Here is a 51,689-nt window from a genome sequence, read left to right as displayed (position 1 = left end):
ACAGGAGTTTCCGCACCGGAAGTAGCATATGCTAACGTGCACATAGTCTATTAACCCACTAAATGTTGTAGTTGGATTGCCAGTGAGCATAATATATGTCAAAATAAAGTAATAAAAATGTAAATCAACACAGTAACATCAATAAGGAACAAAATTAAATAAAATTATGTTTTGAAATCCACTCCTGTGGATTCAAAAAGGTGAAAGGGGAACACCATCTCAGAATCGAAGAGGGGGCCTGAGAGTACATCTTTTCATCTTGTAATGCTGTGACCAGCCATGGTACTCATGGCTATTTGTCACTGGTCATGACGATTTTCATATTAATGATAATATGAACGAAATTGACCTCATCGTCCAAAGTCATGCTTCCCCCAGGCAGTATCACTTAGAAGGCATAGCATGTATTTTTTGACTGCTATGCAGATGATACCCAGCTTTCTCTATCCATGAGGCCAGATAACAAACACACTTAAACTACAGAAATGCCTTCAAGATACAAAGACCTGGATAACCTCTAATTTCCTGCTTCTTAATTCATATAAAACTGAGGTTATTGTACTTGGCCCTAATAATCTTAGAAATATAGTTTCTAACCACATGCTTACTCTTACTGGTATTGCATTTAAAATCATTCTTATCACATACAAGATCTTGAATAATCAGTCCCCATCTTATCTCAAAGACCACGTACCTTACCATTACAATAAGCACATCGCTTTCAGATCGCTGGTTTACTTGTGGTTCCTTGGGTATTTAGAAGTAGAATGGGAGGCAGAGCCTTCAGCTTTCAGGCCCCTTTTCTGTGGAGCCAGCTCCCAGTTTGGATTCAGGAGCAGACACTATCTCTGTTATTAAGATTAGGCTTAAAACTTCCCTTTTTGATAAAGCTTATAGTTAGGGCTGAATCACTTGATAGTGAATCCTCCATAAGCTATGGTGCAATAGGCCCATAATTAATGGGCCTAATGCAATACCTTCCCACTGTTGCCAAAGCACTTTCTCACAGGGGTTCATCTGATTGTTGGGATTTTGTTTGTATTATTGTAGGGTTTTTACCTTAGAATATAAAGCCTTTACAACAACAGTTGCCTTGAGTCAACGTTATTGTTATTTGTTGCTATATAAATAAAATTTAATTGAGTTGGTGCCATTGTTAGTCTCTTCAAAGTCATCAAATGATAAGTACTAAGGTCACACCATATAATGCCAGCAGAGGGTGCTGCAGGTTCATGAGGCCTTGAACCTGCAGCGCTGACAGTGAAGTGCGAAGAGATGGCAACTCAGTGTCCAAGTCACAGGGAAGGATATTTATAATTTGCAAACAGCCAGTGGTGGACTAGCTGCATATATGCTTTGGTTCACAGGAGGATGGCACAAAGAGCACCTGAATCTGAACAGAGCTGTAGAAAATGATATACAGTTATTTAAGATAAGTCATGCTTGTTTAATGAGGTGAGATGCAAATCTACAAAAACCCATTTTTTCCTTCATATCATTTGTGTGTGATATTGCTATGCCTATGCCCGAACCAGCACAGATTCTCCTTCCTGGACAAAACTGCCATTTTATCCTCAGATGGTTCATGTGTGAATGTTGAAAAAAAAAAGGTAAAACCTAGAGAAGTAGAGGTGAAATCAAATCCCTTTAGCAAACAGTAAAAAGGTCAGTGCTGACGCAGACCTGGGAGCAGGCTGTCCTCCCTCAAGACTATATTCTTAAGTGGCTATAGATTCTATTTGTAGCATTTTACCTGTTTACTGACTCCCCCACTCCAAAACCAGGTAGCTGCACAAACATACTGCAGGGTTTGGATGACCTCTTGTGACATCACACAAGGTATAAATTTCAATTGCCTGCACTGTGCTGTCAGACCACAAAATGCAACATCAAGAGCAACAGAACTCGTGTTTGTCAAAGTTTTCATTTAGTCAGAGTATTTGACGAAATCCAGAGATATTGAATATATGAACAACGCTTCTAATTATATACACAGACACCCAATGAAAAGTAATTCCTTCTATATTAAACAAAAGTGTTGCTGAGATTGTGTTAAATGCTAAATACACTCACCAGTTATTTTATTAGGTACATCTTGTAAGTACCAGAACTGTCTTAATTCTTTGCAGCATAGATTCAATAAGACATTGGAAACATTAATCAGAGATTCAGGTCTATATTGACATGACAGCATCACTCAGTTGCTGCAGAGTTGTTGGTTGCAAATCCGTGATGTAAATCTCCTATTGCACCACATCCCAAAGGTGCTCTATTAGATTGAGATCCGCCTGTGGAGGCAGAGTACAGTGAACTCATTGTCATGTTCAAGTGGGCACTCTATCATGCAAATGTCAGAGCAGAAACTGAGACTCATCAGACCAGTCAACACTCTTCCAATCTTTTATTGTCTAGTTTGAGCCTGTGCTAATTGTTGCCTCATTTACTTGTTTTTACCAGGTTTAAGCACCCGATGTGGTCGTCTGCTGTTTCTTCTGTGATCTCTGGCATGAATAGAGCATTTTCAACAAGGGAACTGCCAATGGTGCATACAGATTTTCTATTGTTTGGACCATTCTCCATAAACCCTTCTCTAATGTCTTCATATTTCAGGAACAAAGAAAATAATAATTCCAACGGACAAACATAAAAAACCATTGACATTTTTTCCAAAAAAGTTTATCTTCCTCTGACATGTAAGGTTAGGATAGGGTTACCACCAACAGTGGCTTAGACTGTAAACTGTTAAAGAAACAACCACACATCATGGTGATGCCTAACTTTGAATTATACTATTAAATAAGCTCAACTAAAGTTTCTGAACCAAAAATCATTTTGGAACTGCTATACTGTATAGTAGCATTGAAGATCATATAATGCCTCCCTTGTCCGCATCACTCTTCTCCTTTTAGAGACATGACCACTTGCTCAACATGCAGCAATCTCCAGAACACCCAAGAATAACCCACTCGGCCCTTCTTCACACTTTAACTTAAACACCCAGTTCGCCTTCGTTATGGAAAAAACCAAAAATGAATATCTTAACTATTAGGATTCACTGTGTGTACTCAGCCTACCGTAACCAACAGGGGGGCTCCAGGCAAGCATGGGCAGCAGTCAGACAACTATTTTTGGTATAAGTGGAAAATTTTGTTTTTGAATGGGGACCAACAGCAAAGGATCAGGAGAAAGTCTGTGACTCCTGGGGGACTGTGGGAAACAGTGACCCTCTGCAACACTCTGCTGGCGCTGAAATTCTGCATGTGGGTTACCAACAAAACAGCAGGCGAGGGAGGGTTGCCAAGCCCATAATTTGACTTTGGGATCAGTATGTGTGTGCGAGTGTGTTTGGCTGGTGGGAGGTGCGGAGCCAGAATTCATCATCCTTAAAATGCTTTCCACCTGCAGATGAAAAAAAAAGTAGTAAAACTTCCAAGGACCGAAATCAAGTCAGTTTTCTTCTTTGTGTCAGCATTTTACACGAAAACAGATGAGGTGAACCACTCCTTAAGCTAGAAACACTGCAGAGGAAACCGGTGAGAGGAAAATGTAAAATGTGGAGAAACGAAAAAAAGGCGAATGATTAAATGAGTGGGTGATAACTAAAACTGACAGACTAGCAACAAAATGTGGGTCTGGAATCTGCTCAAAAATTCGCTGAATTTTTGGAGGGACTTTAGCACAGGAGGCCAAGAGCAGTTGTAGTTTCAATCAGTAAAAGCAGGACAAGGAGACTCTTGCCAAACATGAGGCAAGATTTCAGACCAATTAATTTCTTTGAAGTGTGACTCCTTACTGTACATAGTCCAGTAGACATGTTTGCTTAAGGGAGTTTAGAAACAGTCTGACTGAGTGATATATCGCTCTCGCCCATATTTCTGCCACTTGTCATCGCCCACTCCCTTTCCTCCAGAGTGGGCAGAGCATTGGCACCAACCCTCTTTTCAGCTGGTGCAACCTGTAGGCTGTGCATTCGAAACCACTCATGGTGTTTTTGGCCACTGATTTAGCTAAAATAAATAGATATGTCAGCAACTCAAATAGAAAATATAGAACATAAAAACAAACAAAAAGAAAATTCATATAATCTGTAAATCAGGATTTAAAATATAATTTGGTACCCCAAGAGTGCCTCTTTGATGTACGCAAGATGTATCCCAAATAAACCGAAAATGCTAAAGGCTTTGTGGGGAAGGCTTTGCCGCATTGTAGCTGAGGAGGTAGAACAGGTCATTAACAAACTGGAAGGTTGGTGGTTCGATCCTTGGCTGCTCCAGTCCACATGCCAAAGTATCTTTGGGTAAGAGACTAACCCCAAGCTGCTGTGCAGTGTGCTTATTAGATACAGTGTGAATGTTGAACAGAAAAGCACTTAGGTAGAAGAAGCATAGAAAAAAGTGTTTGTGTGAGTGAGAACCAGTCCATTTACTAATCACTTACTTGTTTCTAGCAAAATACATTCAGCATCCAACATCCTCAGAATGTGTTCTCTTACACAAGGACACAAGAGGCTTTCTTATAGGTATGGTTCTGGGGAAAATTCATTTTCTAATTCTGTAAAGTAGATGACCTGAGAGGAGGATGCTACCAAAGTCAGGAACCAACAGTGTTGGTCAAGTTACTTGAAAAAAGTAATCCTGTTACTTTACTGATTACTTATTTTCAAAAGTAATTAGTTACTTAGTTACTTTTTAAAACATGATTTATCCCCTAAATAGGTAATAAAGCAATAGATCTTTCAGCCCAATTCTACTTTTCCTGCATAATCCATCATATAAAATGCAATCAAATGAAAAAGTCAGTTTTTAAAACTTGTTTTATTAGTTTTAATCTTTTAACTTCATGCATCAGGCAAACATTAAATTATCTGCAACATTCTCTGACTGGGAGAAATTTGTTTAACATTTAAACCTATTTTCTGCATATTCCAGCATATAAAATAAAATCGGTCCTGTTGCTCTATTTTCATCTGTATAGCAGGAGTGGGGCAGGCGGAGGTTTGCCCTGGTGCAGGTGTGCCGCAGCGGTCAGTGAAAGGATACGGCAGTTTCTCTGTGAATTTCACATATCAGCGGCAGCGTATTTGGTGCTTGCTCAGAGGTTTAGGGGGTTTTTTTGCTGTAAAAAGAAGTTTTCTTCCCACGCAGTGAGCAGCGGACGCTAATGTTTTTGTCACTTTTTATGGAATCAAACTCAAAGTAAGATCAGTACTTCCACGCTTTAAACGCTGCACGCTCATACTCTCTCCCGCACTCCATTGTTGATCTGCACACAGCTGTTGCCACGAACGTCGCACTCGCTTACGTCATTGTCATGAGAAAAAAAATCATGGTTTTAGTAACGCAGTAACGCAGTGTGCTTACGGGAAAGTAAAGGTAATCTAATTACCTTTTTTGCAATAGTAATTCTTTACTGTACTCGTTATTCGGAAAAAGTAATCTGATTACAGTAACCCATCTCTGGGAACCAACAGCATAAACAATGAACCTAGCCATCTTGATGTCACCCACTGGTTTCAAGAGCCTGCATTTTGAGGCTTCGGTGTTAGTGTTCTTCCTGCAGCCATGTTTGTTTATGGAACCAGAAGGTACCTTGTTTGGATGAAAGCATGGAGTGCAAAGTCATCAGCTATGCTAGCAAGCTTGACTAGCAACCTGCATCCATAAACTTTGATGCATAGCTAATTAGCAGTATATTGGGCTAGTTGGTAGGCTATCACAACTTAAGTTTAATATCTGGGTTGATTTGTACCATGCAACAAACCACAATATTAGCCAGACACGCAGTTAAAATGATGAAAATGACAATGACACCAGTCAGCTCCAGCTGCCTGTATCAGGATACTTGGCAGTCCACAAGGTGGATGGATGGGTACAGGTGGATGAGTTATGACTTGTTACCAGGGAGGATACTATCTATAGAGACCAAAACTGATGGAGATTTTAACATGGGAGTCTAAGGGGATTTACTGACTTCTGAAGCTTACCTTGAGTGGTCACTTCACTCTTGAGGTTGTCCTTTGGAGTTAACCAGTAAAAAGAAAAGTCACCAAAACATTACAGAAATACAATTTATTTTATGATGATGGCAAAATTTAAAAAAAAGAACCCAAGTGAGAATAACTATTAAAAGAACGCTGAGTTCAGTGTGTCACAGTTCACTGAGGACTCACATGCAGGACTCTTTGGTTTGAGGAGACCAGTGGGGTTTATTTCACATTCACCAGGTGTACAGACAGTGAAGGGAATTGTGCTATATACAAATGTGACAGGGGTCCGGGCTCCAGGGAATCCAAGGTGGGGAGGACAGGGGAAAACACTCGCTCGAGCTGAGATACGCTGATGCGAGTCATGCAATGATCCAGTGATGAATGGCTGCCATCCCTCTGCTTAAATGCTGGCTGCGTCAGTGAGACTCAGGTGTTTCCATTTCACGGGTGCCGAGGGCCGGGGGCATGAAACTGCAACGAGTTCCACCCCGGCACAAGAGAGAGAACAATAATGCAGATCAGCTACCTGCTGATCCACCGGGCCGCGACACAATTATTTTTGGCTTAAGAAACATACACATCTCTGTGACGAACATTAAAAGTTCTTTTTTCCAGGACCAACTCTTCCTGTACATTTACGCTGAAATTGAAGCATAACCGACATATTAATGTAGTTTAATGATTTGCCCCTAATGATTCTTTCAGGCTAAATAGATTGACACAAAGGCTAACCGAGTATGACTTTGAGAAGCTTCCAGATCTGTGTTGTGTCATGAGAAAGAAGACTGAAACTCCCCACCGTTATAAATACACCTCAGCCATCAGAAAGCCCTGCGGCCGTGAGATGATTACCATGTTTCGCCACCAAAACACAGCTGCTAACTATGTTAAAATAATAACAACGTCTAAATCTATGAGTGGTGGAGGGCTGAGAGGAGGAAGTCCAACCGCACACTCACACAGCAGCGTACACACACACACACACACACACACACACACACACACACACAAGTGCCTCTCATCCTGTCACGCAGTGATCGTTAGCCCACATGCTTGGTGTGTGTCCACCCAGGAGTCAACCGCCAGCAGCGACGGGCTATAAAGCATGCGAGTGATTGCACGAGTCATATTTAGAAAGTGCCTCACTTTTACACACGCACAGTTACACATTTGTACGTAGAGGTGGACACACACAAACACACACACACATTTTACCCATGCACTTCAGTGTTTTTCAGGCATGACCAGATGTGTCCAAATTTCAAACATATCTCACAAAGCCTCATAATTGCTATGTCTATTTGATGTTTCTGTATTTTTTTGACCAACACACACAATCAAAAAGGTTTTATTGCTAAAACGGGCAACACAGGAATATGTTGTTAGACTTACACAAATACAAGCTGGGACTATTTATTCATTTGCCATGAAAAGACTCATACTTTTCTTTACAGTTCAGTTTTGTGGATTAAATGTTCCAGGCCTCTGTCTATCATTATTTAAAAATTCATGAGATGGCAGTTATGATTACAAGGGGTAACTAAGTTTAGCACGAGGGGAGAATGAACACTGTGAATGCTTTGAGTCTGATGCAGATTGACTGAAGCATTTGACGTATGCAGTTCCTAGCTGAGAAGTGTGGCACACAGAGTGGAAAATATGTCCTCCATGTCTGTGGGGTCCTTCTCAATGGGGGCCAGGTTAGATTGTGCTAAGCTCAGCATATCCTAGTCAAGAACCTAGATTTCTTACCAGTGCACCTGGGTCCATTTAAATGTTGCAAAGTCGCCATGTTTTATGGAGATATGCTGGAGGCACGGTAAATGGTAAATGGACTGGTTCTTATATAAAAGCCCTCTTCTACTCTAACTGAGGACTCGAAGTGCTTTATGCATTTACAAAAGCACGTTTTTCTCTTTCTGTGTAAGTGCTTTCTATCTAACATTCACATTCGGGTGGATGTACTGGAGTGCGTTTGGGGTTCTTGGGTATGTTGCCCAAAGATATTTGGCATGCAGACTGGAGCAGACGGGGATCGAACCAACCTACCGATTAGTAGGTGAGCTGCTCTAGCTGTGGAGCTACAGCCACCCCACATACAGGTTAATAAGCATATGTGTGTGTTTTATAAATACATGTCACTGTCAGTCGCTGCACACAATAAATAATAAAAAAACTAAAAAAAAAAAACCCCACAAATTATTCATATGAAATAAACCTGTGCATTTTTTGTTGATGAAACGTGATTGAAACATGTTTAGATGAAGTAAGTTGAGCTCTTGGAATATTTTAATCCTTCACAATTTTGTAATTTTATTCCAACACTATTCAATAACTTTTACCCCAATACTACTTGGTCACTTTAATACTACATGTTGTCTTCATGTTACATAATGTTCAACAAAGTGTAGAGTGTGGTTAACATAAAAAGTAAATGGATTTACAACAACTACCATCCTGTCTTTATCCGGGTTGCAGAGGGGCTGGGGCATATCCCCAAAGTGATAGGTTAAGAGGCAGGGTACACCCCGGACAGTTTACCAGTCTATCACATAGAGACAAACAACCATTTGCACTCACATTCACGGGTAATTTAGAATCACCAATTAACCTAACTCTAATTGCATGAGTTCTTACTGTAGGAGGAAACCAGAATACCCAGAGAGAAACCACTGCAAATGTCAATAGAAAATTGTGCTTAGTCTGCATATGATAGAATACTGCATGATGACCTTTTGATGACTGTTGTTCACTACAAGACTTGTTCTGTTCCCTCTTATCATACAAAGAAGGAGCAGTTTCTTCTTCTAGCGATAATAAGAGCTGAACAAGCACACTGTTCCAAAAAATAGTAATGTCGAAGTATCTTACTGTATATTTTACAGTTTTGTACTGTCTTTCTAGAATATCATGAAATTTACATAAGTAGACTGTGATTTTACATGTCAAAGGTAAAATAACATAACATCACTGTAAATATAGTAAAACACAATTTACTTATTTTTTAAGTATATATTTTTTTGTACATATGCATATTTAGATTGTAAAAATACATTCAGAAATGTATCATAATTTCACAAATATTTGTCTGTTAAGTGAGAGAATGATCTGTTAAATTCAAATGTAATACTATGGAAAAATATATAAAATGATCGAAAATTAATGAGAGTAATCAATAATTAAAGGAGTATTTGAATTATAATTTTGCTGAAAATTTCATGTCATCTAGGTCTGATTCAATAATTCAGAGGTAACAAGTGAAAATATAATTAATAGGAATAAAAACTAAAAAAAATATATAAAACATTGCACGGCCACGCTGTGCTAATTATATATTTTAAAAAATAAATGTAGAGGTAGGAATTGCAATTAATATAAATCTCAAAGTATTCCCAACATTCCTGAACAGAAATAGGCCTCTGCACCTGGGGTGAGGGTGTGGCCATGAAAACAATGTGACATGCCATTGGATGTTGGGACACATAATAACATGACGCTAAGCATCGGCCAATGAATGTGAACTAACAACCACAAGGTCGCGGGTATGGCTGCACTGTAGGAAAAAATCCTAATATAAAAGTATTATCCTGCATTTTACAGTTTTGTTCTGTTCTCCTAGAATATCATTAAAGTTACGTAAATAGACTGATTTCACATTTCAAATGTAAATTAACGTTAAATCACTGTAATGCAATAAAACATAATTTTCATGATTATTAAATGTATCTGTCTGTACTTATGCATATTTAGATTGTTAAAATACATTCACAAATGTATCATGATTTCACAAATATCTGTCCGTTATTTGAAAGATCGAACTGTTGAATTCAAATGTAATGCTATGGAAAAGTATATAACATGATTCCTATAAGCTTGTGTTACATCACATACGTATTATTATCACTGCTCTTTAGGGCGATTGTGGCTCAAGAGCTGGCAGTTCGCCTTGTGATCCGAAGGTTGCCGGTTCGAGCCCCGGCTTGGACACTCTCGGTATTGTGTCTGTGATCAAGACTCTTCACCTACTGGTGATGGCCAGAGGGGCCGATGGTGCAATATGGCAGCCTCGCCTCTGTCAGTCTGTCCCAGGGCATGCAATCCATTGTTATTTAAACCAACTGTTAACTGTATATTTCTGTACATTTACGTATTATGATTCATATTGCCACATTCATTGACCTTGTTTATAGGTAATTTCATTGTTTGATCACGTTAAAATGTTCCTAATTTGATGTCTAAAAGCACTTGGAAAAGGCAGAATCCCATGTAAAATTAGTGCAACAAACTCTATTTTCATTACTGAAAATGACTGTATTTTCATGAGGAAGTTATTTTCTGTTATTTTACGGTAGTATTTTGGCGCCCCAGCTGCCGGAATATTACTGTGTCTTTAAGATTTGTTTTTTTTCCCTATTTATAGATAATTTCATTGTTTAATCACATTAACATGTTCCTAATTTAATGTTTAAAATCACTTTAAAAGGTAAGATCCCGTTTAAAATTAGCGCAACAAACTGTATTGTCATTACTGGAAATAACCGTATTTTTATGAGGAAGTTATTTTCTGTTATTTTACTGTAGTATTTTGGCGCCCAGCTGCCGGAATATTACTGTTTTTTTAAGATGTTTTTTTAACAGTGCAGTTTCACTCCCTACCAGGAAGAGGAGCCGCTTCTTACAGAAACACACACATACGCACATACTTACGCACCAACATTCCTCTGTCATGAACAAATGTACTTACTGTTGTATTACCCTTGTATATAAATAAAGACCAGAGCAGAAACAGAGCGCAAGTCCCTGAGCCCCCGCTCTCGTGCGGGCGCTCTGTGACTGCCCTTGCTGCAAGTAAAACTGTGTGTTTCTACTCTCTGATTCTCAGCTGAAGAAGCTGTATACCGAAAAAAGTTGAGGCGGCTGCTTGACTTGACTGAGATGGATGCCTTCCGACTTCCGGTCTGGCGGGTCGTGTGATGGCTGTGTAGGGTAATTGCTCCTGACCTTTTTACTTTTTTCCCCCAATTTATCTTTTTTTTTTTTTTTTTTTGTGTCCCGTTTGGATCTTTAGCCATCAGAATTGTTGTCTTAAGGCCAAGAAAGATGCCAAGCGGATTTATTTTACCAAGTGGATCATCATGGCCTTGCCATATTGGTCCATTTGATTGACCTTTATTATAATTATGTATTTATTTTATTTTCGGTTGCTACAAACGGGACAGACGTGACTGGGGGATAGGACAGGGAGAAAGAATGAAAGAAAGAGAGGGAGAGAAAGAAAACCAAAGGGGAGAAGAGACGGTGAGAAGGGGGGGAAGAAAGGAAAAAACAAACAAACAAACAAACAAACAAAACGCCTGGATCACCTGTATGGAGAAAAAAAACAGAAGAGAAAGCAAACAACAAAGAGCAACATAATAAAAACAGCACCATCACAATAAACTATCTAGCAGTAGATAACAGTAGATACTAAATAATAAACGATATTGTGCAGCACGCAAGATAGACAGCGCACAATGTGCTTTGAGGCAGCAGCCAAGAAAGGTGTAGTCCGCGTCTGTGAACACCCGTGTGTACACCTGTGTGCATACCTGTGTGGATCAGCATGCTTGTATTCCAAAGGTTTCTCCATGTAATGATCTGCTAGGGAGTGTGGGGAGCCATAGCCCCGTCCACCAGGGTATGAAGCAGGTATGGAGGAGATCCAGGCCCCAGATATCCAGAGGCCCCAGAGTACAAGGACCCGAGGAGGACCACCAAAGGGGGGGGGAACCGTGCCACCCTCCTGGGAAGAGCTGAGTAGAGCCCCAAACGAGAGGTCACCCCGCAGCTACGGAGCAGAGGCCAGAGGGGGTTGCAGTGGCGTGCCCGCGGGCTCCGCCGGCAGCCAGCTGTGCCAGAGAGGACCGAGCTTCAGGCCCAGAGGCCAGAGGCCTGAGGGCATCCCACCCCCCGGAAGGAGCCCAGCCGGGCCACAGGCGCCCGGCCCCGCCAGTCGGCCACCAGGAGTGAGCCGGTACATGCATGAACGCCCAGCCCCAGATGACAAGGACCACCAACACACCAACGTCTAAGGGCATCAGCCACCGGCAGGGAGTGTGGTGAGGGGAGATAGGCCTCCGTACTTTAGAGGGCCTGAGATGTACCCAGAGAGGTTGAGTCTAAGACCCAACCTGACATATAGACACAGACAAACAGGCACACGCGGACACAGACGTGCATTCCCACCCCCATATGCACAACCAAATACTCGGCACTCACCCAACGTGTAGACAGACACAAATAGACACTGCACAGACAGTCACACTCCCCAAACATACTCTATATCCCAGGTCCAGGTACCCCCGCCCCCAGAGGGGCAAGCCGCACCTAGACCCAGGAGATGTAACCCTTCTCTCTGGGGTGGAGGCAAGCGGACCACCTCCTTATCTGCAGTAGCAGGGAGGCCCCGCATCCCAGACCCCAGTCTGACGGCCAGCACCTCCTCCCAGCCCCCCAGCCCTGACGGCTAACAGAACCGGGGTGAGTGAAGACCTCAAACCTCCCTACGCCCGCTCATATGTAATGTTGTTGTGTGCTGTTCTAAAGTGCATTTAAAACTCAGGAGAGCATGGTACTAGCTTCCTCTCAGAGAGCAGCACGGCTCCTCCCGAAAACCCTCAGTGTCTAAATGCATTTAAAATTGAGGGTAGGGCACCAGCGCCAGAGGTGGGTTGGAGTACAACGACCATCCTCTGGATGCTGTAAAACGTGCCCACCCCCAAGGCCCTATATGTATGTGTTATGTGAGAGTGTGAGTAATGTGGATGTCTAGGTTGCAGAATAAAATTGAGGCACAGGCGGCCAGAAGGGGACAGAGGGGGAGTGCCTCCCCTGCACCCTGGTGACATACCTGCACCCCAAGCCCTGCGTGTGTGGGTGGGTGTGGTAGAGCGGGAATAGGGAGGCAGCTGAGGATGGGGAGGGAAGAAAGGGAGGGGCAAGCGGCCCCTCCCTGGGGCCAGCTCCCCCGCTGACCCCAGTAGGCACCCCCACGCTCTGGAACCCACCAGGGCAAGGAGGCCCAGGCCCATCCGGACCGGGGCCCGCAGCAGCAGCACTGCCCAGCCCCACAGAGTCCGGGGCAGCCCACCCGACTCCACCCCAGAGAAAACTGCACCCACCCCATCATCCAATCATCTCCCAAACTACACAAGACAATAGACACCCAGGTTGAGTTCATTCTCCCCCTCTCCTATATCTCTCCCCCCACCTGCAGAGTGAGCTCCTGTAGTGAGGAGACCACCTGCAAAGATGTAACAACCTCCCCACCAGTTAGAGAGCCCCCTAGTTGGGCCGATGCACCAGAGGTCCCCTGCACTGGGGCTGAGCCCCCCTGCACCCACCCGCCCACTGCTCCGGCGACACAACAGCCAGGACCCAAGCCCCCAAGGCCCGGCCAGCACCCCAGACCGGGGGTCGGAGCACCCCCAGACCCCCAAGCCTCCACGCCCGTCCTGGACCCTCCCAGGGGCAGCCAGGCTACCAGGCCAGTAACCAACGTCCGCCAGCACAGACCCTCCCCCATCTCCGCTGTACGCAGCCACAAGGAAAACACCATCCAAGAGCCCCAGAGCTTCTAACCAGGTCATGGCCACAGCCCCCAGGTTAGGCCCTCCAGGGAAACGTCCCTAGGGACTCCCCAGACGCCCTAAGGCCGTCCCTACCCCCACATCAACCACAATAGCGAAGGCAGGACCAAACCATGACCCCCCACCCCCACTAGGTGATGAAGCCGATCAAAGGAGCCCAAAGGGATTGATCAAATGTGATGGCAGAGGTTGTATCAAGACTAATGTGATCTATTAGATGGTTTTTATATTGGTTAGAATTAAGATTATTTTTATTTTTCCAGTTAATGAGGACCATTTTCTTGGCAATGCATAGGGCCGTAAAAACAATGTGGGCTGTGTTTATTTCTGCGGTGACCTCATCCAAGTTGCCCAGCAAGCATACTAAAGGGGAGGCTGGAATGTTACATTTCAGACACTTTGATAAGTCTTCACATATCTCACGCCAAAATTTCTGAACTGGTGGACAGAACCAAAGAGCGTGGATGTAATTGTCCGGTGTATTTGCTGTGCAGTGTGAGCAGTTGTTGGAAGGCGTATAGCCCATCTTGAACATCCTATGACCAGTATAGTGCACTCTGTGTAATATTTTGTATTGTATTAATTGCAAACTGGGATTTCTGATCCATTGAAAGGTTTTTAAGCATATCTGAGACCAAAGGTTTGGGTCTAAGTTGATTGATAAATCTGCTTCCCATTTTGCAATAGGAAGGGATATTGATTCATCTATTTTAGAAAGTGTTCTGTATATTTTAGACAATAATTTGGGGGGTTTTAGACTAAGAAATTGTACCACACTTGGTGGTGTTTGTAATTCAGCTTCACTGGGATTAAATTTCTTTTTTACTATGGATTTAATTTGTTGATATTCCAAAAATCGTTTCTTGTTGATCCCATATTGTATAACTAGTCTGTCAAACGAAATAAAGTCTGTTCCTTCCAATATATGTTCCAAGTATTTAATTCCTTTGCAACTCCAATCTCAAAAATTTATCATATTATTGTTTTGTAATATGTCCGGGTTGTTCCAGATAGGTGTACGTTTGCATGGGATTAATGAAGACTGTCATTTTTAGAAACTCCCACCATGCTGTCAGAGAAGAGCTAATATTGATGCTTTTAAAGTATTCATGTCGTTTGATGTTTGAGCTGATAAATGGTAGGTCTGAAATTTCTAGGTTATTACATAGTGCCTGTTCTACATCTATCCAAGGTTCATCTAAGAAGGTGTGTTTAAACCATCAAGAGATGAGCCTGTTGGCTAAAAAATAGTGATTAAAGTTAGGCAGATCTAATCCTCCTTTATCCTTGGTCCTTTGTAGTGTTTTTAAGCTGATACGTGGGGGTTTATCTTTCCAAAGGAATTTAGAAATGTACGAGTCTAGAGATCTGAACCAGTCTTGTGATGGCTTATTTGGGATCATTGAAAATAAATAGTTTATTTTTGGCAAGATCATCATTTTTATAGCGGTGACCCTTCCCATGAGTGATATGGGTAAAGATTTCCATCTAGCCAGGTCGCCTTCTACTGTCTTTAAAAGTGGGATGTGGTTTAATTTAGTTAATTCTGAAAGTTTAGGAGAGACATTGATACCTAAATATTTTATATTTCCACATTGCAGTGGGGAAGGAGAAGAATTATGGAAGGAGCAATTAATCGGAAGAACTGTTGATTTCGACCAGTTAATTGAATAATCTGAGACACTTGAGAAGGAATTTATCAATGCAATTACCCCAGAGATATTGGTTTGTGAGTTTTGGAGAAAAAGTAACACATCATCTGCCGCCAATTAATCTAACTCGAAACTTAAAAAGCTTGGATGGATAGTGTGGAGTTTTTGTGTTTGGAATAAAAATGCCCAGAAAATTTAAGAAAAAGGACGTAAGGTAACGTAGTGAAGTGGAAGAAGATGCTTTGTCGCAAGCTAGTAGTAATATGGAAGAAGATCAGCAATCCGATGCTAATGCTAGTGCAAAAGACTACCCAGCTACGATGGATATGATATTAAAAGAATTCTGTGCTTTCAGAAAAGACACAAATGAGCAGTTTAATGCCATAAGGGAGAATGTGGACGGCATTGGTAAAAGACTCGATGAAGCAGAGGGACGCATAGACGTTGTGGAGACTCGAATTCAGGTTTCGGAGGAGCTGCTAATGGAATTAGCAAATCTTCAGTTGCGATGTGAAACTAAGCTACTGGATTTAGAGGGACGGTCACGTTGCAAGAATCTCAGAATATATGGCGTGAAGGAAGGAGAAGAGGACAAATTCCCATCTGTTGTAAACTTTGTAGAGGTTTTATTTGAAAAGACAATGTGCCTCTCTCCTCCCACCGTGTTGGGAATCGAAAGAGCACACCGAGCCGGTGCTAAGAAACCCCTGGAAGGAGCCCCTCCACGCTCAATTGTGGTCAAACCCGCAAGCTACCGTATCAAAGAAGACATTATCAAGAGGCCTGGCAGGCTAGGGGGTTTGACTTTCAGGATACTAGGATATATGTGGACAATGATTATGCCCCGGAGATACAACGAAGAAGAAAAGAATATGCGGCAGCGAAGAAGGTGCTTAAGGAGAATAACATTCGCTTCCAGACACCTTTCCCGGCCAAGCTGAGAGTGTACTACAGAGATGGAACCGCGACGTACAACACGGCGCATGAAGCGACTATCGACATGGTGAAGAGAGGATTATCGGTAGACGTTGTGAAAGACAGGGATACACTCATGGACCAAATGAAACAGAAGACTTGGCAAACAAGTACGAAGAAGAAATGTGGAAACACGATCCAAAAGCAGGGTTTCAAGGAGCGTCTCCAGGTATTTAGGAACCAAGATGACCGTGGATAACCAGGCTGTTTGTGACAGAGCATCATATTAGAGGTAAACTCAAGAGTATAGAGACTTAAGATGAACTGAGACTACGAACTTTATTTTGATAAAGATGTTTTTGTTATATAATTAAGTAATTCCATAAAGAGGGCATATAAAAATACCCTAAAGTCGGGTCATTTATATGCATAGTAAGCTGGACCCTACAGACCACTGGGCTTCCGGCCTGCGTGCCGAAGAGGGCACTCTTCCACAAGTGGACAGAAGAGTTTTTCCCTCACCAATTACAGCTAATAGAGCGTTTATGTTTCTGGAAGTCAATATGATTGTATGTTTTTGTTGTATAATGTTTTTTTCTATAATGTTTTTTTTTTCTCTTTTTTTTCTCATCGGGGTGTACTTTTCGATTTCTGGTCATGTGCAGAGATTAAAATCATATAAGGCCGTACAATAATGCCTCGCAAGGTAACTAAAGTAGTGTCATTTAATGTAAATGGTTTGGGGAATCATATTAAAAGAAGCAAAATTATGTCAAAAATAAAAAGAGAAGGAATAGAAGTTGCCTTTCTACAGGAATCTCACTTACCACAGTTTGAGCATGAAAAACTCAAGAAATGGAAATTCAACCAGTATTCTTCTTCTTGTCCTCAGAGTTCAAAAAGGGGTGTGGTAATTTTAATTTTGAGTAGGTTAAATTTTGAATGCATTCAAGAAATAGGCAATAAGGAGGGGAGGTTTGTGTTAGTAAAGGGGTATCTGGAGGGTATACTGACTACTCTTATAAATGTATATGCTCCCCCAGGATCAGAGTTAAATTTTTGAATGCTCGACTCAATCCGTCTTTGGACTCATCAAACCCACACGCCCCGGGATTAAATAAAATAACCAAAAATATTAAATTAATGTTAAAGGATTTAGGGCTTATAGATGTTTGGAGAGAGTTAAACCCCCAAAAAAGGACTATACCTTTTTCTCTCACCCACATTCATTTTATTCTAGATTGGACTATTTCTTTATGTTTCAAAAAGACTTTAACAGTGTGGTCAATTGCAGGATAGGAGTGATGGATTTATTGGATCATGCCCCACTGTATCTGGAAGTAGTGCTAGGATACGAAAGAAGAGATACATCTTGGAGATTATTCTATGTCCGTTGAAAGAGCAAATTAGCCAAGATATAATAGATTATGTAGCTGAAAATGACAATGAAGAAGTCTCTCCGAGTATTTTATGGGATGCCCTAAAAGCGGTTATACGAGGAAAACTTATAGGCTACAGCACCAACTTAAAAAAAGAAGAGAAATGAGCACTTAAGAAAACTCCAGGCGCAATTACAATATCTTGAAGATGTCCATAAAATAAGCGCAGATATAAATTTGAAATTAGAAATACAAAAGAAGAAAAATGAAATTGATGAAAGTTTTTCATGTGAAATACAAAAAAATATGGCTTTTTTTACAACAAAGATTGAGGTAAGAGAGGTAGGAGGTAAATCTGCAAAATTACTGGCCTATAAATTAAAAAAAACAACAATTAGAAAATATAATTCACAAAATAAAGGATCGTCAAACAAATAACATCGTGTACAAATTGGAAGACATTCAGCTAGCTTTTCTAAAATTGTACAAAGAGCTATACACACAACCTAGAGTGGATGATAAAGGTATGATATCCTTCCTGGACTCACTTTGCTTACCAAAGCTGACTGAAAACCAAAATATAACCTTAATCAAGGACATATCCGAAATTGAAATTAAAAAAGCTATTTCAAAATTAAAACCCAATAAATCTCCAGGCCCAGATGGATTTCCATCAGATTGGTATAAGGAAATGAAAGAGTTATTGATCCCCTTGATGAAAGCAACATTCAATTATATCTTAAAGACGGGAGTAATTCCCCCATCTTGGAATGAGGCTTCTATTTCCTTAATAGCTAAAGAAGGAAAGGACAGGCTTGACTGTGGAAATTACCATCCTATTAGTGTTCTTAACCAGGACTATAAGATATTTACATACATCCTTGCCAAAAGAATTGAAAATATTCTTGTTCAGATAATTAGCTTGGATCAAACAGGTTTTATTAAGCAGAGACAAACGCAAGATAATGTTCGCCGAACATTACATGTTATTGATTATGTTGGTAAAAATAAAACTCAGATGGTCCTTATGAGCTTAGATGCTGAAAAGGCTTTCGATCGGGTTAATTGGGAATTTCTATACAAAGTTATGGGTAAGTTTGGATTTCATCAATCGTTTATCATGATCATTCAAGCATTATATAAATCACCAAGGGCAAGAATCAAAGTCAACGGGGCGCTTTCTAATGTTTTCAATCTACAGAGAGGGACACGCCAGGGTTGCCCACTTAGTCCTTCACTCTTTGCCCTTTTCATAGAGGCCCTGAGTCAAAGTGTTATACAAAACATTAATATTACTGGAGTCAAGATCATGGGTCGAGAACATGAGATTTCCTTGTTTGCTGATGATATTTTGATTTACTTGACAAATCCAAATATTACTTTCCCCAAGCTGCTATCACAACATCGGCTAATGGGCGGATGCCTGCTCTTTGTAGGACCTCCTCATTTGGACCGAATAACAAATGAGGAGGTCCTACGAAGAGCAGGCACCCGCCCATTAGCCGATGTTGTTGCAGAAAGGCGCTTCCGCTTTGCGGGCCATATTTTACGCCTACCCCCTCATCGCCCAGCTAAGATTGCCATGACATGGCGTCCACGCACTGGCAAGCGAAAGCAAGGCCGACCAAAGACCACATGGCGTCGAACATTCATGGACGATCTGAGAACTGTCGACATTGCCTGGGACGAAGCTGAAGCAGTCGCTGCTGACCGACATCGATGGAGATCACTAGCTGCCCGATGCGCCGCCCGGCGTAGGAGGAACTAAGTCTAATTCTAAGTCTAAGTTATCACTTTAGCTCACTATCAGGTTATAAACTAAATATATCGAAGACTCAGATTTTAACTTTTAATTATAAGCCAAATCAGGAAATTAAGTCTAAAGTTTACTTGAATTGGGAGTTGGAGCAAATTAAGTATCTTAGAGTAAATATCACTAAAGATCTCTCTAAAATATATCATGTGAATTTTAAACCTTTGTGTTATAAAATAAATGAGGATATTAAAAGATGGAACTTAATACCAATTTTAAATTTTGAGTCACGTATTGGTACAGTCAAAATGAATATTTTGCCTAGATGCTTTATCTGTTCCTAACACTCCCAGTTGAAATAACTGATAAACAATTTCAGGAATGGGATAAAATAATCTCTAGGTTCATATGGCAGGGAAAAGACCACGGATTAAGTACCAAACTATCCAGTTGGCTAAAGATAAAGGGGGGTTGGGGTTCCCATGTTTGAAAGATTACTATATTTCAGCTCAACTGAGGATCCTAGCGTGTTGGTACAATGTAGACTACCAAGCAAGATGGAAAGAAATAGAAACAGTTGTCTCAAGAGATTTTCTGATTCAGGCAAGCTTAGGGGACGTGACACTTATTAAAAAACAAATCAATCAAGGAAACCAATGGATTAACCTGCCTTTAAAACTCTGGTTACAATTTCTTAATAAGAATGATTGGAATGAAGAGGCCAGGATCTTAAGATGGTGCGCTTATGATCTTGATTTTTTACCCAATAAGTTAGACGCAAGATATAAAAAATGGGCAGGGCAAGGCTTAATGGCATATTGTATGTTTTATGATAAGGGAACTCTTAAGGACTTCCAATCAGTAAAAGATCAATACCAGTTAAGCAATACGGATTTTTTCAGGTTTCTTCAAATCAGGCATTATCTACATAACTTTATACCTAAGAGAACAGATCTTTTCTCTCTTCCCGTTTTGAATATATTTGTCAAGGCTTGCCATGCAGATCCTGGCCTCAAGGTGATTTCTAGACTGTACAAGGGTTTACAAGAGGTTAAGAAGTTGAACACTATCTACATTAAACAAAAATGGGAAAGGGAAACAAATATAGCAATTTCAAATGACATCTGGTATCAGCAGTGTGCCTTTCAGTGGAAAATTTCTAGTTCTAATATAAGGAGATGTTTTGGTTGGAAGAGTCTCTGTAGGTTTTTTATTACACCTGACTTGTTTTGGTCTTGCCCATTGATCAACACTTTTTGGGTATCGATTCACTCGGAGTTACAGACCATTTTTAGTATGCAACTCCCCTTTAATTGGGATGAACTTTTGTCTGGATATTTATACTCAGTGAATGTAGATAAAATGTCCAAGCTGTTATATGGTATTCGGAGTCTGGCTGCCCGAAAGACTATTACTAAGAAATGGCTATGTGTGAAAATTCCATCACTAAATGACTGGCATGAGACTGTTTATGGGTTGTTTAAAATGGAAAGAATTACCTTCTTTAACAGATTTCAATATGACATATTCATTGAGATTTGGGATAAATGGAAACATTATATTTCGTCAAGGAGACCCGATTTTGTTTGAATCTCTGTAATTCTGTATGCCATATTTTTGAACTGCTATGTGTATATATGTGTATGTCTGTATGTATGTAAGTATGTATAGGCGTATATGTATGCATGTAGGTATGTATATGTATGTATATATATGTGTATATATGTGTGTATATATGTATATATGACTAGATGGTACACCCGTTTGTTTATTTTCGATTACTTGTTTATTTCGGTTTATTTGTGTTCTCATAGGTTGTTTTATCTTACGTTCCTTATTTAAAAAAAAAAAAAAAGTAACACGAGATGGATGCCTTCCTCAAACCACGATCCAAAACGCGCAAGATGAAATCACGTGCAGTGTTGCAAGATTGAACATTGCTATATTATTGACTTACTTCACTCAAACATGATATGAACAATTTAATCTACCCTCTCTGCATATCAAGTAGTTTCTACACTATATAGTTACACTTAACTTTAAAGCATAAGGCATTTGTGTTGGATACACGCAAGATGCTTACATAAATCCAAGAGATGGCCATTCTCTTGTTTTCAGTGTGTGACCAGCACTTGGTAACAGTGGGAAGGAAAACTCTCTTTTAACAAGAAGAAACCTCCAGCAGATCCAGGCTCAGGGATGAGCAGCCAGCGGCCACAACTGGCTGTATGGTTAGGTGCTTGATTTTATACGCCTGTGGCAACAGGGCTGAAAACACCTCAAATCAAACATAACTTGTTTTCAAGGTGTGCATTACCTACATGTAGATTGAGAACTGCCCCAACAATACCTCATGACAATGTCTGAGATCTAAGCAAAACTGTAAATCCACTCCAATAATTTTGATAGACTCACAATGGAAACCACTGAAAACAAGTGTCACACTGGTGGTGGTGGTTTTATTAAGTTGTGGCTTCAACACAAACTGACAGAGGACATGTGATTTAGTGCCACATACATCACACCTGCATGTAAGTGTAATCTCATGTGCATACATTATGAGTGGAGCATAGTCATATTTGCTGCGGTATGGCAGCAAACTTGCCGTACTTAACTTGATTGAATGTTTATCAATCAAATTATGCATCAAGGAGCTGAAGTTTTATCTGTCACTTAGCTGTTCAGCAAACTTTCCTGTGGCCTTTTTAAATATGTGCACTTTAATATAGCAACAGGATCAATGAGTGTTTTTAAAGCATATTTTGCACAAGTACAGACATGCACAAATAAAATGTGTCCTCAGCATGCAGGCAGAAGCAGTCAGACAGTTTTTGTTTGTTTTTGGCAGTAACTCAAACACCGATTGGTTCTAATTACACTGAGAAAGCAAAATGATCCCTCTTTATATATTGGTACTCTACATATTATGTTAGACATGTACAAATGCAGTGAAGTTAATGTGTGGGAGTTGGCTGAAATGTTTGCCACTTCATACTGAATGCTCCCTAAACATTTCTAAACACTATAGTAGCCCTTTAAAGGCTGAACCATGATGTAATAGCCAGAAAATTACCCTTTTTTGGGGGAAAATTGAGTGTTTATTGAACCATTTATTGAATAAAACAAATAGGTAAAAAAATCATATCATTTAATTTTTTGGGAGTTTTAATTTTTTTTTTGTTCAATTTCTTTCCTTTTTTGTGGGGGTATCACATCGCTCATGCAGGAGTCTGAAATCTCGAAAATATTTCAAATATGATGCACTTGGCTTTAAAGAACCAGATGTCCAACCTTTGCTTAATTGACAGTCTGGTTGACTGTCTAAAAAGCCTCTCTACTGCTTAATAGACTGTTTGGCTAAACGGTGGCTATTTGTCTGACCCAAATAAGCATCTATTTGACTGGCACAGTGGATGACTGACTGAATGGCCTGTTTTTGACTGACAAGCTGAGTAACCGACTCGAGCAGTTCACTGAGGTCCTACACCAGCGGCCACCTCTGCAACAGAGTCCTGTGAATTTTAACAGCACCGTGATGCTTGGCTTTTCTCTCCAGGATACCTGGACCAAACCCAGTAAGCAGGTTATAATCTTGCTTCATAGCTGTTTCATGTAATTATACATTCTGAAAGAGGTCATGTCTACTTCTAGGTGCAGCTCGCAGCAGTTCTGCGGAGCTGTCTGTGGTGTTATGTTAGGAGATTCTGTTGTACCCAGTCTGTGTGCATGATTTAAAACTTTTGTTGTAAAGCAGTGTTTTGCGTGTTTTTCTCATATAATTGTGCATCTTTGTCTATATGAGTGCAGTGTGTGTGGCTTTTTAGGAGTTTTAAGAGGTTGCTGACCGGGACTTTTTAGCCGGAGCCTTAAAACCCAGCGCCAGTCCAGAGGAAGGAGCGGAAATGCACTCTGGGAAGTGAACCGATCGAGATCAACAAAACACAAAGTTGGTCTTTGTGCATGTGGCTGCTAGCACAGCGAGGGGGCCTGAGTACATTGACATCACAGAGCTGAGATCAAACACTCTAAAAACCAGAAGTGATAAAGAACCGCGAGCGAAAGATAAAACCTTTAACACGAGCTAAATGCCAGACTTCCTCTGTGGCATTTGGAAATGGGATATTTTTGATTTCTCTTTTCATTCTTCAAATGAATCCAAAATTAACTTTTAAAAAACAAACAATTTAAAGTATTAACAAAAATAATATTTTATGTGTTTATTCTCTTTTGCACACACCCTCTTTCACCAAAACCTGTCAGATTGACAGGTTGTTGTTAATTCTGTATTTCAGTAAGTGCTTTTCTTATGTTTAAAACATGCAAAAGCCAACTGGTGGATAAGATCTACTGGCTGGAACTGAAACAAGCACTTTTCTCTTCCTCCGTGCTCCCTTCAGTACCCGGAAACACCCACAATTTGCGAGAAAGAAACTTCTCTCAAGTTTTCTCAGCAGCTGAATTTGAGATGATGTTGAAATGTTAATGCCTGCATTCCTCAGGCTATCTGGAAGCTGAAGGGACTGATATTAAAATAATGTGGCCACTCAGCCACATGTTCACAACCATATGTGCGCAAGAACTGAAAACATCTGTAATGTAATACAATGTAAACCCAGGAGCAGATTTAACTTGGGGTTAGCAGGATTTACACACTACAAGGTTGCTGAGTCATTCAAGCTGAATGTTTTTTAAACACAAAAGTCTCTAATAAAGTCAGAGAATGACACAATATATACTTTTGTACATTTTTAATACTTTTTAAGAATTTTTGGGAATTAAGATTATGCCATGCGCATTCCTGGCCAGCCAGGTCCACTTATAAAAATGTAAAAAACAAAACAAAACCAAGAGCTAGGAATGCAGAATAAAATCTAAAAATATCTGTTACACATGCACACATACAATATTTACAGTCATATCAACATATTCACTCTATGGCGAATATAAAAGCTTGAGGGGCAGATGCATGTTCTGCGTACAGAAGCTGTTGTGGCAATTACTGTGCATTGACTTGCATGGCTGTTAAATTGTACATTAAAACGAGGAGAATAGCAAGCGTGTTTTCAGTATTATTTACAACATTATATACAAAAATATGTAATATCCATGTTAAGTGTGTATATTAACACTATAACCAGACAGAATATTTGGAGACCCCAACCAGACGTATCAGAAAACCGAAACTAATAATAATTTCTGTGCCAGTGATGAATGCCGCTCAAAGTATTGTGTCTTTATGTAAACTCTACGATTCTCTGATGTTAATTCAAAATTGTATTCTTATTTAAAATTCCTTTCTGTGCATGTTAAACTGACAATATGACTTCAGCATTGTGATAAATCGATACATTTATGCCATGAGGAACCCACTTTGCATATTTGAAGGACTCTGTATTTAAGATTTGTAGCCAGTATGTGTAATAACATATATATGTTTTGGATTTTTTTTTTGTCATTTTATACTTCATTATCTTATATTATGTTAATATGGCCAATTTGTTCCTCCACAGACACACCTAGGACTGACTAAATTGAAACAGTGTTTTACCTTCCTTTTTTCTATATAGATGTGATGCGTGCGCTTTTTAAATTAGTTAGCAAACACAGCTGATTTTAGTCTTTTTAAAATGTCATGAAGCTGCTGGAAAGGTAATAAATCTGATGCTTTAAACACAGCTTTGAAAGCTAAAAACAGCTTGTCGTGGTATCATGTCTATGGTCAGCTCAAGATGTTCAGGGAAAGATATGAGACAGAAGACATCATTTGCCAAACATCCTTTGCTACATTATTACTGGACAGTGATTCAGTCATGGCCAAAGATAGAAGGAAAGCCTTGAGTTACACTTTTAGTGACAGTATCAGTAACACTGATGTGCTCACTGTAGGAATGTACATAATTATAGGTTGTAAATTGATAATGAGTAGGTTTGCTGGATTTGAAGTGGATGAAGCTGGATTTGAGTGGTTTTCAGATGACTGCAAACACTCTGAAGGCTTTTCCTCCTGTGGGGTTTGTTAGGCTGGAAGAGGAAAAGCAAAAAGGACACATGTTACATGAAAAGCATGGACCTTTAAAACAAAACATCTCTCTAGATGCCAATCAAATACGCACACGCTGCATTATTCAGGCCAATTACATTAACTGGAATGAGATGTTACCTTTCTGAGGTGATGCCATTCTGATAGCTGCCGCTATAATGCCTCTTCTTGTCCACTGGCATCACATCAAGGTAACCTCCTGACTCGTTCTTGATCACTCCAGCATGAATGGCCGCTCTGCAGATACTCGACTTCTGGATGGGCCAAGACAATGAGTCGTTAGGCAGAAAAGCACCTCTAACCTATCAGCATTATACTGTGGCACTCTGTGTGTTCACATTATCAAATGCAGCTGCTTGTGTTTTTAAAAACTGAGCAGAGGTTTGAATTACAACAGTAATTAAGGCTGCATTAACTTCAGGCCTTACAGATGCAATGCATTTGATATCTGAGTGTGAAGTCTTCTGGTTTATCTTATAAGTTAAGTAACAAATTACTATTGTTACCCAAAGTGAGGACAATAATGCAAAAACTTACATCTGAGTAGTATTTTGTCCCAATAACTCGTGCATGGCTCTCACGCAAACAGTTCCTAGGACAATACAACCTGGGAAAAGCCAGAGTTAAGGTAAGGTCAAAGAGCCCGTTGTTTCCAGACAAAACTTGACTAATCAGCTCAAATTTAAACCAGTTTTTGAAAAAAAAAGAAAAGAAAAGAGGAAGAAAACTATAAATGATAAAGTACACACCAGTTGTTAAGACAGAAATTCAAAGATGCACAAAAATGTATGTATACAGGTGACAGTAGTGACACTACTTTTGCCTTTGGTGGTCATAAAGGTCATAGCTGTAATCAACACACGTTACCTGGGACAGTGTCGTACAGGTTTCTTGAAAGGACAGAAAAGCGCCACTGTGGTATCACATCTTACTGCCTTGACTGGGAAAAAAAAACAGTTGACAAAGCACAGCAAAAAAAAAAAATGCTACAGTATTTCTGTGGCTATGAGAAATGAACTTCTTACCAGGCACAGACTCAACTTTAAAAGAATTTGCACTTCTGTTTTTCCTGTAAAGTTGACAAAAATGGCAGTAAGCCTGATGTATTATAGCCATCCATCACAATTAAACAGCCAAAGTATAAAGCTTAATAAATAGACATAAATACAGAGACCGAGTCATACCCAATGGATTGAATACCATTCTTGTATGACTTGGTGAAATGTTGTTTTCTGCCCAGTCTGGTCACATCGATCCATCCTCCATCACTGTCAATAACACCAAAGTGTAGCGCAGCTCCACACACACTGGATTGCTGGATCAATCAAGCAAAGATTGGTTTATACAAAATAATAATAAATGAAAGAATACATCGAGTGCTGTTACTTGTGAGTTTTTACCATATCATAGTATCCAGTCCCAACTACTTTTCCAGGCCTTTCAAGGCAACCGGGTGGGCACTCATATCTATGGACAGAAACCACAGTAAAGTGAAGATCATAGTGGTACTGAAGCCAAGTCTGTTTCTACTAATCATCTATGTTAATGATAATAAGTTCATCTATACACATCATCTTCTACCTGTTACAGGTTGTTCCCTTGCACTGATCCCTCAGCTTGGTCTCACAGTCCACCTGTTGGCCTTAAGTACACAAACTCGTCAGTATTAATATTGTATTCATATCCGTTACTCAGGGAGCTATAGTAATAGCAGTTCATCCTTACACATCTGCTCTGTGCTGACAACCATGTCTCTTTCCAGGTTGTCACTGGGCGAGGTGCTTGGTGCCTGAGCCCTGGGTCGGGGCGCTCCGTCTCTTACTGGTTCTGGTTCGGGTTCAATGTAATTGGTCTCCTCAATCTCAGGAGCCGGACGCCTGTCAACACCTCCGTCTGAAAACACAGTCCGTTGCGGTTATTCAATTTTTAGGAGCTGAATAAATTTTTCTGTGCACTTTTCTGATTGTATTAGTAGTAGTAGGATGTCCTAGGATGCTAAAGGCGTGTGCTGCTGAACTTGAGGAGCCGCTACAACGAGTCTTCAATCTCAGTCTGCGACTGGGGAGAGTGCCCGCCCTATGGAAGACATCTTGCATTGTCCCAGTCCCCAAAAGGAACCGGCCCGATGAGCTGAATGACTTCCGACTGGTGGCACTGACGTCACATCTTATGAAGATTCTAGAGCGGCTCTTCCTCAACCTCCTCCGACCACAGGTACAACATGCCCAGGACAGGAAAAGGCTCGATCAGGATCCTGTTTCTTGACTTTTCCAGTGCCTTTAATACCATCCAGCCCTGTCTGCTCCAGGAGAAACTAAACAGGATGCAGGTGGACTCCTGCCTGGATCTCCGACTACCTTACTGACAGACCACAGTACGTCAAGCTGAAGGACATCATGTCTGACACTGTGGTCAGCAGCACAGGAGCACCACAGGGAACTGTGCTGTCCCCTCTTCTCTTCACCCTGTACTCCTCTGACTTCTGCTACAACTCTGAATTATGCCACATTCAGAAGTTTGCAGACGACACGGCCATCATGGGGTGTATCTGGGATAATCAGGAAGAGGAGTACAGGAGTCTGGTGAGGAACTTTGTCGCATGGAGTCACAGAAACCACCTGCAACTCAACACCTCAAAGACCAAGGAACTGGTTGTGGACTTCGGGAGGTCCAGACCAGGTCCACTGCCAGTTCAGATAGAGGGAGAGGAGGTGGAGGTGGTCAACACATACAAGTACCTCAGGCTGTGGGTGGACAACAAGCTGGACTGGTCATGCAACACGCATCACCTGTATAAAAAAGGCCAAAGCCGACTGTACTTCCTCAGGAGGCTGAGGTCTTTTAACATCTGCAGGAAGCTCCTGAGGATGTTTTACCAGTCGGTGGTTGCTGGAGTACTTTTCTATGCTGTGGTGTGCTGGGGGAGCAGCACAGCAAAGAAGGACTCATCCAGGCTGGAGAAACTAATCAGGAAGGCTGGCTCTGTGGTCGGCATGAAGCTGGACACTCTGGTGACAGTGGCAGAGAAAAGGACACTAAAGAAAACTGCTGGACATTATGGACAATGCTGGGCATCCTCTGCACACGGCCATAAACAATCAGAGGAGTCTGTTCAGTGACAGGTTGCTTTTCCCAAAGACAAGAACCAACAGACTTAAAAACTCCTTTGTCCCACACGCCATCAGACTGTTTAAATCCTCTCTGGAGGGGAGAGGGAGGGGAAACAGGAGGACAAAGGCGGGGGAACAACTGAGCTGTAGTGCCTTTTCACTGTGCAATACTTTTTGTTAATATCCAACGGTGCAATAGACTCACAATACTTGAAATGTGCAATTCCCTTGTATTCTTATTCCCATTTATTCTATTTATCCCTTTTGTATACTCTGTATTTATATATGTGTGTATATATGGTATATTTCTGCTCACATTCTGTAACTTCTGTCGGTGCTGTGCTATTGGAAACCGAATTTCCCGGAGGAACCCACCCGAGGGATTAATAAAGTTTTATCTAATCTCTAATCTATCTATCTAGTTCTTCTTGATTTAACTGTGCAAACAGTACATTGGCTCAGTATAAATGGTCAAAATCATGGGAAACCTCCACAGTGATATAAATGACTAAAATACAATAAAGATAATAATAATAAACATGTGAATAACACATGAGTTATGTACAAAAATAAATAGGCAATAACCCACGTTTATAGCAGAGGTTGTCCCTGCATCCCCCACCATAGCTCGCTGGACAAGCAGAGCAGGGAGTCCCATATTTGTATGGAGCATGACCCCACCAGTTGCCTCTGGAAGAAAAAAAACAAGAAAACAAACGAAAGAAATGATAATACTGTTTTTTTATCACAGTTGTAACCTGCCAGGAAGTGCAGAACCTTTTGTTTTATATTTCTTACCTTTTCTTCCATGTAAAGAAATTAAAATATGTAAGCAGTAGGAACAAAAATTAAATAAAGTAACTGCATGCCTTTTGGCCTTTGTAAATTTCTGTTATTGCTTAATCATTTTTGTGATTGCTGATGACAGACCTGTGTCGTGAGCTACTCACTCATTAAAAGTGATGACGTTTACCTCTGACTCCTCTCTTCTTTCACTGAAGCAGCATGGAAACATTTTCTAATGTGTTCATGTCCTGGGTGAAAACTTACGGCGGGGAGTAGTTGCAGACCAGATAGACTGCTTTGGCCCAGATCATTCCCCACACATTCATGTTGTAACACACGTTGATGGCACAGCCAATGCGATTACTGGTCGCCCACACCAACTAAACAAAAAACAAAACACACACACACAAAAACAGACGATGTGAACAGAGTTGTATCATGTAACAGAAAAGGCAGTGGTAATTATGAGTTGTAGTACGCATTCGCAGTTATATAATGTCATATTTTACTCAGTTTTGTAAGTAGTTATCATTAAATATTCATTTTAAAGCAAATAAACAACCTGGTTGCACAAATTTTCTTGGTTAAATTTAGCTCATTCCTCAAATTGTAATTGCAATTAAATAGAAGAACTTTTGACATCCCAGATATTTTTATACCAGTAAATATGATTTTGTTAAATGAAAGAAACATATGATCACTAGTGACTGTATAACTTTTAAGACAATTACCTGAGTATAATGAGTACAAACAGGTCCCGAACACCTGAGTGGACAGTGTGGGTTGCACTCCTGGGCGTAGGGATAGCTATAATACCTCACCTCATCATACCAGGCCTGGACATGGTAGGTTGGGGGTCGGTCCCTGATGTGATAGAAAAAGTGTTAAAAGTATAATAGATGGATGTAGCTACTGTCACGTCATCCACTCCTGAAGTCCGTTCTGAACTTGAGATGAAAGATTTCTTGGTTTGACATTGGGGGTCTGACTGAAACCACCTGATTGGCTTAAAGCTGGTCAATCCCAAGTCATTAGCTAATGAACATCCTCCTGTCTTAAATAAAATTTACAGAGGTTTACAAACAGATTTTAATTTTTATTCATTATGACACAAAATTTACAAAGCACAAATTGTTTACAGATGTCAAGACAGAACTGATTCTACTTTACCAGTTTTTAGCACTGGAGGGTTAAGATGTTAGCTGTTAAACTGCTGACACATTTAAAAGTGTACATTTAACTTTAAATACACTGTATTGGAGACAAAGATACATCAGTTCAGAGCTGTCAAACATGTGACACAGAATATTTTAATTGCTACACTTCCCTGCACGCACCTGCCCCAGTGTACTCCGAGGTTTTGGCCTATTTGTGTCAGCATGTGACTTGGTCCATGTTCCCATCTGCAGGTGTGAGCCCAGTGCTCTGCACTTCTCTCCAACTCGTAATCCCATACCTAAGGAGCACACGCATTTTTCACCACAAAGATTTCATGAAACACACACACACACACACACACACACACACACACACAGGTTCTTGGATAAAAACGTTACCGCATTTGAAAAAAATGTACTTAGAAGTTTTCCTTTTAAAGTTAGGGCAGCTAATATTTTATTGCTATTATGATTTGAAAGAAATAACGTAATATTTGTTTCATCTGACCACAGAGGTTTTCCATTTCCTCCAGCCTAATTTACATGGATTTACATTTTGGGGGGGATTTGAGAAGGAAATTATGTTCAGGGTTTATAGGCTCCTGTTAGTGGTTTGATTTTAAAGTCCCTGTATTTATGACTTTTTGTTATTTCATGCCTTTAGCCCCTTGTTTTGTTGATGACATGTTTCTAAGTTCCCCTTTGTGTTCCCTTCTCTTCCTCCAGTCTTGTCTCTGTGTCTGTCTTTAGTGTTTGTCAAGTTTGCACGTTTAATTCTGTCTCAGAGTTAATTGTATTTCCTGTTTTATTTTGATAGTCTCTTGTCTTGTCTGCCTTCCCCTCTCTTGTTAGTCCTGATTTGTTTCTGCTGTGTTTCCCACCCGTTTCCTCTCGATTTTTATTGTCCTGATTCTACTCTTGCATTCTGGCTGTATGTTTCCCTGATTCATGTTTTCTAGTTATCTGTGTCCCTGGTCCTGCTCTGCAGTCAGGAATACTATGTAGTCTTGCACATAACAGCAGTAAAGCTGCTTTTTTAATTCATTCCTGCCTTCCAAGTCTTGCATTTGGGTGGACACATTGCTTGCCACACAGCAGTTTCATGACATAATTAGTTACACAATGTTCTCCAGCAGTTTTCTTAAGTACCACTTAATTTTTCCAGCCTTTTCTTGACCTGTCCCAACTTTTTGGAGATATGTTGCTGTCATCTAATTAAAAATGATCAAATACTTATTTCTTCGGTTCAACCATTTGATATATTTTCTATGCTCAATTGTGAATAAAATACGGCTTTATGACATTTGTAAATCATTGCATTAAATGATTTACACTTTTCAAAAGGGCCCATTTTTTGAGATTTGAGGCTGCCATAAAAAAAAAACAAAAAAACAAAGATCTAAAAGTAACCACACAAACTTGATGTGTTATTTCATTTCACCTCAAAAATTGACCTGGTCTTTACTTGAAAGCACTGTGACTGTATGCATGCCTCTTGCAAATTTGACACCATATGGTCAAAACGAGGCCTATACACTCTCTAACACACAGACACACACATGAGAGACCACCACATCAACTGACAGCTTTGTGCTACTATTCAGTGCGGTTGTTTCAGCTTGTTTCCAGTAAGTTCTGGCCTCATAAAACAATCTGAGAGTTAGAAAAAGCAAAGACCCCCCCCCCCCAAAAAAGTAACTAACAAACACAGGAGCACAGAGACTTTCTGTTTTAAGGACTGATGCCATCTTTTCCAGAGAAGCTTAAGAAAATCAGCTGAAAATACCTGAAACTTACTCCCATACCTCTTATTTTAAAGAGAGCAGACTGGGGGCTGCGCAATTTTAATGTCGCGGCAAAGTTAATTTACTGTTGACTCTGTTGGGGAGGGAGAAGAATAGGTGCAGTGTGCAGTCTGCTGGCATACTGTTTAGTTGCATTAGAGCTATCGCGCGTCAAAACTAATAGGATAATGTTTAAGTGTTGAGTTGTAACTGCTTTGACCACCATAATACGTTCCATATGTTTAGACTAAGGCTAACACACTGTTGCACATTGTAGTGCTAGTTGTTGTTCATGCCTGAGTGGAAAAGTGATATTTGGACTGGAGATTTTTGGCCACAGTCCAGCTTTGGCTGATAGATATACAATATAGAGAATTCTTTAATATTACCTATGTGGTATCGTTTTCAAAGTTTTCTTAACATGATGTTGTAAATGTTAGAATTCTCATGTATTTTCAGTTCAAATTAAGTATTCATATACAATATTAAAACTTCATGTTGAGAGCATGTTGCAATAATGTGTGATAAGACATGTTATGCAATAATACACAAAAGTCGTTAGCCACCTCGTTTTGTTTTTTTAACTAGAAAATGAGAGATAGATGCAGCACCATCTATCCACCCAGCCAACCAGCAGAGAAGCCCACACTTCCCTAACCTGGCCACCTCCTGCAGATATAATGGAGGTGGAGGGGTGGGAAACCTAATCATTTACAAGCCAGCTGACAAATATAATCCCTCCATGTCCTGAGTAGGCCCCGGGGATAAACCCAGTGATTTATTGAAATGTGCAAAAACAAATAAAAATACAATATATAAGGCAAGAATCTTCATTTGACTGGCTTTTCAGAATTGCACAAACTTGAAAAATCAATATTAGGTTTGCCCTTTTATTCTTTAACACAGCTTCAGTGCTCTTCTTGTAATTCCTTCAAATAGTTTTTTGGAATAGTTTACTAGGCTTGAAGGAGATTATAAAGCTCTTCTTTGAAGGTTGTCTACCTTTTGTTCCATTCTGTCAAAATGATCCCACAATGCTTCATTTAGTTTAATTTGACCCGTGATTTAAGAGAGAGCAACATATGGTGTGCTCAGATACTGTTGTATCTTGATCTCAAGCTTGTACATGCTTTAATGTTTCCCTTCATACTCTTTGCACTATTTGAACTATCCTTCTGTCCCCATTAAGGAGCTTTTCTCTTCTTTATCACTTCTTGTAAGGAGAACCAATATTGTTGAGTTCCTTGTATTTTTGTAGATGAAACTTCTTTGTTCCATACACGTGTGTGGAACACCACAGGCACGCAGCTCTGATAGACAAGCTTTATACTGCAATGATTTTAGAAAAATAGAGCATTGTTTCAGTGAGGTGTAAGGGTTCCACAACAGCAGAATGCAGTCTGCACGTATTTGGCTGCCAGTGCCACATTGTTATCTTCTCACAGCCACAGTGCACAGATGGAAATAAGGTACTAATTTACAAAAATGAAAAGATTCTCTTAGATCATTTAAACCTAATAAATAAATACTTTTATTTAATGGTTAACAAACACATAACACTGAATCAGACAAGCTGTAGGAGGTCTGGGAAATTTTGACTATCAGGCACTTCTGCCCTGCATTGATCTTAGACATCAACAACGCACAAATCTCGACCTTTTCTGTTTTCTGCTGCAGAGAGTAATGGTCTGTGTCGCTTCATTATTCTCTCCATTTGTTATTTTCCCCCCTTGATTATCCAGCAGAGGAGAAGATAGACTGCTGGCCTTTGGAGAAAGGTCACCGTAAAAATGAGCAGTCTTCTTTTGCATTCCAAAGAGCATTAAGCTTCTCAGCTACAGCCCCATTTCCAGACATTGGCCAGCACCACCTCTGCAACAGAGTGCAAGTGCAAGATCTGCATTCTTACAGCAGTACATTTGGGAGAAAGAATACTGCTGCAGAGAATATTACTGAAGAAGAAAACAAAAATAGATCCTTTTCTATTTAAAAGTATGTGTAGCAGTATGTGTAAATGCTTGTTATACAACCTACTCTATATAAAGTCTCTTTGATTGGGGGAACGTTTAGGAAGTTTCAAAAAAGCACTAAAATCCTGCAGTTGAAAAACTAAATACTTGGCTTTCATCAGTCCTCTTTCTTACAACGACATCACCACAAGTAACAATATCCACTGCTAAAGAAACATTGGATTAGTCCACATAAAACATTCACTGTATTGCCAAAAGTTTCCTTTCACTCATCACATTCACTGAATTCAGATATTCCAATCACTCTCTAAGTGGTAGGCCAACTAAAAGACACAGAGGTCCAGTGGATGTTGAGGCACAGTGCGCAGGGGTCACCAACGTTCTGCAGTCAATCGCCACAGACCTCCAAACTTAATGTGGCCTTCAGATTAACTCACCAACAGTGCACAGAGAGCTTCATGGAATGGGTCACCATGACCAAGCAGCAGCGTCCAAGCCTTACATGACCAAGCACAATACAAAGTGTTTGATGCAGTGATGTAAAGCATGTCGCTACTGGACTGTAGAGCAGTGGAAGCTTGTTCTCTGGAGTGGCAAAACATGCTCTTCCATTTGGCAATTTGATGGATGAGTCTCAGTTTGGTGGTTGCTAGGAGACAATACTTGGCTAAGCGAACTGAGTCAAGTGGAGAGTTTGGTGGACAGGGATTATGGTGTGGGGTTGTTTTTCAGAAGGTGGGCTCACCTCCTTAAAGAAACTCTTAATGCTTCAGCGTACCAAGACATTTTGCTCCTAGCTTCATGGGAACAGCTTGGGGATGACCCTGTCCTGTTCCAACATGACTGCACACCAGTGCACAAAACAAGGTCCATAAAGAACCTGACTGGCCTGCACAGAATTTTGACCTCAACCTGATAGAACACCTTTGAGATGAAGCCTTCCAAGAAGAGTTGAAGCATTTATAGCTGCAAAGGGTGGGCCGACATGATATTAAACCCTAACCTTAACCCTTCAAAAGCGTGTGAAGACGGATGAGTAAATACTTTTGGCAAAATAGTGTACACTGGCACCACCGTGCACTATGAGATATGCGAAGGCTCAAATAAAAACGAATACTGGCTTGGGATTGCACAAAGTGGAGGATGCTAAAGAAAAGCCTGAGAGAAAACTTGTGAGGCTGACGATCAAGTGAGTAGGACTGAGAAAAAGACTCAGCAAGAGGAGAAATGGAGGGATAGAGCAAGGAGAGGCTCAGTAGGAAGAGGAGGGAGGAAGGGCAGGATAGTTGAGGTAGAGGGCAGGAAAACACTGCGGGGGTGAGAGCTGGACCTGGGCCAGGGTCAGCAAGGGTGGGCAAACAGGAGACAGGAGGTGGAGCAAGCCAGACGGTGGCTTTGGCCTGCAGAGCTCGTTTTCTCTCTTTCATTCCCTAATCTGATGTCTTTAGCTGGCAGAGTCAGGAAAGTGCCTTTTTATGAAAAACACTTTAGTGTAACTAGAAAGAATAGCTGGAAAGAGACCTTGCTTCTAATCTATTCTATAAAGATGCATCATTTATATGGTGTGCTACTTGTAAATACAGACTATATGTAACTCAAGCAAGCTTGCTTAGTGATGTCCATCCACAGACTAACTGTACAGGTGCATCACACATACCCACATACCTGCAAATCTGTACAAGAATATCACTCAACAAAACTGATGCACAGAATTCTAGAAGTGGATGTTAGTAAAAGTAATCACACAGCAATCCATATCATTTGTCAGAGACTTATGGGAAAGACAAAGACAACTTATAGACTATGAAGACCAAAAGCACTTCGACTCGGTATCACGGCAAAACGTATAATAGACATGCCAATCCACTGTGTCCATTTCACACTTTGCTTCTTCAAAACGTGAAATATACATGCATGCAGAAATTGCATTACCAGCAGGGAGAGATAATATATTTAAAGCCACAAAGTTGGTACTGAGTAACAAATGTATGAGTCCTTACTATAAAGCTGGGTGGCTAACATATATTATATACATATAAATGTAAATGATGATTATTTTCATGTTGGCTTGAAATAAAATATCTCCCTCTGCTGTTACTGCAACTTCTGCATTCATTTCATATTTTGGAGAGCCAAAGCATGAAATCTACATGGTGGACTGGTGCATCTATTACACGCTTTGCCATCATATCAGGTTGAACAGTTATGTTGTACAGTTAAGTGATTAAAACTAGCTGAAAGCTGACCTTTCAGACAAGTAGGAAGTTATCTGAAAGGTCAACAAAGCCTTAATACTTAACACATAGAGATAATCACCACTACAGCCCTCTGCATTTAATCATTAGGTGTTATTAATCTCTGCCTCTCTTCCACAGAGGGTCTTCGTCCTGTCTTCTCTCAACCGGTTGCAGCAGATGGCCGCGCCTCCTGAGCCTGGTTGTGCTGGAGGTTTCTTCCTGTTAAACAGGAGTTTTTCCTTCCCACTGTCGCCAAAGTGCTTGCTCATAGGGGCTCATTGTTAGGGTTTTTTCTGTATGCATTATTACAGGGTCTACCTTACAATAAAAAGAGCCTTGAGGCAACTGTTGTTGGGATTTAAATAAAATTGAACTGAACCACTGCACTTATCAAGAAGGTAAGAAATAAATCTACATAGACCAAAATTTTTTTTGCATCAAGCTATAAACGTAAGCTATAGAGCTATGGAGTTTTTAGTTTCAGAAAAGCAACAATGAAAAGTTTAATTGCAATCTACCTTAATGTCCTGTCATACATCACACAGCATATTGACACATTTACAAATCCAAAACGTAACCACATTTCTTTCATTAGCGATTACTGTAAGGAGGGACAGCATGCTTGTTATCAGTACTAAATTTAATCACGACCCCATATTCATGACAGAGTTCTAACTTCAAAGTGTAATTAATATTAGTACTATTTATCCTTTTAAGCAGTAGAAAGAACTGTTAAATATTCCGCAGTGCACTTGGCCTACAGATGGCTGTGTCCTCGGTGCTCACCATGTACTCCATGTTGGAAGCAGGAGGGTAGACCTGACCCCGCAGTTTGTTGTGCAGGTCCAGGATGAGGTGCATGTCTCCCTCGCTGATGGCCCTCCTCCCTCTAGGCTTGGCCCTCCACCACTCCTCATCTTTGTTTGTATACTTGTTCAGGATGGACTCGAGCCGGGTGGAGTTGGTGAGGGCCAGGGCCTGGATGGTTGTGTTCAAGCAAAGGAACAAGATCGCTACTCTCAGCAAGCCAGGGAAAACAATAGACCTCCTCATGATGGGGAAAACACTGATGCTGCGAGGAATACTGCAGGACAGACAGTGCAGGTTATTAGCCTGCCTCAGACTGTGAGAGCAAAGCCTGAGGGCTCAATCAAAATGTTTCTTTTAGCTCTTATATCACAGCTCCTATTAATAACATTCCTTTACTTATTAATGGGATTCCCATTACTAAAAAGTTACAGTACTACTGCATGTGCTAATATACCCAAAAGAAAAAAATATTAACTGTTTATTTAGATAACATATTTTAACATAAGAAGAAAAGTACTAAAGAATAATAAACACATATTCTCTAGGTATTCTCTGCCATGGGAATATAAATAAAAAGTGTTTTTTTTTTAAATAGCTAAGTGTAGTGCCAGTGTACCTCTAAATTGCGCCAACCTTTCTCCCAGGTGTAATATTCCTAGAGTTAAGCCGTCTGTCGTTCACTGGATAATGACAGTTTTCCAATCCAAGGAGCCTTTAAATCCATCCATCACACGGATTGAGCGCAAGCAGTCCGGTCTACAACTCTGCAACATCCACTCAGGACAGAGAGCTCACAAGTGTGTTCAGGTACCTGTTGAATAGCGTTAGCAGCGGGCTGCACGGGACTGCTGCGCATTTTGCGCTTATATGCCAAATTTGCTCTTAGCAACGTGCAACGCAACGGACCACGCCTCTGCGCACCCACTCGCTCACACAGACCCTCACTTACACATCCACACGCCGGCAGGGGTGTGCTGGAACTCCAGGAAAGATCTATTTGAGGAGGCACCTGATCGTATCAGCAGTGACGTGAAGGTGACACGAAGGACGTTAGGAGAACGGCCCACTCATATATTATGCACATTTTGAAACTGTATCGATGAAAAACAATAATTATCATGTGGTAAAAATATGCTGTGAGGCATTTAAGGATTTTCAGTCATGGCTTCCTATATAAGAAGATACCGACCATCCTTTGTATCTGTGTCCAGCAAAGAAAAATAGATGCTGATTATGTGCACTGTTTGCATAAACTTTGAATTGAGCGGTGTTTGAGCGGGAGGCTTCACTGCTATGTTTAAGAACGGCATCGGCAGTAGCAGCCAGCAGGGTGGCCTCTATTCCCCTGCGACACGACCACAAAGCACTGATTCATCTGCCTGAACACACACACTAGAACAGTTGTGAACGTTTGTGCGCTGTGTATATGTGTGCGCGCTTCCTTTAAGCTCTCTGTTCCCGATGTTCATCATTTGATAAATTATTATAATTTTTTAAAATGTGGCAATAATGAGGCAACAAAGGCCATGCCTCCTTCGTTGGTATGTCTGACGAGGCTGGAGTGGAGTTGATAGACGGGTAAAATGATGCTAATTATTTAGGCATTAAGCTTGAAATATGGTACCCACACTGCAACTAGAAGACCCAGGATCCACTATTTTTGTATCTCTTTTTTATATTACGCGCTACATGATATACTGCAACACATGTCGATGCAACATGAGGACTGTAGTTGGTTTATTTAAAATTGCCCACATGCCAGGCCAAGGTAAATAGGGTCTAATGACTTTTCTGTTATTGGCCATCATTCTCATAAGTCTACATCTGAAGTTGTTACCACCTATAAAATTATTCATTTCTTATTATACAAACACAATATATCGTGTAAACAGGGCTTTGACTTCAGTTAAATCCAGCCAAAAATAAACATGACATCACTACAAAGGTTTATATCAACAAGTGTACAGTTTAAGTTTCGCTGAGATTTCAGGCATTTTGTTATCCTCTGCTTGTATCTGCTGCCCCCTCCTGGATACAGCGGAGCGTTTCAGACCTGAAAAAGATCCAGAGATCTTGAACAGCTGTTTTAACAGTGATAATAATTTTTGCACATCAGGTCATCTCACATATCAAACACGCACATTAAGCTCATAGCTCTTGTGCACATAAATCTATTTAATACTTATATTTTTTTTGTCTCCATTTATTTATTCATGTTATTTGTATTTATCTATTTGTACATATTAACCGGCATCTGTGTGTGGACAGCAGAAAAAGAATTACCTTGTACAGAGAAATGCTTTTCTTTGTACACATGACAATAAACGCTTTGAATATTGAATCTTGAAAAGCCTCTGTTACAGTATGTAGTGATTTATTGAGAACTTCAAGTTTCTTGCCATTAGGCAATGGCAGTTTAAACAAACTCCTTATGTGGTTCTTGTGAATTAACTCTCCAAGCAGCTCTCTTTTGCCCTATTCAGAGAACGAGAGAACATTGATGCAACCTGAATTTACAAGATTTTGGATGATACATTTTTTGTAATTTTGCCTCTACACCAGTTACTGTTGTGGGTTTTAAATCAAATAATCAACATGTGATTGAAGTGCAGATTTTCAGCTTTACTTTGAGGGATTTGGCAAAAGTATTGCATTGACTGTTTCAGTAGTTGAGCCATTTTTAAACACAGCCCCACATTTTGAGCTGCTCAAAAGTAATTGAACAAACTAATATGACTGTAAATATTAGGATTCTTTTAAATACTTTGATGGAAATCCTTTGCAGTTAATGACCGCCTGAAGTCTAGAACCCATGGGCAGCACTACATGCTTTGTTTCCTTACTGCTAAGCCTTTCTGCATCCAGTTGCTTTGCTTTGGGTCATTATCTGATAGTAGAAAAAAACTATCATAGATAAATTGTTACTTTGTACACCTTACTATTGACAACAAGTTTTAATTTTTGTATATAAATAGTATACATAATGAATTAACACACTGAAATTTTGATTTATTTTTTTTTGTAGTTTTGCTGCTGTGGTTCAGTCTTATTGGATGCAAGCTCAACTACATGTGAGCTAAGAACTGCACATCCTGTTACTGAGATTTACACTATATCGAACTTCCAGTAAATTTTACTTCCAGTAAAGCTGCACTAAAAGCAAACCATCCCTTTGTTAGAACCCCCCCCTCCCCCTCCAAAAAAAAAAAAGGTATTCTACAAAATGTGCAGCCATTTAATTTGTTTATTCTTTTTGGTGATGGTCTGTGGGATCTGCTGGATAGCCACGTGAGTGAGGACTGTCACAGTGGAAGTACAGAGATACATGATACATCCTTTAATTCCCTGGACAGAGGATCCACTCCACTCCAGGACAACTAATGGCTTTTAAAGACCATATACCCGCACCTCTACCAACTTGCAGTGCAGTTTCTATGCACTCCAGCCTCTTCAGTTTCATGCAAGAGGATTTTCTCTGAGCCAGGAGACATGACCTACAAGAAGAGAAACAGACACTGCCCTCGATGTTGGCACAGTGGAACAACTTCTCTTCTTAAATAAAAAACAAACAGGATAACCTTAAATGCATAATGGTTTATGTCACAAGTTCATAAGAACTTCTTACCTGTTTATAATCAGTTCTACCCCCAGGTCAAAAACATATGGAAATTTGGCCAATATATTATTTATAAACATGTAACTGGACAGTTTGACACAGGTATGAGTATGTGGAGGGAGGACCTCACAGCACAAGCAAGTTTGATCAATAAATCAAGTTTATTAAACATATGCAGGAACAGGAGACACTCAACCTGGAAATCAGTGACCTGAAATCCCAGCTCTGCTCCAACAAGGCCCTCCATGATTTGAAGGTTGAGTCTCTTAACCAAGAGCTGAAAGAGGCCAAAGCATCCTACCTTAAAAATTACACAGGAGCCAAAAGAACAAAATTCCACTGATGCAAATGAATTGCAAACATCTGAGCCTCTGAAAGAAAAAGTCACTGGAGAACAGATGCAGATGGAAAAAGAGGACTCGCTGCCATCCACTGCAATGTCTCTGCAGGAGCCTCTGAAAGAAAAAGACACCAGGAAACAAGAAAAAGAAGAAAAAGAGGACTCGCCTGTATTGTCTGTGCAGGAATCTTTGCAAAGCCTATGAGACAAACAGAAAATGCTCACTGTGAAGGTGGCTGAACTCGAAACTGAGGTTAAGAGCCTGCCAGAGATTCCGCCAAGTAAGAAGAAGAAGAAGAAGAAGCGGAACTGGCTGCTTCGGCTTTTCAACTAATCGGTCTCAACATCATGTTGATGTTTCCGGAGGAGGGACACTACTTTTTCCTCACTTGAACTTACTTTGTGTTCCTCCACCTCGGTTCCATCTTAATCCCCTCCTCTCCCCCATCTCCCTCTCTTTAACTCCTAACACCTCTCCCATCTCGCTCCCCTCTCTCCTTCTCTCTCTCTCTCTTTTTCAGCCTCACCCCCCAACCAGTCCCGGCAGTTGACTGCTCCTTCTTTAGCCTGGTTCTGCCATAGGTTTCCTCCTTTAAAGGGAGTTTCTCCTATCCAAGATTGTTAGGGTTTTCTCTCCTCTATCTCTTTCCTCCTTTCCATCCCCCCTTTACCTATTTTTTCTTCTTCTTTACCCCTTTCTTTACAACCCCCACCCCCACCATTTCCTCCATCATCTCCCTAACCTGAACACAGGTTAAGGAGATGGGGTGGAACAATAAATAAAATTGGCTACATTTTACATGTGACAGATCAGTGTCTTCATTCAAGAAAAAGTTGTCTTAAGTAGAGATGGACCGATCCGATATTACGTATCGGTATCGGTCCGATACTGACGTAAATTACTGGATCGGATATCGGAGAAAAATAAAAAAATGTAATCCGATCCATTAAATATCAAAAAAGCACCTCGCAAAACTTGCGACACGGCGTAACTCTGCTCATAACCGTAGCACATCGCAGCAGTGCGGGTCACATGATAGAGCGGCTGTGTGTATTTGTAGCCTTGCTAGCAATCCAGCATTTCATCTCCGAGGAAGTTATGTCAGAGAGAAGTAAAGCAAGTGTGTAAGTTCATCTCTGAATGTTTGTAAAGCATTCCCGCGTTAAGCTTAACAACCGATATATGGAGTGACCGCCCCTCTCTCTCTCTCCTGCTGCTACTTCAATCATGAAACTGATCAATGATCAGCTGATCGGCTTTTCTGTCGCAAGTCCGTCTCTCTTGTTTGTTTATTGCTCACTTCGCGCCAGAAAGAGGAAACCAGCGGCTGAACAACAGCAGCACTATTAAGCTTGATAAGCTGTTGTTAGAATTTATTTAATATTACTTTCTACACCAGGATCTTTTTCTACGTAGCTGACGGCTGGTAACTGTGCAGGGGCGGATCTAGCAAAGTTTAGCCAGGGGGGCCGATAGGGCATGAACAGGGAAAAGGGGGCACAAAGACATACTTTTCTTTCTTATTCTCATTTAAAATGTCTAGTTTTTAAATGTCTAGTTTTTAATAAATAATTATCCGAATCTTACACCCAAAGTTTTAATCTGATGTAAAATGTATAGAAGTCCATTACTGTATATAGTAACTGTTAAGTCTAATATACCCTAGTAAGCTATAGTACTTTTTCCTTTGGGAAGGTACCATCTGTGCAGTCTGCAATTTTGTTGAAGAAAGATGTTGAATCTATTTGATTATTCTTGAAAAATAACTGATTTCTGTGTATTTTTTTTTCACACTGCATCAAATTATAGTTGATTACGTCAATTAAGCATCATGAGGTGGAGGGTGGGAGGTGGTTCCCTATTTTATTTTATTTTATTTTTTTTGCTGGGAGTTTTAGAACCCTATTAGTTAGGTTGCTTAATATTTCTGCTAAGTACTCTTTAAAATACCAGAATAGGAAGGATGGAGCAGGTTTAAGTTTATTAGATTGATCAGTTTTGCTGAACTATGAAATATTTTGGGTGCAGTGTATTTTTTGCATACAGGTATAACAGAATAGCTTTAGTGTTTTTTTTTTTTTAAACTTGAGTATGAACTTATACAAAAAGCAGCAAGATATTAAAAAAAACTGTTTTATTGATTAAAAAATACACTATATCGGATTCATATCGGTATCGGCAGATATCCAAATTTATGATATCGGTATCGGACATAAAAAAGTGGTATCGTGCCATCTCTAGTCTTAAGTATAAAAAGAAGAAATGGGTAATAGCTGCATGTGTGTTTGTGTGTGTGCATAATCTGTAAAAAAAACCCCAATTCTTTGATCTTCGGCCTGAAGGAAGAACAACACTCGGTGTTTAATGCTCAATCAACTATCACTTTAATCAATACAATTTTCTTTATTCCATACAACACTTTGAGCATTACAAATGTCCGGACGGGACACAAACTCATTATAGCCTCGGCCCCCACAAAAGTCACAAACATTCACATTCTTTCTCTCTCCCAGTGAGCCTAAGTTACGACCTTGGCTTCCTGTTTTTTCTCCTCCTGTGTGAAATGAGGGAGAATCTCCCGTGCAGTATGTTCTTTTCTCTTTATAATCAGAAAAGCAAGGCCATGATTCTATGCAAACAGTATTTCTTTATAAATCAGCAATATAAGGTATCATAAAACATAAAACAGTGTAATTCATTCGCAATAATAAATCAGCAGTATAGTGTAATACAAATCAGTGTGCTAATTTCACAACTTCTAAATCAGAAGTATAATGCAAGATGCTTGGAGAAGGGAGATCCAAGAGGACATAGATGAAAATGACTGGAACCAGGCTTGCTTAAAATCACAAAAACAAACAATAAACACACGCTTTAAACTACTGCAATATAAATGGCTCATGAGAACCTATATAACACCTGTCAAGCTTCATCATATGTCCGATGATCTTCCAGACATCTGTACTAAATGTTTAGTTGAAAAAGAAACTCTTCTTCATTGTCTGGAATGTCCTAAAATCCAGGAATTTTGGAAAGACATTATCAAATGTCTGTCTGAAGTGTTTAAGGTAAAAATCCCTTTAAAAGGAAAACTCTGTGTACTTGGAATATACCCAAGGGAATTTAAGCAATCGGAAAAAAAAAATTACTGGACTATGGATTACTTCAAGCCAGAAGAGCCATTCCACTATGTTGGAAGAGTATGGATGCTCCCTCCATGGGACTCTGGAAGAAGGAAATTGCAGACTCTCTAGGCCTGGAAAGACTAACATATATTGCCAAGGGCAAACAATGGGACTTTGTGAATATGTGGAAGCCATATATGAATATTTTAGGGAGTGGACGTGAAGAATGTTTATGAAAAAGAAGGAAAAGAAGAAGGGAAGGAGGGGAGAATCTTGTTTATCCTAATTCCTTGTATTTTTGTATTACTGTGAAAACTATGCCAATTTCTACATTTGAATATGATGTAGGCAGGTTTGATGTATGGATGGGTGTGTGAATGTGAGGGTGTTCAAATATTTGTTTGTATTGTACAACAGAAAATTTCAGTAAAAATATATGGGGGAAAAAAAGAAGTATAATGCAACATAAAACAGGGTAATGATTCTACAACACAGAGATCAACAACCACTGTCTCTCAAAACTAGGTGCCTGCTGATTCCTCTCTATCCCCAGCCTCCCTATTTCAAGTCCTTGCTGCCCACTTCTTCGCACTCTGTGTTCTCCTTGAAGGAATTCAATAAAACAAGAAGAGAAACAAAAACAAAACAAAAACTATATTTCTCTCCCTTCCCAGGTCAGGAATCAGGATGAGGAAGAAATTGGGTCAGATCAGTGCAGGTTTCCGCACTGCTCACATAAATAAATATATATATGCATAATATCTATCTATCTATATATCTATATCTATATAGACATATAGATAGATATATATAAAGATGCAACATATGAATTCAGCTAACTGCAATAATTTCATGAGTAAAGCTGCTGAGATGATTTAATTGCACTTTTAGTAAGTGTTGAACTTTGTTGCAATTTCTGTTTTTAGAATCAATAGCCCACATTCTGATTTATTTTTGCAAGTTGCTGATTTCACACAGATCCACTGCTGAAACGTGCCTTTGAGTTTTTCATCATTTAACAAGAACAGTCTCAGGCAATAATTAGGCTTAATGTATGCGACAGTACATAAATGCAAGCAACAGGCACAAAATGACTTTCATGTATCTAAATCCAGATTTTAGTCCCTGTTATCGTTGACCATAATGAAAATATATACTCTTTAGTATATATTCACTCCTGGATGTAAAATAATATATACAAAAGGAATTCTGAATCACATTTAGTGTTACATTTTAGATCACCAAAATGGTATATCCACAATTTAGAATTCAGGCGTTTGCTTTAGTTCGATATCACAATCATTCTATGAGTAGTTTACAGAACCAGCAGTTAGCAGCAATAACTTCAGCTGCTTCAATTCATTGACATTTACAAGCATTCCTTTATTCACAGCATTTAAATCAGGTTGAGGTCTGGACTGGAATGCTGTAGATTTGCTGCTGTGCTTGGGGTCATTATCCTTTTGCATGGCCTAATTTAGAAGAAGCTTTAGCTGTCACACAGATGGCCTCACATTTGACTCTAGAAAACTTTTAGAAACAGATTGTTTGGCAGTGACAGGTTTCTGGGTGATGGAGCTGACAAAAAGGTGTTATGTAATTGATGCTTCCTTCCTTGTGAAAGTGGGTTCCACTGGACCGGCGTCTGTGAACCATCTATTGAGGGTTTTTTTTCCTTTGCATGTGTGTAAGGATCAACCACCAAAGTCTCAGATCTGTTGCATTTAATTTTATGTTTTTTGTAAGAATATTAAGAAAATAGACAGAATGCTGAATTCTATGTCCTTTGCTGCCTGCTTTTAAATCAGATGTAACACGCCCCCCTACACTTTTTACGTAGCCCGGCTGCTCGAGTTTTTTTGCTGGTTTACTGTGACTGACGACTCATTAAATTAAGGTAAATACAACCATGTCACTGTTATAAAAAAAGACACACAGTTTATTATCTTATAGTTCTAAAATCACTCTGTTGTTAATTCGTTAGTTAGATTAGCCGCTAGCATACGCACTGTGTTGGAGGCTTGTTGCTAGCTAGTTAGCGATGCTACACACCTGTTACTCTAATAGTCTGTATTATTGAAGGATTCAGCACTTCTGTTTTTTTTATCCATTTTTAGACAGCGATGAGATCAGCTGCACACTCTACAGAGGCCCAGAGTTACTGTTAATATCAAAAATATAATGCTGTCCTTTGAGATTTTAACATAAGACTGTGAGTGTAATGGATCTAAAACTGTTTAAATCCTCAGAGCCCTCTACAGCCTGGTAACATGGAAACTTTAAAAACATCAGCAGAATGTTTCAGTAGTGTAGTCTAATTTGTTCTTTTTATTTAATAATAGAGTCCATATTATATCAACAGCTACATTCACCCTGGAGAGAAACTAGTGAGGGAGACCATCAGGACCAACCTGGGTTTCCTGGGTCCAGAGGTTTGGAGAAACTTCTTCCCTTTCTTTCATGACAGCTGTCCTGTGCCAGAAGTTCTGTTGACCCACTGAGAGAGGCTTCATTTACGAAACAACAGGAACACTGAAGCTCATCGCATTGATCAAGCAGGACTCATGATCTTCACCAGCAGCTCCCTCACAGGGAAATCTTCAGCAGTACTCTGGTAAATAACCCACTATGTGCAAAAAACTGTGAAAGAAACAAGTTTGTAGTTCAACATACAAGTGACGACCTTTGACCTTCATCAGGTTTTATTTAATTGTGTTAGAGAAAATCTCATGTGCTCTTCATGCAGCTGAGTACATCAAGTGTTTAAAATGGAAGCTGTGCAGGTCTGAGATCAGCAGCTTTGTGAAACACCAAACTGAGGTCCTGTTAATGCTGATATATAGTGACACAGTAACATGAGTGATTAACCATTTTGTTTTTTTGTCTTTAACTTTATCAATAAAGCTGCAGCTTTCACTACAGCACATGTGGTACTTTAACCTTTGCACTGTTTTCATCAGTTCATTTTGCAGTTAACATGTTGGATGATCTGTGCTGTCATTGGGTGGTGCTGAGGTCTGAATCTGAGGGCAGCTCCTGTAATCACAAAGAGAACAGAACCATCAAACTCACATATAAATTTTATCCCTCAAAATTGAAATAAAGCTGATTCTTCTGTCCTCACACACTCAGGATCTGAAGTTCTTCTCTTACATTTTTTTCAGTATTACAGTACACTACAGTACTTTAATCCATAGTTCCTGATTAATGAGGAGTTACTGAAATACAAGCTTTTAAAAACGGTGTTACTGTCTTTACAGATGTGGCAAGAGACTGAAAACATGCTGTTGTTTGCACATCTTTAATATTCAGCTCTGCACAGGAGCTGAAGCAGGGTGCAGCCTGTTGCTTTTACAGTATAATACTTGTAATGAAAGTACAGTAACAGTAATTAGTGACTGAGTAGCCCGGGGCGTTTCTCTTGATTTCTTTAGTAAATTCATTCACCTGCACAGATTAGCTAAACGAACCCTGACAGCCGAGTGCTCATTTTAGCTAGCTGGGTCTCAGGACTGAGCTAAGGACGGTAGTTACGGATTAGCTTAGAAACACGTTTAACTTACCGAAAAAGTGCAGCGGGGCCTCGGGTCCTTCTGTCGGGTAGTCCAGTTTACTGAAGAACACCTCAGGCTGTCAGGTTAAAACACTGGGTCGTGTTTTCGTAGCGTAAACGCTGGCCCTCCTCTCAGAGCCTACGCTCTATCTGCTATTCCCGAACAGAGATACGCAAGTTTCTCCGTGACTGCAGCTTTAAAAAAACATCTAAGGAGAATTAATTTATTTTGGGCTACGTCCACACGTACCCGGGTATTTTTGAAAACGCAGATTTTTCTATGCGTTTGCACCTTTCGTCCACACGTAAACGGCGTTTTCGGTCACTGAAAACGGAGATTTTTAAAAACTCCGGCCAGGGTCGGTATTTTTGAAAACTCCGTTTTTGCATTTAGGTGTGGACGAGAAAAACGGAGAAAACGCAGAAAACGCAGCGTCAAAGGTGTGCGCCTTTTTTGACGTCACACTGTGCACCACGTTATTGTTTCGGTGAAATGAATTTCTACAATACTGTTACTGTTAATTGTACTCTCTGCAGTGTTTAAATGCTGACATATACACACACAGTTACTGTCCCTCCACACATATGACTGGGTTCTGCTTCATCCTTGTTTACTATTTCCCACCGAGGCTTCTAGACTTCTGATTGGCCAACATTTCTACATGGTTAGGAATATATCGCCACCTGTTGCTTTGGCATGTTCCTAGCAGCGTTTTCCTTCATTTCTGCGTTTACGTGTTTTTATTTTTTAAAACGAAAACGGAAAATCTCCATTTTCAAAAATACCCGTGTACGTGTGGACGTAGCCTTAGTCTGACCCCAGTCCCATGCGCTAACATGGAGGAGGCGGGGTTAATGACGTATACTGCAGCAAGACACCAGGGGGCGATAGAGACATTTTGGCTTCATTTTTGGGGAGCTGTCACGTCGTCCATGTTTTCTACAGTCAATGGTGGAAACGTATTCGACATTCAACAGATTCTCACACATAATAACTTCTTTCATAATTTAAACAAGGACAGGTAGAAAACGCTCATATTTAGTGAAAGATATTTATTGACACTATCCAATGAGAGTTACTGAATGTCTGTAGGCAGTGGGATCTTGTTGGTTGCCGAGGCGACAGAATGTCATCTATGTTTTGTTTTAAATTCAGTTTCATTGCTGAATCTAAGAAACAACAGGCTGCAGAGGGAGACTTTAATAGAGGTTTACTAACTCTTACTATCATATCCATTGTGGAAAAACCTGTCTATATTTAGCATAATATATTTGAACAATCCAAGTATGCAAACTAAAATTGAAAGTAGAGCTTATGAGCCCACAAACACTGTTGAGGTCCAGTTCAGAGACACAGGGTTTGCAGAGGTGAAGCCTAGAGGGGAGCTGGCAGCTACAGATTTGCTGATCTGCTTTTTTCTCCACAATATCCACATTTTGAGTAAACAAATGCATGTATGAGAATCAGGCATAGGCTGTGTTTTGAAAAGTGTCTATTAAAATCTGTATTAAATGTATATTATTACATTTTTAAAAATTAGAATACAAATTTAATGCCACAAACCTGAGTTGTTATATACATCTGTGAGTTTATGTGCACAACAGTATGCACATGTGGTCTGTGCATGTACACACGAAGAATTTGACATTGCAGCATCTATGAAAGTGTTCATTGTGTAAAACTCACTACCAAAATCTCTACTAGAAAACTGTCTAAAAGACTAGTTTCAATATTTAAACTGTCATTTGTAGTTTTTCTAAGCAAAATCCCCAACTGTTAAGATCTAATTGATATTTGTTGATGCTGTCTCCACTGAGTGAGCAGCAACACCCTCTGATGTTTGTGTGTAGAAGATTACAGCACCTGGTATTGCATAAACAGATTATTTGGATTTGGTTCAAGATTGATGATTATTTCTCATTTTAACATTTTAAATGATAACATTGTTAGGTTTTGAATGTCCCTTATTGCAGAATGAAGATCTCTTATGAAAGTTTGTTTGGTTTTGGTTTTATCTTTAGCTCCATTCTAAGAAAATGACCAGCTTCAAGTGTCCTCAGTGTAGGACACGTACAGGATGTCATGTTGAAATATAGAGAACTTACAATAGAAGCCACTAGAAACAAATTATTCCATCCTAACTGATGAAATTTATGGCATTTTTTCTATGCTGACTGATATGCTGCTCAGTGCTTTGCTCCCTGATTTTATCAGATGTCACTCTGATGTCTCTGATTTGTATCCGTTTCTACCTGTGCTGATGCTAGCATGACTAAAGCTAGCCAAGCAGCAGTAAATATGTGAAGCAAGGCAGAAGGATATACTTTTTTTTACGGGCTCCCCTCCCCTCCCTGGCCCAGAGCATGTTCCCTAGAGGGGGGCTCTCCCCCCTCCGTAGCCCAGAGAAAGACTATCATGAGAAAATTTTGTCACTGCTTTTGAGCTCCTGAAATGTGACCCAGGAAGTGGTTACAGGAAGAGGGTGATAGACTGTCTGAAGCAGTTACAACAAGACGACGCTATTGACCGGACCTCATATCACAGGCTATACTCAGGGGAATCTACACCAAGTCTGTATGGTTTACCGAAAATACATAAACAGGGTGCATCTTTAAGACCGATTGTCTGTATGATCAACTCGGTCACCTATCACGTCTCTAAGTTTCTGGCTTCGATCTTCAACCCGCTCGTAGGCAGCTCTGAACACCACATCCAGAACACTTTGGATTTTGTTGAGAAGGTGAGAGATGTCATTATGGAGGCAGATGAAACCATGGTCTCAGACGATGTTACATCTCTCTTCACTTGCATCAGGGAAGCGTTTGAGGTAGTGTGTAAGAGATTACAGGATGACCCCAACCTCAGCAACAGGACCACGCTCAGCATCGACCAAGTGTGTTTGCTTTTGGAACTGTGTCTTCATTCCACCTACTTCACATACAAGGGTCAGTTCTACAGGCAGAAACATGGGTGTGCCATGGGCTCCCCAGTTTCACCCATCGTGGCCAATTTGTACATGGAAGAAGTGGAAAAGAGGGCTTTGCTATCCTACCCTGGAACACCACGAAGTCATTGGTTCAGATATGTGGATGACACCTGGGTGAAAATCAAATCTCAGGACGTACCACATTTCACGGATCACATTAATTCGGTGGACCAACACATCAAATTCACCAGGGAGGATATAAAAGTGGCAGGTTAGCCTTCTTAGACTGTGAGATTTCCATCAGTAATGGGGGACATCTAAAAGCTGACGTGTACCGTAAACCTACGCATACGGATCAGTATCTAAGGTTTGACTCTAATCATCAACTGGAGCATAAACTGGGTGTCATCAGGACGCTACAACACAGAGCGAAAACCATCCCCACAGACACAGCGGCCAGGGAGGCAGAAGAACAGCACATCAAGAAGGCCCTGAGTAAATGTGGTTATCCCAGCTGGACTTTTGTCAAAGCCGGGAAGGCGCCAAAAGAAAGCTCCAGCCGATCCAGGAGAGAAGAACAACCGCTGCCTAAGTGAAAACCTGTAGTGATCCCGTATATGTCAGGAGTATCGGAGCAGTTGAGACGCATTTTTTCTAAACATCGCGTCTCTGTGGCTTTTAAACCCCACAGCATGCTGTGCCAAAAACTGGTCCACCCCAAGGATCGGGTCCCCCGACACAAACAGAGTAACATAGTGTACGCTGTTAAGTGCCAGGAGGATTGCCAGGATTTATACATCGGGGAAACCAAACAACCTCTGGCGAAGCGGATGGCACAACACAGAAGAGCCACCTCGTCAGGCGAGGACTCTGCAGTCTATTTACACCTACAGACCAGTGGACACTCTTTCAATGATGAG

The 51,689-nt window shown here is 40.3% G+C and overlaps 1 protein-coding gene across 2 annotated transcripts; it reads right to left on the bottom strand.

Moving 5' to 3' along the window:
- Positions 1 to 24,046: 24,046 nt before the first annotated feature.
- Positions 24,047 to 38,112, bottom strand: LOC146367042 (cysteine-rich secretory protein LCCL domain-containing 1-like). 2 transcript variants are annotated; one of them, XM_084913230.1, is made up of 15 exons: positions 37,824 to 38,112; positions 37,184 to 37,481; positions 30,587 to 30,705; positions 29,981 to 30,113; positions 29,514 to 29,629; positions 29,053 to 29,153; positions 27,079 to 27,246; positions 26,935 to 26,995; positions 26,754 to 26,820; positions 26,538 to 26,668; positions 26,379 to 26,422; positions 26,221 to 26,293; positions 25,891 to 25,960; positions 25,474 to 25,607; positions 24,047 to 25,334 (listed from the first exon to the last, which is right to left on the bottom strand). In XM_084913230.1, exons 2-15 carry the CDS (start codon positions 37,448 to 37,450, stop codon positions 25,283 to 25,285), a joined length of 1,536 nt encoding a protein of 511 aa, XP_084769356.1. In that variant the 5' UTR covers positions 37,451 to 37,481; positions 37,824 to 38,112; the 3' UTR covers positions 24,047 to 25,282. The 2 variants fall into 2 exon arrangements, with proteins under 2 accessions (XP_084769356.1, XP_084769357.1); XM_084913231.1 differs by having other exon boundaries at positions 37,841 to 38,112.
- Positions 38,113 to 51,689: the final 13,577 nt, after the last annotated feature.

The sequence above is a fragment of the Perissodus microlepis genome, chromosome 18 (assembly GCF_051167445.1).
Source record: "Perissodus microlepis isolate ML-2025 ecotype Zambia chromosome 18, ASM5116744v1, whole genome shotgun sequence".
NCBI lineage: Eukaryota > Metazoa > Chordata > Actinopteri > Cichliformes > Cichlidae > Perissodus > Perissodus microlepis.
Note: the sequence above shows the minus strand (reverse complement) of the source record. Positions and strands in the feature narration are given on the sequence as shown.

Bases quoted from the DNA above. Each gene is read 5' to 3' on its own strand.
- LOC146367042 (XM_084913230.1), bottom strand. From the start codon at position 37,450: ATGAGGAGGTCTATTGTTTTCCCTGGCTTGCTGAGAGTAGCGATCTTG. The intron at 25,608-25,890 runs GTAAGTTTTTGC...TGGCCCATCCAG, and splicing joins GGACAAAATACTACTCAGAT to AAGTCGAGTATCTGCAGAGC. The intron at 25,335-25,473 runs GTAACATCTCAT...TTCCTCTTCCAG, and splicing joins AATGGCATCACCTCAGAAAG to CCTAACAAACCCCACAGGAG.